At 48.2% G+C, this 71,892-nt stretch overlaps 2 protein-coding genes and 1 pseudogene across 4 annotated transcripts in view; all 3 read right to left on the bottom strand.

Annotated features, from left to right (window-relative positions):
- LOC149336897 (uncharacterized) overlaps positions 1-25,017 on the bottom strand; it is a 66,373-nt gene extending 41,356 nt beyond the window's left edge. The window contains exons 1-5 of one of the 3 annotated variants that reach the window (XM_089553187.1): positions 24,778-25,017; positions 10,226-10,359; positions 7,882-7,998; positions 6,071-6,284; positions 3,037-3,099 (exon numbers count right to left, since the gene is read on the bottom strand). In XM_089553187.1, coding sequence (XP_089409313.1) covers positions 3,037-3,099; positions 6,071-6,284; positions 7,882-7,991 — 387 coding nt within the window. In that variant the 5' untranslated portion in view covers positions 7,992-7,998; positions 10,226-10,359; positions 24,778-25,017. The remainder of the gene's footprint in view (positions 1-3,036; positions 3,100-6,070; positions 6,285-7,881; positions 7,999-10,225; positions 10,360-24,777) is intronic. The other 2 variants (XM_089553186.1, XM_089553188.1) reach the window with 2 other exon arrangements.
- Positions 25,018-33,329: 8,312 nt separating this feature from the next.
- LOC149336895 (uncharacterized) lies at positions 33,330-57,629 on the bottom strand. Its single transcript, XM_089553191.1, has 6 exons — positions 57,608-57,629; positions 54,510-54,635; positions 47,897-48,053; positions 39,015-39,071; positions 37,208-37,271; positions 33,330-33,736 (listed from the first exon to the last, which is right to left on the bottom strand). The coding sequence occupies exons 2-6, from the start codon at positions 54,632-54,634 to the stop codon at positions 33,633-33,635; spliced, it is 507 nt and encodes a 168-aa protein (XP_089409317.1). The 5' UTR covers position 54,635; positions 57,608-57,629; the 3' UTR covers positions 33,330-33,632.
- LOC149336896 (uncharacterized) lies at positions 50,512-52,543 on the bottom strand (annotated as a pseudogene).
- Positions 57,630-71,892: the final 14,263 nt, after the last annotated feature.

Below are 71,892 nucleotides of genomic sequence, written 5' to 3'. Positions count from 1 at the left end.
TGTCACCAAGAAAGACGGCTCTGTCCGCTTTTGCGTTGACTACCGGTGCATCATCAAAATTACCCGCAAAGACGTCCATGTCCTGCCCCGCACTGATGACGCCCTTGACTGTTTGCAAGCAGCTGAATTCTTTTTATCTTTACTCCTACGGTCTGGGTATTCGCAAGTCCTAATGGGCGACGCTGACCGCTCCAAGACACCTGTTATGACGCCTGACGAGCTGTACGAATTCAACGTCATGCCTTTCGAACTATGTAGTGCCCTGACACTTTTGAGTGCATGATAGTTGGCGCTCTCATCTCGTGCCGCGTGTCGGCTCCGCCGTTGCAACTGCTGAGCATCTTCCTCTTTAGTGCATAAAATATTGTACCACATCAGACAAATACACTGAGCAGTGACATTTTATACTAGTTTTAACATAATCAAGGCACAATAAATCAATACTTGTTCCGCAGTATTTGTGCACTACATCGTGCACACGTCTGTCACTTTATCACAGAGTAAAAGAAAATGAAGCCGAACTGGGACCAGATCCCACTGCGGTTCCGTTTGGGAACCAGTTCCTTTCACCTCTTCTCGTTGGCCGACCGTCGTCAAGTCTGGCGAGACGGAAAACTTCCGGAGGCAGCTCCGCGTTTTTCGTCTACGTCACGGGGCGTGGCCACGGCTCGGAAAGGAACCGTTCCGCCTGTCGGCACAGGAGGGGGGGAAATCCGACTGTGTGGCCAGCCCGTGCCCCCCCCCCCCCCCCCCCGCCACCAAATACGGACCGGTGCGGTTTCGGCTGCTAGGTTTTGTTTTGGTGAGCGGTGAGTGGAGCCGCCGGAACCCACTCTTGGGGTTGCGAATCCCCAGGAAAGGTTCAGCAGACTTTCCGCGACATTGTGAGCGTGTCGCGCCCACGATGCCCGTTGCCTGTGTGGGAGGGCAGGTCCGAGAAGGGAGACGGACTGGGCACGTGGAATCCGGCTCAAAAGCAGAACTGGCGAATAGAACGACTTTGTGCTTTTGGCGTGGTCGCCCCGGTAACGCGGTCGGGACTTTGTCGTTTTGCCGTTGGTGCTTGCGCCTCGGTAGACGCGGTTCCGACTTAGCTGTTTTGCCGAGCGACGAGATCGCCCAGGTAGACGAGGTCGTTCCAAAATTCGCAAAATTGAAAGTCACACGGTTCCCTCTCGGTACGAGGGCGTACCACCCAGCCGCGGACGCGTTGGTTTCCGATCACGAAGAGCTCGGTGCCTCGCGGGGGCATGCGGCTGGGCGAACCAAGCTTAGGTTTTGGGGGAGTCGCCTTTGGCCTGAAAGCACGAAAAGAGATGGAGTAAGTAGCAGCAAACTCCGAGGCCAGTAAGCTCCGAAACGTGGGAAAGCCCGGCGGCTATCTGAGTAACGGTTAGTAGACTGGCGAAATCGCAGCGAGCATCAAGCTCCTAAATACCTCGACGGGCTCAGTAAAGCCTGCTTCGCATTGGGTTGATGGGGCCCGTGCAGATATACCTTGTGGTAGCACGTGATGATAGCCGCGGACATCAACTGAGACTTCAACCATGACAGTGTGGGGGAATGGATTGGAGTTTCACATACCATGCCAGGGGCGTTCGTTGGGGACCCGAACGCCGCGAAAACCGTGAAAGGATGGCTGTTGCGTGTGCGAGTACTGCTGGAGTAAGAGCCGAAGTACCGAACGAGTGCTGCGAAATATCCGTCTCTTAGTACTGTGGGATGGTCGGGGGGGGGGGGGGGGGGGGGGGCGGAACCTGGCTTGGGGGAGGGGATCCTAGTCGAGCCCCGGTAGGATTTTCCCTGTCTCGGACGGTCGGAGATCGCCGGCAAAACGTTCTCTGTGGTGTGGGAGTACGCTCGACGCCGAGGGCCCACAATTGGTGCACTGAGTGCTCGCCCTTGAAGGAGGCCTGAAAAGGAACTCAGGATCAAATCAAACCAAATCTGGTCAAAATCCCTGCTGTCCCCAATCCCACCTAAATCCCATAACCCAACCCAACTTCCAATTTCCCATCCACTTACCCATCCCTTCCGCTACTTCCCAGGGGAGATCAGGGGAGTCTCCCCGGGCCCGCTCCCCTGGTTGTGGGTCGCTACAGTAGCATTTTCCCTTTTATTTTATTTTTTCACCCACGGGTGGCAAAAATATATTTTGTCTACGGGCCTATTCGTTTATTTTCCAATTGGGTTAAGCCTGTTGTGCGTAAGCGGTGCAGGCAGGGGTATATTATTTTTATTTCCTTTTGTTGCCCCAACCTAACAAATGCCGGCACAGGAACCGCGGCGAGTAGGTCCTCTTCGCGGGAACCGCTGATCACTTTACCGCTGCCGATAGCACACAGAGGTGCGCGCGCGCGCGCGCATGCGACACCATCCACCGACATGAAGGAGAAACGTCAAAATAGTTGTTTACTGCACTCTCTTGCACGTATTGCGACTTCTAATTAAATAATATGTATTACTATTTATTTGTTATATTTGATTTCTTTTTAAAACAGACCAATATTTTAGTGTACGGCCTCCGAAACATCCAGGCAGTCGTGGGCTGTGCTCTCGAGAGGTCGGGCGCTCGCCGATTGGCCGTTGGCTTTCCCTTCTTTCTCCCCACGTAGTTCGCTGTCGTCATCTTTACGTCACTCCGTAAAGGAACGGTTCGGAGACGGAGCCGAAGTAGGATCTGGCCCCTGTTGTATACAAGTCGCAAGCACTTAATTATCGTTCACCTGTACATATTTTTTTTTCAGATGCCAAGTTCAGGAGCAGGCTTTGTAGCATTATTCGCGGCCGTAGAGCTGCGCTCAGGCAGATGGCAACGAGTAGTTCAAATTTACTGAATTTAGCGAGTTTTGTCCGAATGCAATGCACCAACCCTATTCCCGTTTCAAGTTCTTGATCTGTTCGGCCTCGCCACATTTTGCGTAATTGTTAGCTTAGTTGGCATAGCCACCCTCGACTTCATCAGCAATTAACAGATATCAGGAAGCTTGAAATGGCAGCGAAAGTTGAGCCCTAAAGTAAAAAAGAGCCTCTCACCACAGCGCAGTACTTTCCAGGGAGAAGTCCATGAGCAGGAAATTCCAGGCTCTCGTTCTCATCCTGCAAAGTGGTATTCCGACGCATTAGTGTATGCCATAGTTTTTTGAAGCGAAAAGCTTCATTAGGCTCGTCAACACCGCGCTTCGCGTGGGCCACCCCTGGGCGCCACCGCGGCGCGCCCTTTCTTCTCCTCGCCACCCCCTCCGTTCTCCTTCTCGCCTCCGGTTTACCCTTCGCCGCTGCCGCGCGGTCTCCGCCGCCGTCCCAAGAGGAGAAGGTTCTTTCGCAAGGCCCCTGGCAAGGCGTTGCGATAACGCGTGAGCGGCGGCCACCGTTTGCCCTTCCGTTGCAGCCGCGTGTTTACCACAGTTACTACGCATGCGGAAGGAGGGCTAATAACGCGCTTGCCTACACCGTTATCGTGGTGCTCCCAGTGCATTGCGCGCGAACTGCGACAGTCATGACGTCAAACAAAGCATAACTGCAGCTTTTCGCTTGTATATTCAGGCTTAACCAGAGCTAAGCCACTGCCAATTTTTTTATCAAACGCGGGTTAATTATATCATAGTTGAAACGAAGAGGAAGAAATGAACTTGGGCAGGACATGTAATGTGAAGACAATATCACCGCTGGCCCTTAAGGATAACGGAGTGGATTCCAAGAGAAGGCAAACGTAGCTGGGGGCGGCAGAAAGTTTGTTGGGTGGAATGAGATTAAGAAGTTCGCGGGGATACGGGGGCCGCAGCTGGCAAAGGGCAAGGTTAATTGGAAAAACGTGGGAGTGTCATTTGCCCTGTTGTTGGCGTAGTCAGGCTGGTGATAATGATGATTAAATAAATAAAATATTGACGAGACTAGGATTTTAACCCATGGCGGTGTGAACATATCAGCTTCGTTGGCCACTACACGAGAGCACTATGCTATCGCCGCAGTTTTATTTTTCTTTATTGCATGGAAATAGTGCCACAAAGAAAAATGTTATCATGCTTACGCCACTTTGGTGCGGGGAGTATATGCTGCCCTGCCAGAGCAGCCGAGCTGGCTACCCTATCTGGATGCATGTGTGTGCCTCCAAGACTTTTCATGTTTTGGAAGATGGGGTCATGCAGGGGTACGGTGGTAAGCTATCGCGGCAGTCGATCATGCCTCGCGTTAAACTGCATCATACTCTCGCGCTGTGCATTGCACATCGTCGTCTCCATCAACTTCCATTTGCATCACAAGCAGATCAGATCAACTTAACCTCGGTCAAACCTTAACCTAAGTCTAATATCGTCGCCAAACGTGCCGAAGACCCAGCAAAGCAAAACTATGAGACAATCCCACTAAACACTTGCTTTCTTACGTCTACCCGGGTTATTTTTTTTTTTATTCCAATCTCCGAACGCCAACCCCGAGCCCGAGCGGTTTTTTTTTTTTTTGGTCGTGCGGCTCGTGTCGTTTCGTCTTCCTCACTCTCTCGCGTCTTCCAGGGATGGCGCTGCTTCACCGGCATAAAAGCACTAGATAGAGTTAAAACTCGATTTAACGAAGTGAAGGGCAACCACTAATTAGTTCGTTAAATCGGGAAATTCGCAAAATCGAGGAAGGTACTTCCGTGCCCTTCGAAATTTGAAACTGCAAAGTAGCGGCACTTAAAAGCTGCTGGCATTGTCTTCGCCGGCAGCCCGCGCCTGCGCGTATGAAAAGTCCACGAAAGTAGTCCGAATCGCTTGTGCGTGAAAACGCCATCTGGTAGAACGGGTTCGACGCGAAGGTGGGAAGCATTGCCTACTGCCGAGTCATTTGTTCTGTGCAGCTGCGGAGCTTGCAGCCCCGTCAAAACAAAATAAGGACCTTGAGTTCGGCTCCTACATGTTACTACTGGCTCACTAGCAACAAGCTGCGAGACATCGTGGACAAATGAAGTCACAAATCACTTTTTTTACTAATTTATTCCCGGAAAAACTTCGTTAAATCGGGTTTAGTGGTCGTTTGTTTTGTTATATCGGGTTATTCAACATACGGAGCCCAATGGGCACTTGTCAGGAAATCAAATGTTCTTTTGTTAGATAGAAAATTTCGTAAAATTCGATTTCGTGAGATCGAGTTTTAACTGTCATTTTTCTGCCAATTGAAGTAAAACTTACACACTGCCTCCGGTTAGTTTTTTTTTTTTTCAGTGAATGTATTGCCAATTTGGTACAGAGAACAGGAGTGTGTTTCCAATATAGCTACTTTCAGCTTCGCATCCGAGATTATTTTTCTAGTCAGGCTGTCTGCATCAATGAAAAAAAAACTACAAATTGAAGGACACTCGAAGTGTCTGTTTACAAGGAAATGGGCATGTAACAAAGGCTGCTAAATTTTCATCCTTCATGATCTAGTAATTATGTACGCTCAACATGCGCAACCTAGTGCACATATTTTGCAATACACTTTGGTCTCTTAATGTGTCACCTGTACTTTAATGTAATTTAATGTGGTTAGAAGGCTTAGCAAAAGCGCGGCTGTCATCGTTTCTGTTTCAGCTTTCTCTGGAATATGGACGCACACAGTCAGATTTGAGCTACTGACATTTCAGTTGTGTGGTGACTCTTCGCAGCAGTACAAGATTTGCTTCGTACTTGATGTCAACGAAACGGCCCTGACAAAAAAACATCGGACTGCGCCGCACGGGTATATATTCTTCGAAGTTTAGCATCTTTCGGAAAGTAATCGCATGGTGTGAGTTCCTTTCTGCCTCACTTTCAGCCTTGAGTGGAACAGCATGTTTCACTGCGGTATATACCAGCACTTTAAGTGCAGCTTTCGCTGCGGTACAAAACTGGAGCGTCAGAAATTTTTTTCAGTCTCCCTTTAACGTACTCTGACATAGCACAGCACACGGATGTCTTTGTATATACGGCCGCCACAGCCGAGATCGAACCCACGACCTAGGGATCAGAGGCCCAACGCCAGATACCTACAGGACGCCAGCTCTGAACACGTCATGTATGGGTGAGCGAGGGAGAGGGGATATTCACTGCGAAGCACGTTGCGATTTACTCACCGTCATCTGGTAGTCATCCACGACAACTCCGGCGCGGCTGTCATTGCATGTGGCTGCATGTTCTGGAAGCAGCACTAGCCACAGCATCGAGCCCGCCGGCGCACCTTCGACGTCGACCTCTAAGACTCCGGGCTTATATTCAATGGTTACCACCACCTCTGAGGCCACGCACAGACCCAGCCACGACACCAGAACCATGGAGAACAGCATGCTGCTGAAGACAGAGAAAACGGTGACGGTTTCGTGAAAGCAAAATAATCATTTTCCTTCGCATCAGCTCCAAAATCACAAGGAAGGATTTCACTAAAGAAAAATTTATGCTATGGTTTCGTTACGTTACTTGCAAGAACCAAGCGATGACGTAAGGGTGCTAAATGCCTGCTTATAAAAACTTCGAGATCACTGCGGCGACCCGCCTTGGAGCAATGCGAGAGCAAAACGTCCGCATGCTATATCGACGTCCGTGGCTGTTCTGACGTCCATGTACTATATCCGCGCCTTAACCTACCCAAGGCGGAAGTTTGTGACAGTTGGGCTTATGCAACCCAGGTTACTCTACCCGAGCAACCTCTTGCGACCAGTCATCGACTTAACTGCCACCTGCCATGGTGGTCAGTTGGCTCACAACCCGGTGCGCAGGTTATCATGAGGCCACAAGGTCACGTGACTTAGGTGACCCACCTGGGATGCTTCTCCGACCGCTTCGGCTGCGGAGCTTCAAACGGTCGCCGACGCCGGACATTTTAAGGCGAAGCCTTTCATGCCTCATCGTTGTCGACAGAAGGTTGTTAGCAGAGGTGTCACGCTTTTCTAGTCAGACCAGAAAAAAAATTATCTACCCGATTGGATTCGAACCACCCTCCTTCAGTTCCGCAGCCGAGTTTGCTAATAGCTATGCTACTTCCTGCTTTTTTTTCTTTATTGCCTGCATTTGGCTCATGACATTGCACAACAAAAACACACATAACGTTATATACATACGACACTGTCGTGGTCAGCCAACACGAGACTGGCTTCGTCAGCTTAAAATTCCCGCAATATACACAACGGCTCTAGTCTTGAGAGCCACTCGGGAGGCTCCGCAGCTGCTTTTTGGATTGCAAGAAACCAGTCCATGCTTTCCCGAAAATAAATCCGGGCCGGTCGTGCGTCTTTGTCACAATGGTAGCCTGCCATTCTGGTGCCAACGCATATGTAGTTCTCCTTGTCTCGGACGCTGGAGAGAGTTTGCAGAAAGGCGTCCAATGAGACGGATGCCTCCCAAACGCAAAAGCTTTCGCCTTACCGCACTTAGGTCAACAAAGTGCCCCCCACCCCTATATTTTTTTTTTTTTTTGCGAGACGGAGGTACTGACACTCCGGCGTTAGAACAACGAGCCTATGCTCAAAATACTGCCATGGTTTTGAACACTCTCTTCTCCCTAACCTGGGAGGATGGAAGCACGAGAGTGCGCCAAAAGTGTCCTTCTTAAGATACGCCTGCCCTTACCGTGACGTCTCACCCTCACGCGAGCTCCCTGCGCGGAGCGCAGAATGCAAAAGCACGTGGCATAGGTTGCAGGGGAATGGGGCAGACGTCATGAGCGCGGGCAGACCGTTACCTGAGTGTACTTTGCAAATTATGCCCAGCCAAGCCAGGGGGCGGGAAAGGGGGTGATGGGTTCTGCAGACATACTGTGACGTGCATCTTTACCGTAATGTTTTCTTTTTAATTTGGCGCCTGAGCCTGTCTTGTTAGAGGAGAGACTGCGCACGGAGGTTGCATATAGCGGTAACTATTGTCTTGTATTATATCTGACAACGGTACTCACCTGGTTGGGCCGCTCATGATCGAAGCTCGAGGAATCATCATCTGCGCCAAGATCGAGGGACCGAAAGCCGCCAACGCCGGGTTTCCGCTGAAGGGCTGCGGTGGCTTCATGCGTCGCCTGCAGAGGTGCGGACGATTACGGGATTGCATCATGCACGGCCGAACTACGTAAGTACCGTTGTAAGACATACTATAGCAGTCAAAAATCTCAGCCAGACGGGGTAGAGCGCTCGCTACGAGGCAGTGCGTGTGAGCATGAAGGAGCTACGAGCAAATAATCAGAGCGCAAGAATCAGCCTTCGGCACCGCACTTGTAGCTCCAGCCATTAAGGATGTTCCAGGAAGGGCAGCACGCTGAAGTATAGTGGAAAAGGTCACGCCACGGCGAAATGTGAGGAAATGGGGACTCAAGTAGAGCGTCTGATTAGATATCGCGATACGCTATTAGAATAAAGAGCAGGGGAACGCTGGCATGACCTTAACAGAACAGACCAAAAGGTCACTGACTGAATGTCTTGCCGTTTCCACAGAGAGCCGTACTCCCCCTCAAAGGTAATGAAGAAGGTGGTGTCGATTTTCAACGTCGTTGCTTTTTCTATGGGGGTAAATTTTGTATTTTTTCCCCATTATAAGGTACATATATGTTATTTTTACCGCTGTAAATATTCAATTTGCAGAAGCCAAGTAGCAAAGAAACAACTTCTGAAGGAAATGAGTATTTAGATTTCATAGCCTTTTAGTGGAATACGCTCAATGTCACAGCATGGTTCGTGTGTCGACAGTATGTAAGCTGTGTTCCTTTTCTTCCCTTTTGCGATGTTACGACGAAAAACTCTGTTTCTTGGCTAACCATGTCTCTATTATTTTGTTATTGCTGCGTGACTTGTTTCAGCGGCACGGAATTTTTTTTAAAAGGCTGAATTGTTAGAGGACATTTCCCGGTCTGCTATCCGGTAATGTAGCTTTGTGACCACTATGAACTCGGCACCGTGCAAAATTTGGCTGATAATTAGCCACAATAGCTTAAAAAACTGTTTAACCAGCAATTATAGAGGGCGTATTGCAATTCCAGAAATGAAGCCAGAAAGTCATATATCTGCTTACTCGCCATCCCCCCCAAAAAAGGCTTTTTTTATTAAAAAAAATTGTGTTTGGTGGTAGAGTTTAGAGTAGTTTGGCACAGTGGGTGGCCCAGGACAGATATGAGTATGAAATAGCGCACAATAAGCGCCGTCCATCTCCCCGCCCTGTGCATCGTGTGCGCATAACGGCAGCGCAAGCCCTCGCTGGCATTGCCTTCCTCACGACATTCCATTTTTAATGCGAAAGCTATGTCGATAGCGAACCTGTCACCAAAAACATGTCCGCAGCTATTGCGGGGAACTAGAAGGAGATATCATCAAAAGAGCTGCTATAATCGAAACAGGATGCCATAAAGATGAAAAAATTTGATGACGATCGGATGATTAGTTAGTTAATTAGAGCCAAAAACCTGCAAAAAGTGGGCGTGGCCAGGGAAAAAGTGGCGCCAGATTTCAAACGCCTCAAGTGTAGTACCACGTGACTGAAAGTGTGGGCGGAACCAACGCGCGGCGCCAGATTTGAATGTCCGAAACGAAACTGAAACGAAACGAGGGGTAATGTGCAGTTAATCAAAATCTAATCAATACTTAATGATTAAAGGAACATCGAAATCAATTAATTGTGAATTAGAGCAAATTAATTATGAATAAGGTGGATTAGTGCGATTATAACGTGAATTAATGGTACACTGGAGTGAATTAAGGGCGAATTAATACGGTTTACTAATGAATTGATGTGAAAATTGTGAAGAAAATTTGAATTAATCTGAATTGTGCAGTTAATATGTGATTAAGGTTGCATGAAAGTGAATCAAGGACGAATTAAGTGAAATAAGTGCGAATAAATTGGTAATCGTGAATTTAGGTGAATAGAGGCAAATGGGAGCAAATAGAGGCAAATGGGAGCAAACAGAGGCGATGAGTGCCGAGGAGGGGTCAATGCTTTCGCATTCTTCCAATGCGATCTCTAGCCTTTTATTTTTGCATTGTGACGCCAAGAATCGACGCGAAGCGTGCTCTATTCTATTATCAGCCTTGTGGCAGCAACGCAGCTCTGATGTTCACGTTTGTCAATAACAGCAAACAAAAGAAAGACATTGTGGGCCATAATTCGCCTGCAGAGGCTGAAGGAGCCGCCATCGCACTTGCTCTGGCCCACTACACCATTGACACAAACATAACCGAAATTTGCACAGATTCCCAGGCCGCATACCGCCACTACCTAAAGGGCGTGGCGACGCCGGCAACACACCGTATTCTTACCACGGCCACCTCTCTCGACGGAACGGTTACTCTGTCGTGGGTCCCTGAGCATGCCTCGATCCCCGGTAATGAGCGCGTTCATGCGCTCGCCCGAGAACTCTCCTCCCGGACCCCAGATGATCAGGCACCCAACCCTGCACAAGAAGCCCCACCAGTCCTCTCTACATATCACCAAATCAGCACATTCTACAAACTCAGCCGCATGACACTGCCACCACCCCACAGTACCTTGTCGCCTTCATCCAGCGCCATATGGCGACAATTATAGACAGGCTGCTTCATTTCACCCCACCGTCTCTCATGCTTTCACCCCACCTTTCCTCCTGATTGTACCACCTGTGGCGTGCCCAGATCCACACTTTTCCCCTACCTTTGGGAATGTTCTTCCCCACATCCCCAATCCCACTCAATCTTCCTGGGAGGCTGCTTTACGGACCGCTCAGCCCGCCGGCCAGAAGTGGCTGGTGGATCAGGCTTTACGTGAAGCACAAGCCCGTGGACTCCTGGACCAGTAGGGGACCACCCTGAAAGATTTTTTTGTTTGTAATAAAGTTGTTTCCATCCATCCACATATAGTTGTCTTAGCATTCGCGCTCCCGCAGAAAGCAAACAGGTGACCTTTCCTGATGCGGCAGGGAAATCAGCTTCACTTATGCGCAATTTAATATTCATTTCGGTTTAAGGCTGCTCACAGAACGAAAACACTGCAAGTCGTCGCACATGCGACAATTGTTTTTAAGGTCTTGTTGGGTTACAAAGTATCACTGAGGGGCATCAATTCTGCAAAAGCAATATTGCCTCTAAAATCGCTAAACAAAAATTGTTAAAACATTTGTTGTTAATTGAAAGTCATATTTTGCACGATGCCGAGTTTGTAGTGGCTCCATACCTTTAGTCTTACGGCAGAAGTGGCAGTGCGCTTAAGCAGCACCCTTTATTTAAAAATTTGGTGCAAGAAAAAAAATTCCTGTAGATCTGCTATATTGTTGATCTCAGGGAGTGAAAGAAGGAGGGCCAGGGAAGTATGCGAGTAGGCAAGCCGGTTGTGCTGTGCCCAACAGAACCTCCCCCCCCCCCCTCCCCTCCCCCTCCGCTCCTCCAAATATTTTGGAAATACTCGCTTTAAACTCGGTAGCCTCCCGGTGACAGCCTGTTTTAAGCTTTTGGCGACAAAACACTTCGCTCCTCCAAATATTTTGGAAATACTCGCTTTAAACTCGGTAGCCTCCCGGTAACAGCCTGTTTTAAGCTTTTGGCGACAAAACACTTCGCTCCTCCAAATATTTTGGAAATACTCGCTTTAAACTCGGTAGCCTCCCGGTGACAGCCTGTTTTAAGCTTTTGGCGACAAAACACCAGCCCGAAAGGACTTCTTGGCTACACTCATTGGGGGATGACAGCAGACATACTGGCCCGATGACCCAGCGATGGCACTGCCTTCTGGTGTATGGAGGCCGGTGACTTAATTGGTGGTGGATAGAGCATCTTAAGTGGCAGATGCATTTTTACTGGTGGCTGCCCGGATCGAAGTGCGGGATGCTGGGGTGTAGACTCCACACGCAGAAGCACACACATACCACGGCTTTTTTTGCCGGAAGAGAACTACACTGCTAACGCAGTAAAACTTATTAGCGTATCGCAAAAATTAGAGAACACCCATGTCTTTGACCACTGGCGAATAAAGGTTTAGCCAAAAGTACCTAGGCCACATTGCATACATTTCGGCAGCGCAGTGTGGTATTCATGGCACTCCGAAGTTCAACATACTTGGATGGTGATGACAAGGCTTGTCCTGACTCCAGACTGCCTCGGTAGCCTCATAGGCGCCACAAGTGCCCGATTGTACCGCTCGAAGGCCCACCCTGTGGTCTGCAAACTTTTGACTGGCCCTGTACATAACCGATCTTCTAAAGCTAGCTTCACCGTTACGCCCCTGTGCAGCTTTAACACCTCACGCAGGGATTTTAAATACACAAATGCTAGGCCTATACCATCGCCAGTTGTGAATTGGTCGAGCACATCAGGAAGCCTCATAAAAATTAGGCAGGTTAGGAACTTCTTTCCTATATCCCCACAGTACTCACAGTTTTATATTCGATGTGCCGAATTCTAAACTCGATGTTTCAGCGGCCGGTCTGTGAGAACCGTGTCACTCTTGAAACGTTGCAAATATTTTCGCGTCCGGCTGGTTTGGATTGCCGCCGATACGAAAAACCGTGAAAGGGTATCGTGTCGACTACGCACGCTCTGGGTTGTGGCGCGGTTAGCCAGTAAGTTGACGAAGCTCGGGCATAGCCTAGCTTCGGGAAGGGAATCAGTGCCACTGTTGGGTTTCCCCTTTGCAAGCGCTCATTGTTGACGGGAGTACGCTTGAAGGCCGAGGGATGCATATTCTGCTAAAAACGAGTGTTCATGCAATACGGAATTCTGAAAAGAAGCTGACTTTATCAGGGTCTTTTGACAAATCCCACGCTATCCCCATTTCCATCATAATTTCCCTAACCCCATTCCATCAACCTCTATACTGTTTTCAATATTCTCTTCCTCTCTGGGCTACTCCCCGGGGCAGATTATGGGAACTCCCCATGTCCTCTCTGCTGGCTGCGGTTCCTTTTGGTAGCCCTTAGAATTTATTTTATTTACCAACTTTAGGTGAGTGAAAGTATTTTTGTTTGGGAACATAGTTATTTATCATTATTATTGGAAGCCGCCGCGGTGGCTCAGTGGTTATGGTGCTCGGCTGCTGACCCGAAAGACGCGGGTTCGATCCCGGTCGCGGCGGTTGAATTTCTTTGGAGGAGAAATTCTAGAGGCCCGTGTTCTGTGCGATGTCAGTGCACGTTAAAGAACCCCAGGTGGTCGAAATTTTCGAAGCCGTCCACTACGGCGTCCCTCATAGCCTGAGTCGCTTTGGGACGTTAAACCCCATAAACCAAACCAAACCATTATTATTGGCTTTAAGCTTGTTGCAGAAAGTGCGGCACTGTTTCTCTCATTCATATACAAGCCTGAATACATCATTCACCCCCCCCCCCCTCCCCACCCCAAGGGGTATGCTAGTTTCATTCAAAGATGATCGTTTTCTAGCAATGCACGCGGTGGTAACCGTCCGAAACTTTCTACTCTAGAAAAGGTAAGCTACTTATGATTTCCCACAATGACTTTATCGGTGTTATTCCCTGTACTATTGTGGGAATGTCTCACAATAGTACTAGCAACCAACTAGCCCAACTTTCTACGCTTAATTATTCCCTGTACGTTCCCCAATCATATGCCATAATTCTCTCCGATACGCAACATCTTTGGGCGGCATGACGATGTCCTAAATTTCTAGATATCATATCTGACACAAAGCGCTTCACAATGCTATGTTCCTTGCCTTGTATTTCACGCGGCCCTCACGGCGTCTGCGCGTCGAGCGAGAATGCGCTGATGTGTATAGCCCTTCACTAGTGAAGTCAACAGTCCATGAAACTAAGGAGCCTAGGAATGTTCTTTTCTCCCGTTACTTTCTGGCGTTCATTAATGACAGAGCAATAGCGTAATTTGTAGGGATAATTGATGAGAAAGCAGAGTTCCGATCCCGCCAGCGGCATGAGCTTTTTCTTCTGCTTTCTAATCAATTATTTTTAAATAATTACGCTATTAATCTCCCATTGATAAACAGCAGAAATTAATCGAAAAAAACATCCCTTATGCTCCTTTGTTTCAGTGACATCACAAGCCCCTCTTTTACCCTCCACTGTGTGCTCAATAGCCGACAAGGGCCTCTATTCTGCGGTGTGATGCCGTAAGTAGCATAAGAGGGTTCTCGCGCAGCTTCCTCCGTCCCCGTTCGATCATGTTCCTACGTGGCACCCGTGGTAATACAGGACATACCGCGTACGCCGCTAGGGAAGAGGGTGGCGCTGATGAACACTCTCAAGAGTGTTATCTAGGTTATAATCTGTCGTACAGATTAAGCAGAAATGTAGTTGAGCAGCGGCTCCCGGGTTTCATGTATGCGGACGATACTGTACTGTTAGCAGATAGCCAGGAAGATTTACAAACTTTGGTTAATTGTAGTGCAGACGAAGGAGACGCTCTAGGTTTCAGTTTTAGCGCGACTAAGGTGTGTAGTGTGCCAGCTGTGACGGGTTCCGCTACAGCCATGCGCCGACACTACGCTGCGCCTGACGACGACGAAGTTGCCCCGCTCTCTTGGTGCTGGCTACGCCCGTCTACGCTGCCAGATCCTGCACGGCGGTTCGGTCTCTTGAGGACGCCTAATAAATGCACCCCTACAGGTGTAATGATTTTCAACAATACAACCGATCAGGTGCTTAAAATACAAGGGCACGAAATGCCCAGAGTGGCTGAATACAAATACCTCGGGATATGACTAAACGAAGGGCAGATATACACGGAAAAGCACGAACAGACTCTTAGGGCAATAGGGCGAAGAGACGCCGGGGTAATGAAACATGGGACATGATGGGGGTACAACAAATATGAAGCACTTAGAGGTATTTGGAAAGGAATAATGGTACCGGGGCTTACTTTCGGGAATGCGGTTCTGTGCTTAAGGGACGAAGTTCAGTCGAGATTAGACGTAAATCAGAGAGATGTTGGAAGATTAGCACTAGGTGCCGACGGCAAATCCACAAACGAGGCAGTACAGGGGAATATGGGCTGGGCATCGTTCGAAGCACGAGAAGCTGAGAGTAAAATACTATATGAAGAACGCCTGAGGAAATTAGGCGATAACAGGTGGGCAGCTAAGGTATTTAACTACTTACACAGAGAGAGCGTTGACTCATAGTGGCGGAAAAGAACTAGAAAACTAACCAGTAAGTATGCTGGACACGATAACGGAGAAAGAAAGATCATTAAAAGACAAGTTCAAAATGTGGAAGTTAAAACTTGGATTAATTCAATGGAAAAGAAGCATAGCGTCGAACTATATCGCCACTGGAAAAGGCAGATCAGGAAAGAATTTTTCTATGATAACTCAAGAGGCAGTGCCCTACTTTTTGAAGCTAGGTCAGGGGGTCTTAGAACGCGCAGCTACAAAAAAAAAATTGAACGAAGATGATGACACATGTGCTGTGTGTGGCAGATCTGTAGAAACAATTGAACACCTCATACTCAAATATGATGGTATCCATCCGGATGTTGATGAAGGCACTGTCACTCTTCCTGAGGCCCTGGCGTTTAAAGATAACAATGGGCATCTAAATAAATCTGCAGTGGAAGTTAGCAAAAAGAGATTGAAGGATTGGTGGCTGAAAAGCAGAGGAGGCATCAGGTTAGAAGTGTAAAAAACCGTAGGGAAAGAATATGGCCGAATCTTAATTAGAATTGCCAACACAGTTTAACAAAAATAATGTAAGAAAAACCTGAGCATGGTGGCAACCTGGGGACTGTTGGGGGCACGGCACGCACACAAGCATGGTGTCCAACGTGCTCGTATTTGCCTGTCTGCAGGTTCCGCTTCTCGCCACCGCTGGAAATTCGAGTGCTACCATGACGTTGACAAGCCAGAGTGCTCACCGCTGCTCCCCGCTTATCTACAACTGTCGCCGATGCAGCTGATCGACGCGCTCATCCTGGGACCCTTCTTTGCTGACTGCCACCAATCACCGTCGACCACGGCACTGGCTGTTCCCTACAAAAGCAGACTCTCGAACCCTCACAGCTTCAGTTGGGGGCACGGCACGCACACAAGCATGGTGTCCAACGTGCTCGTATTTGCCTGTCTGCAGGTAAGATGGGACACTTCGTCAATTAGAAGTAATTACTTGTTTCTAGTTGTCGTGCCGTGCCCCCGCACATTGGCATCGCTTGTGTGTGACTGTTGGTCTGCATGTCTTAAACTTATCACAAGTGGGGATGTTGAAATGAATCCGGGCCCAGGCTCGACCACAGATGAAAAAAAAACAGATTTTGCAAACGCTGAAGGAACACACGAAGACGCTAGGCGACATTAAACGTGATCAGAGAGCAGTTCAAAAAGAAGTGAAAGAAAACCGTATCGCCATAAAAAACTTTGAGGACCGCTTAGCTAAACTAGAATCTTCCTTTTCTAAGTTCAATGTCACACACGAGACGGTGACTGGCCTAAGGGAAGCAGTCGCTGACTTATCAAAGAAAGTTACTCAATGATTTCTTAGCTGACAAGTTTGGTCACAGTAAATGCAAGATGATAATGGCTGGGGATTTTAATCTACCACTTATTGACTGGACAAACCTTAAAGAAGGTCAGAATGAACAGGCAACTTCTCGCGCTCTTCTAGATATTGCCTTCTCCCTAGATTTAACGCAAATTGTGAGCACACCCACGCGAACCCACGAATCGGGAGAGTCGCTACTTGACCTTGTCTTTTTAAATAAGTCTGTTTCGCAGCTAAATTATTGGTATGAAGTCTTAGAAGGGATCTCTGATCACAAGATGGTGATTACTCACATATCCACTAAATACTGCACCGTTAAAAACAATAGAACCTTGACCATCCCGGACTTCTATAAAGCTGATGATGTCGCAATATTAGATAGCCTAGAACTAGGGTATGACGACTTCACTCGTTATATATCTCTAGAACTTACGTCTGTAAACGATGCGTGGGAGAGGTTTAAAACAGTGGTGTTTGACTCGATAAAGCGATTTGTTCCCATGCGCGCTAAAAAAGTCAACAAAAGAAACCCATGGATTACACGAACAATTATTCATAAAAAGCGCCTTTTGAAACGTCTCAGGGCTAAAAAATCCACCTCTAAAACAACTCGCGAGTGTATTAATGTACTCTCTCAGGAGGAGGAGTTTCAACTCTCAGGAGTTGAAAATAGAAATTATCCAAGCAAAGCACCTTTATATGAGACAAACACTAACTAGTTTTATCAAAACGGCTCCTGGAAAATTTTGGAGATTTGTTTCAAAGCCAAAATCTGGCATTGAATTTTTGACAAGCAAAGATAGAACTATCACTGATAGGACTGAAATGGCATGCCTCGTAAATGAATACTTTGAGTCAGTTTTTACTTTGGATGACGGTACTACGCCCCAAACGGAATCTCTTGATATACAACCTTTACCTGAGCTTAAAGTAAGTCATACCGGCATTTTAAATCTACTTCTCAAACTGGACGAAAAAAAATCCCCAGGTCCTGATGAAATTCCTAATGCTTATTTAAAGCGGTATGCATAGTGGTGTTCATTTTACCTCGCAGATGTTTTCCAGAAATCCCTTGAATCTGGTCAAGTACCTAATGACTGGAAACTGGCTAAGGTAATACCAATTCATAAACAAGGTCCCAAAGATGATGTCATGAATTACCGACCAATTTCCCTGACCAGTACATGTTGCAAAACGCTGGAGCATATTTTGACCAACCACTTGATGAAATTTGTGGAGGAAAACGGCATTCTGGGGATCAATCAGCACGGTTTTCGACGAGGATACTCAACATCCACAATTCTGACTGAGCTTGTACATGAGATTGGTGAATTTATTGATGGAAAGGGGCAAATCGATATAGTTTTTATTGACTTCCGGAAAGCTTTCGATAGAATATCGCATAGAAAGCTGCTTATAAAACTGTCCTTTACCCTCGGCAACAGTCAGCTAGTGAAATGGATAGAGGCATACCTATCACAAAGGGAGCAATTTGTTTCATTAAACTCTACTCATAGTTCTAAAAAATCAGTTCGATCAGGTGTGCCGCAAGGATCGGTAATAGGGCCTTTACTGTTTTCAATATATATCAGTGACATGAGCACAAGCTTTTCCCCACAAGTTGTGATGAAACATTATGCAGATGATACCATTGTGTATTCAAAAATATATTCCTCTTCTGACCAGCAAGAACTTAGCAACCATTTGGAGAAAATTAGTTCCTGGTGTGACGAGTGGCAAATGGAACTGAATGCAACGAAAACATCTTTTATGTGCATGACACGCAAAAGAGACCCTTTAACCTTCACTTACAGTATCAATGCTACAGCATTAACTCAAGTAACCGATGTCAAATACTTAGGAGTTCACCTTAAACATGACCTAAACTGGACAACGCACATTGACAATGTTTGCAATAAGGCCACACGGAAGCTCTGGTTATTGCGAAGAAAACTTCATGATGCCACTGTAGAGGTAAAACTACTTGCTTACAAGATGGCTGTGCTTCCAGTGCTGACTTACGCTAGTCATGTTTGGGAGCCGTATACTAAACAAAACATATTGAAATGTGAACGGGTACAAAACAAAGCTCTAAGATTTATTTTTAACTCGTACTCTAGAACCCAATCAGTGTCTGAACTTAGAAACAGGGCCGGGCTGACAACTGTGAAGCAGAAAATGCAGCTTAACAGACTGATATTCTTTTTTCATGTTCTGACAGGTAGCTGTAAGGTCAATCTAGATCGATACATCAAACCACTGAATGCTTCTGGCAGCAGAACAAAACACTCCAAACATATCACACCTCTGGATTTTAGGACAGATTCCTTCAAATACTCTTTTCTGGTTCGCACTATTGACGAATGGAACAAATTACCAAAAGAAGTGATTCAATGTTCGGATTTAAAGGCTTTTGAAAACGCCCTCATGAAGCATTTGTGACTGGTTTGACTGGTATGTTTTTGACCCATATCACATGTCATTTTGTCTTTCCTATAAATTTGTATTGTTGTATTGTTTTGTATTTCTCCTAAGGCGGTGATCTGCTGATGTACTGCATCTAGTTCTTGTTTATTTCAAGGATCTCAACTCCTGTCTTGGCAGCAGCTGACAGTATGAATAAATAAATAAAAAAAATAAATAAAATAAATTGCCCCTCCCCCCCGTTTCAAAGGGGGCGCACCTATCCATCCATCCAAGGTAAGGCTACACTACATATAAATACCACCGAAAGCAGAAGATCGGACAGCCGTCGCCGTAGATCAGTTGGTAGAGCACCGGACGCGAAACTCGGAAGTCTTGGGTTCGCGTCCCACCTTCGGCACGTGGTGCCTTTTTCTTATTCTTGCTAACCAAATATCTTTAACTAATTACGCCAATTATCTCCCATTGGTGAACACCGTAAACTAACGAAAACAAAGCCATTCCCTATGCTCCTTGGTTTCGGGGACTGTCGGCTTCCTTCAAGCACATCATAACGAATCCCACTCTTCCCTTCCCTTGTCTCTTCATTATTTATTTATTTATTTATTCAATACTGCCAGCCTCTATTTGGTGGCCAAGGCAGGAGCGGTACAAGGATATATCGTAGATCGCGACAAAACAAAGCAAGTAAAAATGCGAATAAAGAAGCAAAAGCTAACACACAGGGTTTCATAGAAAGACAAAGAGCAAGATTAAATGTACTCGGTTACCTAAAAATACAAAAGAAAGCAAACAAAAAGAGCATGAATGAATATTTCTACTTAAAACAGTGCGCAGAGACAGGACACAGTCGAGAAACACACAGACACAGCACTGTGTCCTGTCCCTGCGCACTGTTTTAAGTAGAAAAATGAACCACCTGGCCCCGCTACTTCTCATGATGAATGAATACACTGCGCTTAAAATGACGATATGACAGCAGATAAAAAAGACTTCTGATCTGTCAAACGGACCACGTCACACAGAAACCCGTTCCATTCCAATATCGTTCTTGGAAAAAAAGAAAACTGATACGCTTTCGTTCGGCACCGTGGCACCATGATTGTCAAATTGTGTTTATTGCGCGTTGGTCGTGAAGTGTTGTATGCCATGTAGGTCTCAAAATGAACGTTTGTTAAGTTATTAACAAGTTAAGTTATTAGTGTTAACTTAACAAGTGTTAAGTTATTAGTGAAGGTAATCTAGCTGCGTGCTAAAGAAGAGGCAGTAGAGAAACTTGACCCCATTGCGTCTTTATTTATGGTTGCAATTCATCGATGATCGCAAATGCGTTTTCTGTTCCTCTGCGCGTACAGTAACTACAGCTTTTCTGTTTTTGGAATTGATGCGAGGGACATTTCGAGCGTCTGGTTCCGGTGACTGCGTCAGCGACTGGAGGAAATTTCGATAAAGTGACGAAGAGGAATGGCAAAGCCTTGGAACATCCACACGTGCCGGTGTGCACAGTTTAAAATGATACCAACGAAGCTGATGATATTTATTTAAGAGCTCTCTTAATGTCTGATGCAATCTGGAAATTTCAGATGAAGGGACGACCATCTAACCTGCCGTTTTTTTCCTCAAAGAAAAGGAAGATTATGCAAAATACAGCTACAACAGCAACAATAGCTCCCACATGAAATCAGCAAAAAATGGTGTTGGCCAACTGCCGCTCATAGCAAATTAAGGGCATCGCTGCAAGAATTGTGCGAAAACTAGTTCAGTTCTATCGTTTCTGCGAAATCCGAGGTTGCTCTTTGCTTGAACAAAATAGAAATTATTTTTTTCACCAACTCATACCACATACTTCAGCTTCATGTGCTCGTTAGAGTGTGCAACGAAAGTCTACTGCATCAAATATGATACGAGTATAGGTTCGAAATGAGCCCATATTTTTTAGAAATTTCTGCAACAATCCCTTCCTTAGCATTGCACTACCGAATGCACAGGTTATGTTTTGTTTTGTTTTTTCAAACGTTCCAGTTAGCGGCCTTACCAGGGATATATTGCTTGTTTCCGCCATAAGCATCGTCTAACGCCTATACCGTCAATCTTTAAGCATCGATACAACATGCACACACTTAAGGCAGCAGTCTATGAATTTGTTCGGCAATCGCATTGGCTATCCGCAGGTACGGCTTAGTTGAACTCTAACATCAAAAAATGAAGCCAATTAATAAGACTTTGCCTATCCTATATCCGTCCCCATTTCTTTGTGGTATATAACCATCTCCTGCTGCGAAGGAACAAACCACACCAAAGCGGGCAATATGGAAGACAATAAAACTAAAACTAACATAAACCGCTACCTCTGCACATTCTTTGTGACTGCCCTGCCTACACCACCGAAAGGCAGTCTCTCAGCCGTGCGCTGGAGCGCCTAGATCCACGCCCTTTCACGGAAATGAAGATTCTCGGCCAATGGCCGCGGCGGTCGTCGGCGGAGAAGGCCTGCAAGGCACTGCTCCGCTTCTTGAGAACTTCTGGCCGGTACGATAGGCTGTGACTTTAACGAACAGTGACGTTTTAGAGTGCCTTCAATTTTCGGTTACTCTCCTTTTTCTTTCTTTTTTTTATCCCCTCACTCCTTTCCCCCCCAGCAAACTGATTATTCTTTCGGTTAACCTCCCTGCCTTTCCTCTCCTACATCCTCCTCCTCCTCCTCCTTGCAAAACAAAATTTACATGATTGTGCAATGACTTATGCCAAATTGCACAGCAGTCGAACCACATAACTAGAAATAAATTATTTTGGGGCGATGTCAGCCTCCAATTCAGCGCCAAGTGACCCGCGTGTGATGCGTCGGAGAAAACATAAGCACCAAGTATGATAACACAAGAGGCCGGGACTAATGGCGGGAGGGCGCACTATAATTCTGTACTTTTCACCGCATATAGACAGGACGTATGTAAAGATCTGGCTTGGTTTTCAAAGATTTCGATTGAGAACACTTGGGAATAAAGGTTAATGAAGAACACCTTCGCCATCTGCGATTCGCATATGACACTGCCTTGCCAACTAATCGGGGGACAAGTTGCAAATGATCAGTGACCGAGACAGGCAAATCAGGACAGTGGGTCAATTCAATTCAATTGGCTTTTATTTTCTACATTTCACAATGTTGACGGTGTCCCAGGAAAAAAACTGACGAGGCCCTGAAGCCGGCGTCAGTCAACAGTGACAGCGGTACAAAAAAAATTCTACATAAGGTACCAATTGCTATACTTAAATAAACAGTCACATTTTATCATAAATTTATAAAAATAGGATGTGAATAAATGAATCAAAAAAGATGTCGAGATGTCATACAAAGACTAGGGTTAACATGCACACGATACTGCAAAAAAATAAAATAATTGCACAAATGAGAGGTTAAACTACCATGTGTATGTTTTATTGTACGCGTTACCGTTTTACGCCAGAAACAGCAAACACGGGTCACTCCAGAAACGTTGAACGCAAAATTTTACGTGTTATTCGCGCATGATTAAAACTAGATACGCTGATCTTATTTAGTAACACTGGCAGTGTATAGCTTAATGACTGCAGAAGGTAATTAGTTCGGTGGTGCGGAATAAACCGTTTTTCAGGGGCACGTGTTTTAGAAATATTGCAGCGTAACGTTGCACCTGAGAGTGTCATTAGGAGTTCCTTATACATTTCATTAGCAAAATAAAAGTGGTAGAGGAGGCGGTAACTGTAAATAGACTCGATATTGATGAGATGATGCTGAAGAAATAGCTCGGCTGAACGATGTAAATATGGTACATTGTTTATGCAACGCATGGCTTTTTTTTCTAGACGCAGAAGAGTGCCGACGTTTTCTTTTTTGTAGTCGTTCCTCATACTGGTGTGCAATACTTAAGGTGTGAACGGAAGAGTGCGTGGTAAACTCGTAGTCTAATGGATATCGGAAAGATCACGCATTCGAAATAAGGCACCTACAGCAGATGAGTTTTTTAGCTTTTTTCTCCACATGACTGTCCCATGTCATCTGACTGGAGAATACGACACTTAGTATTTTATGTTCTTTCACGATATCTATTTTATTAGGTCCTAATTTTAGCTCATGACTAGAGGCCAAGCGTTTCTTTTTAGGCGCAAATATAATTGCTTTTGTTTCTTTTTTTCGTTTATTCTTAAGCTGTTTGTTTCGGACGTTTCAGTAGTTTTGACAACGCATTATTTGCCATTTTAAACCAGTCTACTTCATTAGTTGAGCTAAAGAACAAGCTTGAATCAACCGCATACAATACAAATGCGGTATTATCATCTGTAGACATGAGGTCCTTTACATTACATTAAATAAAAACGGCCCAAGAATACTACCCTGTGGAACACCGGATTAAATCTGCTGGAAAGTGGAACAGTAACCATTAATTCCAACACACTGGGATCGGCCGGTTAGGTACGACTGCAAAATAGTATCTCTTAGCCCACGGATACCATAATAATCTAGCTTATTGAGGAGGGATATTAGTCTAAAAACTAATATCTACTCGAAGCTTCGTAATTTTTGTCTATGCTCAAAGGTGCCGGCACATGGCTTTATCGCTTTGTTTGTGACCCGTGATGCGACCAGATATACCTCAAATGAACGCAGACACATGTAACTGTCGAGACTGATGTAGTTGCCTTTCGAACCGCGTTTAGAACGTTCTTCGTCATCTTTAAACTGAGATGCCTTCATCAAGAAATGCCTTTAAAATGAAATGCCTTCATCAAGGAGATATGGGAATAAGCAGGGCATGTAACGCGAAGGCAAGATAACCGATGGTCGTAAAAGAGAACGGACTGGATTACAAAAGAAGGTGACTGCAGCAGGGGACGGCAGGGAGTCGGGTCGGACGAGATGAGGAGGTTTGCGGGAATAAAATGGCCGCAGCTATCACAGGACAGGGCTAATGGAGAGGTATTGTCGTTGAGTGAGCGTGGTTAGGCTGATGATAATGATGATGATGAAATGAAGAAATACGTGATGCGGCAGGTTATAAGGATGACGCTTGGAAAGTACGCGAGTTTCGATCATTTCTGCATACTGCTGTATAAGCTGCTCAAGGCATAAACAGGCTGGTACGAGCCCCCTGAGGTTTTATGTATATTTCCGAATGAAGTAACCTCTGCGAATCTTCTGCTGGGGCTTCAATACATCGTTTTTCATCCCGACTGCATACTAATATCGTCCACGTTACTTCGAATACGCGTTGGCTGAACTGTGTCAGTTTAACCAATTGCAAGTAATACCCGTGCCACACGAACAGATTTAATGCCATTACGTGCTTACTGCCTTAAGTTTTAATGGCATTCGTGCGGTGCCACACGCATGAATTTAATGGCATTAGCCTAACTGCCATTCGCGACCTACTGAGTTCGCCACAACTCATTCGCCGGTGCAATGTGTACTCTCGTTCCCATTCAACACACAGAAAATCATGAAGCTTTGTTAGTAACAACTTCCTACCCAGTAGGATATGGTTAATGCTTAACTTTCAGTCACATGAGGCATCTATACCGCATTTTCGATGCGAAGAGCGCCATTTTAACCAGCCTTTTTGACAGGTACTCTCGATTTATGTGCTGACATGCAGTTTATGGCTACTTTTTCAACTTGTAAAGCAGGAACAGCCGCATTTTCTGGAAAACCGTTTTTACATTACATTTGAACAACATTCCTAATATATTGTGCTCATCAGGAATGTTTATATTCAGATTAAACTTTTGACTACCTTACAAGCGTTATCGTCATCGTCACTTTCGATAATGGCATTAAATGTGGACGTGTAGCACCAACTCCGAAAATAATGATATTAACAAACCTAAGGCCTTAAGCATTCACTGCCATTTCTTGTGCGCGTGTGGCACGGGTATAACCCTGCAGGCGTAGTAGGCAGAGCAATTAAGAACACAAGCACGCAATAAACAAAGACGCTCGCATACCTCCGCCGGTTAGTTGCTCTCCATTTCTACCGCACTTGCAACGCCCGTCAACTGCCGCCGATGAAAGTTGCGTGTCCAACAGTACTGGCAATGACGCTGCTCAGATGCTCGCTCGGACAACGCGTTGCCACAGAAGATAAATACGGAACTATATCAAGTATTTCGTAAATACGCGGCAACTAACGAAGGCAAGATATGAAACTGAAAGCGCTTTCGTCCCGATATCACGAGCGGCTGAGCAGCGGCTGGAGATGCTCACGATGTAGTTCCTGGTTACTCGTCGTTGGGCAAGCCTCCACCGTATCGCGCCATCCTCTCGACGTTTACAAAAAATGAGCGCCTATCCGCCCTAGCGCACTATGAGCACAGAGAGATAAAAAAATCGCGCACAGAGCGTCCATGCAGTTGCGATCTCACAAGCTCCTCAAATTGTTTAGAAAAAATTTTATTTACATATGTACACATGCCAAGGTTACGAGATACAGTGACATTTACAAGAACACATGACAATAAGCATGTAAGGCGAGCCAATTAAACAGGTACCAAAAAACATATCTAAGTAACTAAGAGGAATTGCTCGTGGGCGATATAAAACAGGATAAAAATACCTATTGACAGAAGGGTGACAAGGCAATAATTTGACATTGAAACATTTAAAAGGAGACCTTAGCGCCAGTTTGGCCTAAAAACCAGGAAAAGACGACTGTTATTCACAGAAATGAATGGGCATGACCATTGCCGGAGAAACTCTTCCTCATCCAAGAAAAAGAGTTCCTCGGACAAAAAACTGATGAGCTCCCGTCGGAGACGGCCGAGAATCGGCCACACAGCGCGGTGTCGAAAGCCACCAGCGACCGCGGCGCATCGACTGCGCCATAAACTAAAAAGACCCGCAACAATTAAGAGACGAGCAAAACGGCCGCTGGGGAAGCGGCCGCGGGAGACGAAGCACGAAATGTCCTGCCCACGGAATCCCGCATGAACAGCGCGCCAAAAGACACGCGCTACCACGCAGGTGACTGTAGCGTGGCGATTAGATTCCGGGAGCGGGCAATTCGGACAGGTACTGGAGCGTAACACACTCCATCGTTCTAACCGATCACAAGTAGGGAGCACTGCCCAGCCAAGTTTCCAGACAAAGTCGCGTAGATGGTCTGGGAGAGGTGTCGACGCTAAGCGCGCCCACTGAACGCGGCGCATAAGTGAGCGGCGAGCCGCCGGCACAACAGGCAACAATAGCGAGCCCATAATGTCCACCACACGGTCTGCTACGATGTTGACATCAGGTGCTACTGCTGTTACATGACTGTAAAAGGCCACTGACGAGGCATAGAAAGCGGTAGGTTGCTCTGACTGAGGTCCATGATTGACAGGGGCTGCGGGATCCAAAAATCGTAAAGAAGGGCCCAAAAAGTACCGAGTCAGGGTTCGCGCCGGAGACGCGTTTCCAAGCAGGATACGCAAAATACCCTTTAAAGCTAACAGCGAGGACGTAACAGACAAATTTGGAAAGGCAAAACCTCCTCTCTCCCGTGGTTGTCCAAGAACAGCACGAGCCACAAGCTCGGTACCACCTGACAAAAAAAAATGGCTCAGGCTTAGCTTAGGTTAAGCCTAGTCAGATGCGAAGCATATTGTCGCCGAGTTGCATATCGAGCACGCCGCTTGGCTAGACGTTCTTCACGCTCTTCATCAGTCTCTCTAGCACGCCGCAACTTTTGCTTCTCATTCCAACGAGCAACCCTGTCTCCAGGAGGCATCTCTATCCCGTGTACGCCTAGCAGAGACAGGCGCACCCCCTTGTATACCGCCGCTCCAGCGTCACGTGTTCACTACAGCGCACCTAGCGACAGAAGCAGAAAACACATTGGTCGCGACGCCTCGCGCGACGGCGCGAGCTGGGGCCCTGTTTCTCCTATGTCGTTACGTCGCGCATCACGTGGTCCTCCTTGGTCGCGACGCCTCGCGCGACGGCGCGAGCTGGGCCCCCGTTTCTCATCTGCTGTGACGTCACGCACCACGTGGTCATCCTTGGTCACGACGCCTCGCGCGACGGCGCGAGTTGGGCACCCGTTTTTCATCTGCTGTGACGTCACGCATCACGTGGTATGACATGGAGGTCACGAAAGGTCAATGGTAACGACACCGCCGCGCTCGAGGAGCTGGGTTGGGCTATTTTAGTATGCTTCGCATAAAAGAAAAAACTGTAGCCTGCACCCGCCTTAAGACACGTAGGGGTGGTTTAACAGTATAGCAAAGGTACCAGAAGGCACCGAGAATGACTGACTGATCCAGGTAGCGCCTCTCAAGCAGAGGTAGGTCGAATGTCTGCGCCCTTCGCACACGAGCTGTAATGTCGTTGACGACCGAAGACCACACACCATCCCATATTCCAGCACAGTCGTAGGTCACACCTAAAATGCGCATCTGCGCGCACCACTGCAAAGGTATTGCAGATGTAATACGAGTCTTGTAGACCCCACAAAAAAGTAACGACTCTTCGAGTAATTAAGAGCAGCTCCAGACAAGGAGGCGTACTCACGAAAAACATTTAGAGTTTCGAGCAGGCTGCGTTCATCAGCTAAGTACAGAGTGATGTCATCTGCATAAGCAGTGACGCGCACCGCTTCGCTCCCTGGCAAAGCCAGACCTCTAATAAGGGAGTGGCGATTGACTGCCAAGAGGAAAGGCTCTAGTGCTAAGACAAACAAAAGGGGGGAGAGCGGACAACCTTGACGGACGCCACGGCGATCATCAAACGCGGTACTTTCCCGGCCATCGAGGAACAGAGTGCTTGAAATATCTCTGTACATCTCTTTAATGAGAAGCACGAAAGAAGCTGGGAAACCGAAAGCATCCAGCGTCCCATAAATATACTCGTGCTCTAAAAAGTCAAACGCCTTCTCTTGATCAAGGGAAACAAGAAGACCCTCTGCGCACCGCCGTAAAGTATACGCTAGGATGTCTCGCGTTACAGAAGAGAAACTATGTATTTCACGGCCTGGGATGGAGCAAACCTGGTGGCAGGAAATAAGCAACGGGAGGAGAGACCGCAGACGACGAACGAGTAATTTTGCTAGTACTTTGTAATCTGAATTTAGTAGGGTGATAGGGTGCCAATCTGCCGGACATGTCGAGAAAGGAGACTTTTTAGGAATTAGGACAATGCGGCCTCTTTTGAATGATTCAGGGAAGACTTGCTCAGTGAAGCATAATTTTAGCACTTCCGAGAAAATGGGGCCTACAATATCCCAGAATTGTAAATAGAACTCCACAGGAAGGCCGTCTGGTCCAGGTGCTGAGCCTCGTTTCATGGAGTCCAACGCCTCCTTGATTTCCCTTGTTGGCAGAGCCATAAGGCCGTCATGGAGTTCAGTGGAAACCTGCGGTAAGCCTGCTAAAAATGGGTTTGCGGAAACTACATTGCGATCAAGTAGAAGGAGCGACTGAGCAATACTCCTGAAATGGCTATAAAACGCACTGAAATTCCTGCCACCTCGTTGGGACATAGCCCCTGCGGTAGGTGTAAAGGCAGGGGCACCTTGAGGGCTCAACAGCTCTTGACGCGCAAAGCGAAGTACCTCGGGATGAGCAGTTGGACTGCGTCGACAACGCCATGCAGAAGCTGTCAAAGAGGAGGCACGTAAAAGGCGCTGTAGGCGCTCCGAAAGCTCCTCTTTCCATGCGCACATAAGCGGCGAAGGCGACGGGGTGCGTTGAGCAATACGCAGCTTTGCCGTCACCACGCGCACCTCATCTGACACGCGAGCCCTAAGGGCTCGACCAGTTGCAGCGCAATGGTGACGCCACTGCTCCTTCAGACGGTCCCAGTCACCAGGCACGGCCCCAACAACCGAAAAACGCAAGACCCGCGTGAGCCCTTCTTTAGTGCTGGCGTCGTGAAGAATGCGTACATCCACCCGCCATGGTCTCTGAGGATATCCTGCAGCCGCCGGAACCGCGAGTGATAGAAGAAAAGGGCGGTGGTCTGATATGTGCACCGGCGAGGATGGTAGCGTCATTACATTGGCTGCACACACTGTCCGCGAAAGGCTCGTCGGAACATACGCCCTGTCTAACCTACTCGCCGATAACCCGCGACACCAAGTCCACACAAAGACGTTGCCATAGAGGAGCTCATAAGCGTCCGTGAGCATAAAATGGCTGACTAGGCGGCGCAATTCGCGCGCATTCCAGCCTGGCCTACCCCTACCAGGGCCTTGCACATCAGCAACCGTATCGAGCACGCAGTTAAAATCGCCCAACATCACAACATTACGCCCTCCAAGAAAATACACATCTAAATCTTTAAAGAATGCGTTAACCAAATTAGAATGCGCAGGCGCATAAATGCAAAGAATTCTCAGCTGAAGTGCTTAAACGTGCAGTCGAACGCCAGCACACGTCCAAGCGCATCGTAGATGATATGATGATCTCGCAAGAGTGAGCGGTTCAAAACAAGAACACCAACGCCGCTAGAACGCGTGCTGGCGTACGAAAAGAAGGCATCGACAGCAAAACCTACGCTTGAATTTCAACACGTCACTGAGGCGAAAAAAATTGGTTTCCTGCAGGCAGACAATATCGCAACCCGAGGAACGAGGGAATGCGACCACCGCTGCCTGCTCCAAAACACTGCGGAACCCCTGTACGTTTAGAGTAATAATTTGAAGGTTAGTCATTTTGGAAATGAAAGATGAAACCTGAACAGTCGTGATGTTTAGGCAATACAAAGCGCGCCGCGAACGGCGCTAAACCACCTCACTTTTTGCGGAGGGTCGGACCAGAGGAGGCACGAGGCCTCCTTGGCCGACCGGCACAATTGCCCGAGTCCGTAGTTGACGCATGTGGACGCTTTAAGCTCGAACTCAAAGCGACCATCTCAACATCGGACGACTATGCGCTGGAAGTGCTGGCGCTGGTCCTCGATGTCGAAGAGGACGGCGATTGCACAGGGTCAGCGTCTGGAGATGATCTTGGCTCCTCTCCAAGCGATGCCGACGACGGCGACGGCGGCGTCGGGTCCTCCTCAGGCGTGATGACAGTCTCGTCAATGACGAGGTTGACTGAAGAGGCTGAGGATGGCAAGCTGCGGTCGTCACCATCAACCTCAGCTATGTCGGCGTCCCTGCTCAAATCCGTAACGCTGGCCGCGGGCTGTAGCACGGGCTCCGAGAGGGGCACGTTCTCAGCATCAGGGTTTTCCAGGGCCACAGTAGGCTCGGCCCCTGTGTCAACAGGGACGCTCGGAGAGACTGAGGCCGACGCAGCAGGAACCTTTACTGTCTGCTCGCTTGGTGCAGCACTGGACGCATCAACAGCAGACTCCGGCTCTTCAACGCAGTTACGCTGGGACGCAGCGGAAGCACCCGTAACGGCGGCGGTGTTGGATCCGCCGGCCTCCTTGATGGCTTCAACCGCTCCCAGAGCGGCCTGCGGGGGCGCAGGGCGGGTCGCAGCCTCCGAGTACGAGGGCTTGATAGCGCACGCCACAGTAGCGTGTGGATCACCACAACGACGACATGGCAGCACGCAACCCTGGCCTTGGTGCCCAAAGACCCCACAGCGGGCAAAGAAAGGAGCCGTGCACTGTGCCCTGAAGTGCGCAGTGGACCCGCAACGCCGGCAAACGCGCTGCATGCCCTTGTAGTCACACGTCACGCGGTGGCCCGAGGAACTTGATGTAGTTGGGTACGGGTGACTCTGGCTTCATTTCCATTCGCACGTAGCGGGTCCCGGTGGTGACAGTGGGACGCGATCCCATGACGGCGCGACTAATGTGCAGCACCTTGCCAAAAGGGGAGAGAGCCAGGGCAAGGGCGTCACTGGATACACGTGCGGGCAGAAAAAGAACAGTCACCTGGGTCACCTGAGGGCTCAGGGGAACGATGGCGACGCGTTCCTTGCCGATGGTGAGGCAGGAAGCTTCAACGATTTTAGCCATGGCGGCTTCACTTTTCACAGTGGCTTGGTAGTTGCGTCCCCCGAAGTGCTGGACGCAGTACACTTCCTCCAATCCAACTACGGAGGCTGTCGCATCGACGACATCCTCCGGACTAGCCCCCTCAGGGACGACAACATCAAAGGCCAGAGCCTTTGTAGGTGGCTGGCTCACCATAATGAGGCGCCCGCCAGCCGAAGGACACCTTAACAAAAGAGTACGTCGAAACCTTTCTAGGAGGTATTGCCGGAACACACACCGAAGCGTCCACCAGCTACCGATGCAACGACGATTCTCCTGGAAATTGTTTCGGACCCACTTTCAGACTTTAACACTGTGTTTCACTGCGTTCTTGACATCGGTAGCTCGAACACCCTCAATTTTAAATGGAACATCGCCAGTGCCTGCTTCTTGCTCTGTCTACAAGCAAAAATGAACTGCGCTGCTAGGCCCAGCGTCGGGCCAATATCTCTTGGGTGACCTCAATACGGCTGGCCCGTACTCCGCAGAGTACTATCAGCAACGAATGAAACGCGAACAAGAAAACGTCGGGGGCAACACAATAAAGCCGAAGTATTAGCTCCTGGATGAGAAATACTAAACACTTCTAAAGAAAAGTCTTCGCGCCTTCGAAAATAAAATAGTAGAACCCTGTATTCAGCTTCCCCTGGCTAAGAGCTGCTATTTTGCTGTCCGTTGTTCAGTTGCCTTGTTCGCGTTTTATTTCTTGCTGATAGTACGTGGGTCGACGTTCGGCCAACATAGGGTAAGCCTCGCCCCTGTGTGGTCTGTATGGCAGACGAGGCTAGCTAAAGGCCTTTATACATCGCCTTTTACATCGATATTCAAGCAAGGTATACTTAGTACTGTTTAATGCGCAAACTGTCTCTTTCCAGCATTAACTTCATAGGGGCTAATTCCACCTGAGAAACCATAGGTTTGTAAGACGTAAATTTTGTGGAGTGAAAATACTACGCGCTTGCGTGAAACGCAGGCAAAAAGCACGGAATCCATGGCACCGGGTTTTTTGCGCCCTTGCTTTTCTTTTACAACAAATGGATATACACGACAGTTTTACATCTAGCGGTCTTTACGAATTCACCAATTAAGCGAAAAAGGTTCGCTAATTTTTACCATTCGCTGTCTTTGACCTCAGAAAAAAAAAAATGCGATTTCGATGCCCATTTGGAGTGAAGTTTGCGCTGCGGTCCTCAACAGGTGGCTTTAATCGCTGATTGTTAACAAACACGTAATTTTCTCGACAAATGGTTGACCTTTTCGACTTAAAATGTCTTTTTTTTGCACGCAATTTTTTTTCTAAACATTCTGGAAGCCAGCTCTTCTCAGAATGAACCTTGAAACCATAAATGAAAGGACGCATGGACAAAAAAACGCACAGGCGGCACCGCTGTGAGTGAATGAGTGAGTGAGTGAGTGAGTGAGTGAGTGAGTGAGTGAGTGAGTGAGTGAGTGAGTGAGTGAGTGAGTGAGTGAGTGAGTGAGTGAGTGAGTGAGTGAGTGAGTGAGTGAGTGAGTGAGTGAGTGAGTGAGTGAGTGAGTGAGTGAGTGAGTGAGTGAGTGAGTGAGTGAGTGAGTGAGTGAGTGAGTGAGTGAGTGAGTGAGTGAGTGAGTGAGTGAGTGAGTGAGTGAGTGAGTGAGTGAGTGAGTGAGTGAGTGAGTGGCTATTATGGACTATTATGAGGTCTATGATGGCTCATATGCCCGATTATTTCAGCGACTTTCTTTTTTTGTCACAGCAGATGAACACCTGGCATATGTTTCTCCAGGCTTGCCCGGAAGGCAGGCACCCTTTACAGGGGTAGCGCAGGTGTACTATATGAAGCGCACACAACGTGGCTTAAGCCTAGAGTCACACGAACGTGTTTTCATGTGTGTGCATAAAAAAATAAAAAAAACAAGTGAGACTAGTCCTCCATTCAGATAAGTTCGTCGCTCGGAGATGAGTTCATAGGCATGTACAAACTCTTTACTGCAAATCAGCCCCATCATCATTGCAAACCAAACTTCCTTGCCTTTGAGCAATGCTTAATGTGATGGTGTTGACGGTGTTATATGATGGTGTTGGTAATGCTTAAAGTGATGGTCACATTTACCTGGAATGCAATCAATGCTGCGACGCCAAAATGTGTTGAGAACAGGCGGCCAACTTTTTCGCTGTGACTCACAGAAAGCGAGCAGAGGATAAAATTGGTGTCCTACACATGCAGCAAGGCGGCACGAACATGAAAAAATCACTGTCAGATTCAGTTAATGGCCAACTTCATGCAATTTATTACATGACTTGATATCTTCACACTACTTGTCATTGTGCGAGACGACACAACATAGGCAAAAATTTTGCTCCGCCAGTGTAGGTTCGGCGTGGCAACATTGTCAAGATCTTGTTCAGACAGTAAGCGAGCTGGCTTGAGTCAATCCCAGTGAGACAGGAGGCAGGGTGTTTCCATTTACACCACCAAAGTGTCTTTGTGATATACACACATAGGGCCATTTTTCCCCTTAACGAGACAGGGAGCCATTTGTGCTGAAAAAATTCCTTACAAGGCTCCCGTCAGGAATGCTAGAGTATGTCAAGCACACTAGCTCACTCTGAAAGATTAGCGTCTTGTTACGAAGCCCATGAAGCAAGCACTTTATTGGCCTATTACCCTCTTGGTAAGGTAAAAGTAGAGTAGACATGACAGACAAGGAAGGAAAGTTCTGCAAGCACTTGTCCAGACACCAGTCACACCATGACGCCACACAGCAACCCAAGAACTCGGCCCCGCATCTCCGGGAATGAGCTTCCACCCTTTCCACTTCCTCACGGTGTGCCCTTTCCCACCGACCAGCTCGCGGTGAGGTGCAACAGAACAATCATTCAGGTGAGGAGTGAAGGCTTGCTGCACGTCATTCAGGCTTGTCGCCTCCGTGCCGCCTTCTTTCCAGTCTTCTTTCCAGTCTTCTTTCCAGTCTTCTTTCCAGTCTTCTTTCCAGTCTTCTTTCTTTCCACCACCTCTGCCGCAGCCAAGGAGAGCGGGAAGAAAATACATTTGCTAAAATGTACACGCACTGGAGGGGGAGTTAAAACCTTCTTTCAGGACCACAGTTCTCCCACCGAAGCCCACGCACCCAAAATCCTGGCTTCTCTTGTAAAGGCTAACAAAAGCCAAACCTTGTTAAAGCGAACAGGTGGTAAAAAATGGTAGAATACTTCAAAACTGGTAGGGGTTTAATGTAGTTAACCGAGTAGACGTGCAATGGCAGGTGCTGTTTATTCAACTGACGAGCGCACGTAAGCTCCGCATTAAGGGTAAGACACGATATCCTTAGTTTGTTAAGGCCCATATATGCAGAATAGATGCGTGCTTGCGTGTTTTTGTTTATGCAACGTTCTTTTCATTTTTGCCTTTACTTATATAGTGAAGTGAAGTGAAGTGAAGTTTATTTTTTGACATCGATTTGTCAGAGGTGACGGGACAAAAGGCAATTCATTTTTTACCTGACGTGGCCCCGTCACCCGTTACATTGCTCAGGGGGGTGACAAATTACACAGCAAAGTGCACAAAGCAAAACAAGAAAAGTAACAACATCGCATACGTACTACATGAACATCGCATACGTACGTAGTCCATGGGTTTTCTCAGTATATTGCATCATTTCCCTCAATTACTGTATTTTATCTGTTGTTTCTTTGATGTTTCCCCCCTACAACAATGCCCCAGTGGGGGCGCTGTAGGTATATTGTATAAATAAATAAATAAATAGATCACTTTCTACTTAACATTCAAAGATTGCAGTGAGTCCTCGTAAAACTACCAGCGCAGTGGCGCAGCAGTTAAGGGACGCGCCACTGCGCTTGCAAGTGGGCGTTCTATCAGAGCCACCGGTAGGGATTGTGCGACGCATAAAGCTCTTCCCGAACAATCTCTCGCGCAGCTGCCGCGACGCTCCTCCAAACTTACCCGAGCTTACTCGAGTCACCTCAGTGAGTAACTTACACAAGATTTTTGCACAGTGTGAGTGAGCGTATAAGTGGTTTCACATTAATTAGCCGAAATTCGTTGCGACAGTTTTGCCAGAAACTTACGCAGGAGAAGCAGGACTTAGTCATAGGACGGGAACTGGAGAGACCTCGTTCGTTATATCAAGGGTTGACTACACTACGCATAATTCCATCACATATGCCATAACGTAACGGTGCGTTTAAATGGATGCTCATGTCTCAATTACAAACACAGCAATACACCAGCGTAGCTTCAAAAGAGGAGTGCCTTCGTATGCGCTGGCAAAAAATTCCCATGCCATACGTGTACGAGGCAGATTATCGCAGGAGGCAGGAAGAGAGAAAATTCATGTTTAAGAGAAGCTCTCTCTTGCTGGCTAGCACACTGCCTGCCAATGTCAATTCTGCAATGTTTCCCGACCAGATAGCACTGCCTGTCCGGTTTACTTAAGGTACGAACACACTAGCGGAAAAACGCACAGCACGCCTCTGGCGGCACAACCCCCGCTGCGAAAGGGATGGCCATACCGGCGGCGAGGAGTACGCCGGAAAGCGCCCCCACGCATAGCTCTCTCCATGCCAAAGTGGTCGAGGCCCGTGATTCCGCAGGAGCACGCGCGGCTCCGCCGCTGCCGCTGGCATGTAAGTTCAGTAGGAGCCAAGAGGTGGCAGCACAGACGCTCCCCACGTGACTAAGCCGGACGCCCCTCATTGGGCTCCTCGCTCCCTGGCACACGGCAAAGCGCTGAAGATGGCTCCTCGACGCATTCGACCCGCCGCCGTGGGAGGTTTCGAGGCATGGAGGAAGGCATGGGAGGAAGGAAAGAACTAAGGAGAGGCCCTGACGTCACGTTTTGTGAAGCCGCCCCGTAACCGGAAGTTGGCTCGGCTCTCCTCACTATCTGCTTTCTTCGTAAAAGAAAGGTATCAAAAAAACCGCGCCGCTCGCCGCTACACTCTACACCTCCCTCCCCGTAAACACGCACCTAGACACAGACCGGCGCACAGGTGCGGTGAACCTTTTCAGACGCCAGGCGAAGAAAGACGTCACTGCGCGCCGCTTATAGCTCAGCTCACCATCCTCCTCGGGCTACCGTACACCCGCCGTGTGGCCTTCGAAATGCAGCTCAGCATCGCCGAGAGCGGCTTCATGTTTCTGTGCTGTTTGGTGAGGTGCGAAAGTTCGCTGATCAAAACAATCAACGCTTCTTCGCGTGTCGAAGCGCGGTTCCGGAGTGTCACCTTTTCGCGATATTCATTCCAATGCATCGATCGCTCCGCGTAGCGACACCAAGTTTGACGAACAAAATATCAAATGAGCGGTTATTTACTGCATTTAAAAGCAATATTAGATGCATGCGTAACGTCACGACGCCAGGCATGTCGACTTTAACACGCAAGGCCGAGCACACCGTGCCGAAAGCCCGTCCATCGCCACCGAGAAACACTCGGGCCCCTAGCAACAACGACGCTAACGACGCCGTACGCCGTTGCTAGTGGCCCGAGTTTTCTTAGCAACAACGACAACGTTGCTAGGGGCCCGACTTTTTAAGCCTAAATTTTGACGTCACTTCCGCCACATTCTTGTTAATGCATTGGGAATACGAAGGGCCTCTCCTTAGTTTTCCTTCCTCCATGTTTCGAGGCAAGCGCCTGCCGCTGCCAGCGCGCCGTACGCGGTTTTCAGCCAGTGTGTCTGTACTTTTACATTGTCTCCATACCCAGTGGTGCCTTTCAATGTGACTTCGACAATGCCATCATTTCAGTTAAGAGACGTAGAGTCGCGTAGCCTTTCCGCTACTGCGATAGCGTCACTTTTGGCTTTGTAAGCTAAGACATGGCACTGAAACCACTGCCAGGAGTCTAATTCCAGTTTCAGATAAAAATTTACAAGCTTTTCTTCTATACTACAGGAATGAGAGGTCAACCTCTGTGATCAAAACCAGCATCTTCCCCAAATAGAGGGCGCCACCCTTCAAGCATCCGAAGGTGGCTAAAAGGGCTCACTATCACACGCCCCTGTCACATTTTATTCTCAGGCTGTGCGGATGAGAACAGAACGTGACAGCGACATTCATGATGGTTCCTGGCAGTCACGAAAGGATTCAAAATTCACTTCCAGACAAAGAAAAGACCACAAAATTTTGCATCACTATATGTCGGTTGGGTGCAAGCCAGTGCGTCCACAAGCTTTTCCTTTTTCTATGACACGTACTTGCGCAAAAAAACAAAAAACAAGGAAAAACAAGAAACACACAACATCTATAATACACTCACACTGTACATATACAGCGTTCACATTTGTAGGGCCACATAAGCGAATCCCTGTACATGGACAGAAGTCCACATTGGGTTCTTTTCACATAGCCCCCTGCAAGCTCAGTGCGTTAACTTCACACAATAAATAAATAAATGCCACACAGAGGCGCTCAGTACAACTGGCGCCTGCATGCACCACAGCACTGAAATAGTGAATGGCTCACCTTCGGACAACTCGACCACATTGGAAAAGAGAGTGAGGCAGTCCGGATCACACACGGGTTTCACCTGCACGTGATGAAATGCAAGCAAGGGCATGGCTTTAATTTCTAAGCTCGCACTACAGAGAGCCCCATTTTGACTGTAGGAGGACAACAGCCAGCGTGCGTGAATTTCCACTTGGCTCACATAGTGAAAAACATGAATGCTCACTAGTACTAATGAAGGCAAGGGAATACCTTGTTACGATGAAGTTGAAAGGGCACGGTGATTACTTCGTTATAACCATAGATTCATTATAGCCCGCGTTGACTGAGCTTTCAATGGGAAAAGCCATTCGTTTCCTATATCTAATACTTCTTTATAAACCGTTTCGTCATAAAGAGGTTCCAACGTACTACTTCGTATTTACCTACATAACGAATGCATCCGCATAATAAACAAACCCTTTAGGCCCAGTAACAGGGGAGAAAATTTTAATTGCTCAGCGTGTATATTTGCCCCGCGCTGTTAATAAATGCGCCGCTTCCTCAAATAACACCAGATTATGACAAAAAAATGTACATATTATGCTAGAAAATATTTCCACGGATGACTGCAAGTTCATGCACACAAGCTTGTACACTCATGAATTCCTGAAAATGCGGACTGATAGAATGTAAAATCCCAACACAGTATATTTAAGGACCCTCATTTGTTCTCACGCAACAAAAAGCTTGGCACCCAAAATGCAACGTCGTAATTGCAACAGCTGCAATGAATACAGGTAAACTCCGATTTCAAAAGATTCTTTTGCAACCAGTAGATGGGGCTCCTTTTTGCCATATTTACTCGCATAATGAACCCACTTTTTGTTTTTTTAAAAGACTTCAACAATTTGGGGGGAGGAATCAAAAAGGGAGAAAAAAAAATTTAAACTGATTTTTTTTTTGTATGTGGAAATTCCGCACGCCCGCCTCATCCCTGATGGCAGTCCACTGTTTTAAGAGCAAGGCAAACACTTGAGCAGACCTTTATAAAGCTTTCTGTTTGTTTGTGCATGTGTGCGTGCATGCGTACGTGCATGCGCACGCGACTATGGCAGCTCTGTCCATTCGGGTAAACTACTCAGCACTGCAGACCCTTGTCAACACTTCATACAAAGCACAGTGAAGAAAAAGCTTGAGAGCCAGGAAGCCATGAAAACAAATAATGGTAGAACATTCTGAACTTCACACTGTTGGTTCATTAAAATTGCCATTCACAGCCATAGACAGAGTGCAGCAACTGCGATCTGTGTATTAGATATTGTTGACATTATCGCCCAGTTAGCTATGCGAATAAATTTTTCCAGAAGAGAGCATAAACCGCTGTAAAAGCGCTGAATTCCACTCCCTTGTGGAAAAATTTGCGTCAGGTTGTATCAAGATTTCTGCAGTGGGCCACTAACCTGCCCATGCCACGCAGGTGTGAACAAGGCCTGTTTGCTAAATGGGTACCGCATGTTTGCTCTCTGAAGTGCATATCTCGTCTCTCCATCTTTAAATACACACCATAACAAACTGTAAAATATTTTTGTCGCGTCCTTGAAGTTGTGTCTTTGTACTCTATGATAAATAAATACACAAACACACTTTCAAATTTTCACCTTGCGTAAGATGCAACGAAAGACCGGAATCCCAAGGCAACAACAACGTATAAACTGGAAATACAACACTGGACACTCGATAAACTACTAGCTTAGGACCACAGAAATGAGATGTTGCTGCTAGTCTTCGATCAAAAATTACACCACACCCCAATGATGTACTGAAAATTTGGTTGCCAACTCACTCGAACACAGTAGTTCCCTGTTGTCACGTTGTCAAACATTACGGACACGGAAGAGTTCTGGAAGGAAAAAAAGAAAGGGATTCGATCGTCAACCTCACTTCAAGCTCCTTGCAAGCCACACATCAAGAAGCCAGTTTCAGAATGCCAAACTTCAGTTTTCACTTACACAGAAGGGCAGCATGGAACCAGGATTTAACAGACTACAGTTTTGACAACTGCTGGGTTTAGTGAAATAAGGTCTTCTTACATATTTACCTTTCACATTTATTTTCCAAAATTATCTTTGGGAATGCACACCCTACAAACCCCCCCTAAGGCAGTGTAAAGGCAGCACGCAGCGTTATTGTTGCGATCCCTGAAAAAATATTTGTCCAACTTCGGAACTACTGCAGCTGACAAAATTTTTCAGATTCTGATAATTCGGACTAGTACAATATTTTGGACTTCACTGATAAATCGCCATGCTTCTTAGGAATGCGAACATATCAACAACCGATATTTCGAACCCCGTGAAATCAAAAAGACTTTTTCAGTCTAAAACAGACACCAGCAAGCGTCTGTGGAGTCCAAAAGTTCGATTTTTAGAACTTACATAGATGCACGTGAACAGCGCTGCCACAAACGGTCGAGCATTCACCGTTGTCGCCAACTGACTTGAAATGGTTTCAATTCAACGACTAGTTTGGATGACCTTGGCGATTTCTCTACCTGACTGTTGCTGCCCAAGTTATTGGCAAGTTATTGGATTCATTCCTGCTGAGGTGGTTTGCACAGAACTGGGATCATGCCGGGGAAAGCAGCCATATCCACACTCTAAACACAGTAACCTATAAAGTAACTTTTGGACGTGAGTAACTTTTGTCACAAAGGTTACAATTGATGCTTTTTTATGTTTTCATTACGTTTTCTTTATTTTTGTGGAGCCCATAGGTTACAACGGCCAGAAGTCAAACGTTTCAAAGGTTACGGTGAAAAAATTGCCAAGTAACCTTTGCGCAGTAACTTTTGGTCAGCACGGTAACCTAATGCGTCGTCAAGCCAGGAGATATGTACATATAGAGGACGTATGCTGCTTTACGTGCGGGAATGTGCTTTTCGGATGCAATGGGGCTGCGGTTTCGACCGCGAAGGAGATGCTTTAATATGCCGGAGACATCAATGTAAGCTATCGGATGAGACCGATACTGCTGTTTTGGGTCGCAGCCACATTGAATCGCGCGTTATCAGATATCTGTCTTCACATTTACCAAAGTAGGCTGCGAATGCAATGCAAATGCAGTATTTTGCGGCTGAATATATATAAGAACACATCTTGAATGTTCGATTCCTATCCATGAGCTTTGCAAAGAAACCCAACTTGCTACTTCTCTAAGCATGGTCTGTACCGATTTTATTGCGCGAATAAACGTTAATAAACAAATATTTCAAATTGCATGTAAATTCTCGATGACTCAGATCGAGCCTATTTCTCATCTTCCTCGAACCGATACGCGACAACAACGGTCGCAATTAAGAGTAAAAAAGTAGACATATGGAAGGGCAGCACCTGGGAAGGCGACAGCGGACGTAACCGCATTTGCAGGCCGCCGAGTGCGCGATTCGACTTCCCTTCATGTGGCTCTCTGCATACGCCTCCAATGTATCATTTCAGGTGGCAAATATGTATCACAAATCAAAACATAATGCGCCCACGGTACGAACGGCGGCGCCTATAAGAAACGAGTAATTTGCAAAGAACTACTCAAAATATGGCATGACGGCCGCTCCAGTATGCGTGAGACGCGCATGCACAGACGGCCGGCGCTTCACCCAATGAAAAGCGGCGCTTCTGTTTCAAAACGCTCGGCACCGTTGCACGCCGGCAAGTCTGGACGGCGGGAAGGCTCGGACGTTGTAGCGTTGCGGAGGCTGCTTTGTGCTTGGAACCGAGAGTTGGAACCGTTCGTGAACCACGCCGTCTTTTGGTGGCGTTTCTGCAGTGGTTTGTTTGGGGTAATGTCGCTAAGCAGCAGGGACCTGTGGGGTACGCTGCGCGGCAGCTGCAACGAACCTCAATGTGACTTTAGACGCTACGTCGTTGTGTGCTCGGCGGACAGTTCCGCGCCCAGCGCTATTCGTTGCGACTACTGCAATCACGTTCCAGGGGTTCGTGGATGAATAACGGACTTGGGTGAGTGTCCTTTGTTTTACCATATGCGCAGTAACGACCTGCGAAGTCATTTATTTCATGCTTGTCAAAGTGCGTACTTTCTTTGTTTGCCAAAGCAGCTTCATTTCTAAGCCTCGTTGAGTGCACTTTGAAGCAAAATCTGGTTCAGTAGTTTGAGTGCCTCATTCACCTATTGCGCGGGGTTTCGTGCCAATAAGTTTGGTTATCCAGAATATTGGTTTTAGACTATTGTTGTCGTACGTCATTTGGGGTCATCAGGTGCGATAATGCGGGGGAAATCCAGCGCTAATTCTTGATCGTTTGCATGCGTGTGCGCGCGTTTTTTTTTTTTTTTTTTGTATACGTACAAGAGAGCACGCTTAAAACGCACGCCGGTACTTTTTTAATTAAGGATGCGATTTGGGCGAGTTGGTATCGTAAGCTATCTTATGACGCAATTCCACATCAGCGCTATACTCTCGCCCAGGCGGCGGCAGTCGTCTCCTCGACTCAAGTGGCGATCACGTGAATCTGGCTCGGTGCGCCGGTCGGTCCCAGTGCCTACCGCATTGCCTGCCAATCCTCTTTCCTCTCTTCCCGGCGCCGTCTGGATGACGTTTGTGTTTGTGATGGTTGTTTTTCGCGAGTGCGCCGCGTCGACTCATCAGCGTTGGCGGCGGGAAGCGCAGCGCAGGGTGTGTGGTGCGCGAGCGATCTAAGGTGACGTGCGTAAGACAGTGTGAGCCCTATTGAAGTGCGCTAACAAGAATTAAGTTGTAACTGCAATATATCCGTTTTTTATTCTCACAAATTTGTGTTAGCGACTAGTGTTCTTACTCGCTCCCCCTCCCGTTTTGTTCATCTCTAACAGTATTAATTCATATATTGAAAACAGCGCGGGAAAACGAGACGATGTGTTGTGTCTTTCTTTGCTCGTCTCGTTTTCCCGCGCTGCTTTCACTATGAAGCGGTACTTTTGTTTTGAATGTGAATTTTCGAACTTTGCACGTCGTTTCATTGATTATCAATTGATCGGTGCGCCATACGATTTTGGCAGTACAATTGGGCTCATTAAAAAAATTGGGTGTGGTTTGACCAATGGCCATCCTGAGTGAATTGCGGAAGCAACAGCGCAGCAATCGCAGCAGCGGCGCTGCGATGCGGTAGGCACTACGGTGTTCTTGTATACCATGTTTCACTCTGTTGAGAATATCAGCCATGCTTTAAGTATGAATGGTTGCTCACTGGCTCTAATTTAACATTCCACAGATCCCACTGCCGGAAGAGTTGCAAGTGACTCCACCTCATGTAAATATCTGCGCTGAGTGTTTACGCTGGAAGTATCAAGAAGTGATCTCGATCAGCAACGGCAACCTAGAGCGTGCCCTCATCTTCTGCCTGGTGACATATTACATAAAATACCTCGACTATCCACCGGCCTTTTCCGCCATACTCATCCTGCTGCGGAATATTGCCCTGCCAGACACTTTATAGTGCCACGTGGACTACTGACGAACCGACTTAAGAGCTTGTTCATGCTCTTGAAAAAGAATAATTTGTTCTAATTTCTTGGAAAGAAATGTGTTTCAATTGTTCACTTTCTAATATGTTGAAGTATATTTTCTACAGCTAAATTGAGCAAGTTTTTTTTTTTTAACCGCATTGCACAAGTTGATGTAGCGTGGCTTTTTGGGCTTGTTGGTACATAGTTCCAAGACACTGTAGCGCAGCAAGAGACGAGGACACAAGAGACGAGAGACGAACACCACGAGCGCTAACTTCGAATAAATTTTATTCTCATGAAGCATCACATTTATACGCCAGATAACAGTAATCGCACTTGCGAACAGTATCAATTCCTTAGAAAAACGAGCTCTTTATCTGAGAGGAGACTGGAAGGTGTGCTTACACACGAGGATCCTGACCTATTTATTTTTTCGGCTGCAATGATTTCGCGCGTTACCCTTTCTCTGCTTTTCCTATTACCAGACTTTTATCAAAGAAAGGCTTACAGGTTTTCGACTTGCATGCGAGACTGTGGTCAACCAGCGATCCGCCTTGCCCGTTTCTGACATTGCGAGCGTCTGAACGAGCGCCTAATGGAACACGCTCGCAACGTCAGAAACGGGCAAGGCGGATCGCTGGTTGACCACATTCTCGCATGCAAGTCGAAAACCTGTAAGCCTTTCTTTGATAAAAGTCTGGTAATAGGAAAAAGCAGAGAAAGGGTAACGCGCGAAATCATTGAAGCCGAAAACACAAATAGGTCATAATGCTCGTGTGTAAGCACACCTTCCATTCTCCTCTCAGATAAAGAGCTCGTTTTTCTAAGAAACTGATACTGTTCGCACGTGTGATTACTGTTTTCTGGCGTATAAATGCGATGATTGAGGAGAATAAAATTTGTTGGAAGTTAGCGCTCGTGGTGTTCGTCTCTCGTCTCTTGTGTCCTCGTCTTTTGCTGCGCTACAGTGTATTGGAAGTTGATGTATACGTATGCGAGTGTTGTCAGGCTTATAGCACTGTTAATGTTACAAGTTATTGGTCATGTCCTTCTGCATCTTTGTTAATGAAATGACTGGAGGAGTCACAAAGGGCTTTTGTGCATATGATCTAGGCAAGTTGTGCTGAATTTGCTGATGTTATGTAGTACCTCTGAAAGCTGTTAGGTATATGTATATCTCTGGTTGCTGTTTAGCCAAGATGTTTAAATCGATTGATTGTTGTTTGCGTTTGTATGTGGCCGCAAGTTTTAAAAGAACTTATTTTATCTGCACTGCTTGGACCATCTTTCTTGATCTCATATTGTATAGTCATTTTAATCTTTCTTTTAAGAAGTGTGGTAAAATGTGTGATCAAAATATTGCCTTCTCTGATATTTTTGCCATTCATATTTTGTGTCTGATATGTCCCTTACACAATGTCAAGCTGACTTGGCACTTGGTCGTGAATAATAGAGCTTTTATTTTGTTCTTTTTGGTACTACAATTATAGTGCCTATTTTCTTATTTACATTGCAATAAGAGTGATATGCTGTAGCCAAGCTCTATTCGAAGCGAGACTTCATCTGAGCATGCTTTATTGAGTTGCTTGTTCAACGTGGTTCTGTTTCGCATGCCAACAGTAATACTGTAATATGGGCCCATATTTTAGTGCCTTGCATGCCCATTTATTGTGATTTTTTTTGCAAAATGTTTGCAAAAATAGTGCCTTGAACATACCTGCATCTGTTACATTCCTTCGTTTTTCTTCAATGTAGACAATATTTGGGAAGTTTTGTTGTTTTGTATTCTTTCTAGTCCTGAAGATGTTGCAGTGAATTAAAATTTTGCCTATCATATGCCGATGTTTGTCATTTTTCTCCTTTCTAAACCATTCTCTTGTTTGGCCAATTTTTGTTCCATTTAAATTGAAATCCAGCAGAGCTCTGTATTTCATCACCTTCAGCAAGTTTCAGCGACATTTTTGCCATTTTTAGGCCAGTCATTGTGGCTTACAAAGGTTACACATTTTGGAGCACGTAACCTATAGCTAGCTCAATGATGTATACCTTTGTAAAGGTTACAGCGCTAAAAAAGTCGCGTAACCTATGCGCAAAAAGAAGTAACCTTTACCATTTGTAACTTTTACAAAGGTTATAAGTGGAAAGGTTACATTCTGTAACCTTTAAATTATAGGTATACTTCAATGTGAAAATGTGCACCTTTACAAAGGTTACCCAAAGGTTACCGTGTTTAGAGTGCACTGCGGATCAAACAACATCACTGCCCCTAGCAAGGAGGGGAGTTGTGGGGTCGGGGGAGGGGGGGGGGGGTGGGGGGGGGCACTTGGAGGAGATCACTTCCATTCAGTTCTTCCCACGAGTTCCCTCTATCAGCCTTTACGAGCATCACTCGGGAAGCGAACTCTGGCAGCGAGGGGTCAGCTCCACAGCGTGCAAGCGTGCAATTGGCTCGCAGTATGATATGAAGAGAGGTTCACGCTTACGCTGTTGCTCCCATGAAATAGTCCGAGCAACTGTTGATTAGCTCGTCTCCAGGCTTCTTCGTCATGCAGAACGGACACCTTAAAGTGCCCTCGCAATGCTAATCTCCTTTTGTCATTCTATTTGTAAAGGCGGCAACCCTCTCAGTTTTATCTAGCTCAGAAAGGAAGCAGCTTATCAGTTGGTGCGCGTTCCGAGAAGATACATGGGTCCCGTCTTGCACACATGCCCAGAACATATTTGTCCAATGAGGTATTTCTGGACTCAAGCCTGCACAGTAGGTGCTCATAAAAATCATCATGGCGCGGGCGTTCAGTGTCTGCACTAGGTCATGAACAGCCACACAATACGCCTCATCGTCTCCTGTTACTGAGTCTGTTCCTTCTTTTGAGGCCATAAGTTTAGTCAACAAAAGCGTCGTCACTCGCAATCACTTCAACACATGGCAGCCGGCAGGTGCTGGTCTGCAATTCCACCAGTTGCAGGGTGAAGTCACCTAAAAGACTTAGCCCATACAAATGGTAAAGGTAGAAATACCAACCAACCTAAACGCCTGCTCCTTCTGCGCACCCTCACGATGCATGATGAATAAGGCTGGTTTGGATAATAAGTTTGAACGCCCTAAAAGCAACTCAATTTATGAGAGACGTCATATTGGATGGCTCCCGATAATTTTAAGCACCTGGGATTCTTTTACGTGCACTGACATCGCACAATACATATGCCTCTAGCATTTTGCCTCCTTCGAAATGTGATTGCCGTGGCCAAAACTGAACCCGCTTCCTTCGGGTCAGCAGGCAAGCACCATAATCACTGAGCCACCGCGACGGCTTCCATGATGAATGAGTACCGGCTACAGAATGACACTCCACCATGGCACATTCTTGACAATCAGCCCTTCGTCACTGGAAAACCAAAATTCCCAGTTTCATCGTACTGCTCACCATAGTTTCATAAGAGTGCTGCTCGTATACCCACAGCGATTGCATTGCCTATCTTGCGTGCACTGCGAGATTGCAAGGCACCTCAGATGTTTTATCGTGTTAAGCACCTCGCGCATGCTGGGGACATCCCACTTTCATCTGGAGCGTCGGTTTCACTGGCCTTATCATCTCTTGCAAGCTCCTGAGTGCCTTATTTCTGACAGGCTCTACCATCGCGTCATCTGTCTCCAGGATGCAGGAGTCTCCAGAAAAGTAGAAACTGTGCAGCTTGCCACCCTCATCAATCCTGCGAAGGTGCTGCTCAAATTTGGGCAAAGTGTCTGCTTCTATTACGCCCTCTTCAGGAACAGCTGCTCCAGACCCCGCTGTTTCTAAATCAGTTCTCAGCTGTCTGCTTTGGTGAGGCATTCCACAACGCAGATAATATTCTGAAAGCTTGGAATAAGCCTACTTTAGTTGGGCACCGCAGCTAAAGGTCTAGAACAGGGGGTGTCTGAACTGTGTTCCATGGAACTCTTTGGTTCCTTGGAGCGCTTTTTAGGGTCCCCGAGCACTTAAATCCATACATGTCTCAACCAATTATTCTTTCTCTTACCCACATCATTTTGGGACTAAGCACACTGTAGTAGCTCATAGCAAACAGCTCCGCTCTACAGCCAGCCATTGCTCATTGATTGTGGGCAGTTTGTGAGGAGCCACGCGTCTTTGTGCTTTGTTTTTCATACATGCCAGGCAGGAAAGGATAGGAGCCAAGGGATGCAATGTTCCACAGTACCTCCTAAAAAACATTAGGGCTCCCCCGAGGCTAAAATGTTTGAAAAGTCCTAATCTAGGTAGAGCTTGTCTTTCAGTCGCTGGTGGTAATGCCCCGCCACGTCAAGCAGCCGGATCAAAGGCATCTAATCTCGCGGCAAAAACTTCATTTCTACACAAGTCAGCTCTAAGCCCTCAAACGGTACGTGGAGCCATTGCGTGGAGCGTGGAGAGGCGTCCGGCTCCCCTCATCTCCTCTTTGAACCCAGCCAAGTGAACAACAGCAGGCAATCTGTAATCCAAGCTTTCTTCCTGCACTGACAGGACGGTTACGAGTGTGCAATGCGAATCTTTGGAGCGTTAGCTATCAAATAACTTTACAGCAAATAACTTTACAGAAACATGCTGCGCTGCTACTCGTTCCGCAACGTTTTGGCGTTGCGGCAAGTTCACCGAGCGAGTCATCGCAGCGCAGCTCTCACCAAAACGTAAACACGCCATGCAGCTACTCACACCACAGCATCTTGGCGCGCTGTCAAAGTCTGTGCTGTGAGCAGCACTGACAACGATACAAAAGGTTGGAACGAGCAATAAAGTAATGCTTTAACAGGAAGACACGGGAAGACAGCATGCTAGCCAGAGCACTAGGAACGTTTGCGCACGACAGCTGCGGCAAGCATGTATTTTCGCCTCTCTCTCTCTACTAAAGGCAGATTCAGTGCATTTTTGTAGCGTTTAACGAATGTAGTACATGTGCGTTATATATGCCCATACGACCTGTCTACGATTTTTAAAAAAAAATGCATGCGCGCAAGCACGTGTACTATAATGCACTGCAAGAAGTGTTCAGAGATGTTGCTAATGGTTATATATCGTTAATAAAAATAAAAAAGGAAGGAAAAGATGTTGCTAGCTGTGGCATCTGCCATCGAAACCTGGAGTACCTGAGCAGCAGATACCGGAAAAGAAAAGGGGGGCGATAGAAGAAAGGATAGTGGTAGGGCGGCAATATACTCTGTGACAAATGCAGGATCAAGCAAGAGAAACCTACAACCAAGTTCTCCTCCGTCTCGTGGCCCGTACGCATGATGTTCATGCCCGTGCAAGGGGATGCAGCACCTCTCCACACATCCCAGAGGCTCACTCGCAATCTGTCGCAGCCGGGAGGGCTGTCTTTGAACACTTTCACAGATGCATGGACAGTCCTCCTGCGAGAATCAAGCAACGGACCCACCTGGCCTTTAGTGAACAGCATAACATGTGCCTAGCAGTTCGTACCGGCAGGATTCTATTCACATATTTAAAAGACATTGGACATCTCGATAAGCTTTAAATTCACTTGCACGTTACCTTCATCCATTCTTCATGCAGTGAACTTCGTCAGCCCATTTGACGGGCTATGCACTCCATCATTCGATAGGTTACATCAATACTCGCCATTGCATCCTTAGTACCCATTTCATGGCCGCATTTTATCTTCGTTTATTTTTTACCTCTTCCACACTGCTCTCCTTCTGTCTTTATCTCCCAAATTCCCCTCCCTACGCATAGTAGCATGCCAGTGATTTTTCAATGCCGGCTAAATTCTCTGCTTTTCATTAAAGAGTCTCTCTCTCTCTCAGGATGCAGTTAAACGTCAGCGCCCATGGACGAGCAGCACCATTCTTCCAATGGGATCAACAGAACCGACAATTCCTAATTCCTACTAGTGAATGACCCTACTGGGCAGCAAGACTAACAATCTTTGTGATGTTTCCCGTGCACTAGAGCATACCTGTGGTGAGAGAACACTTGCGGAGAGCACTGTTTTGTACTCAGGTGAGAATACTGCATTTCCCCTTTAACCCAAGCCCTAGAACGGGCTCTCGTCGGCAAAACATGTGAATTGCGAAGTTGCTCCTAGCTCTTGTTCGTTACCATTTCGCTGCATGCCGTAATGAACCCAAGGAGCTCAGAGACCAAATATGTGCTGTGCTTTACGATATTGCCAGGTCACTGATTAAAGTAGCATATTTGCATGTATACGTCGCAACCACGAACGTAATGCGACGAGACTGAAGTTTTAAACCTCACAAAAACGAAAATTTATATAAATTTTGAAAGCGAACACTGTTTGTTCAAGTCACTTACAACTGAAGTACCAAGGGCTTACAAAAATGTGGAGGCAGCTCACAAAAATACCGAGGAAACGGATATATTGATACCATTTCAGAGGCAACACTACACAGATGCACTCGCTCCACCGTCGACCACAGCAAAGCCTCTGATGCGTTAATACACGCAGTCCTCCTTCCATGCAGCAGTGGCCAATGACAATGACTTGCCACCGCTACTGCATGTGTTGCACTGCCCAGTCCTGTACCTGTTCATTCTTATTTCTTTTCCTCTAACCAACTCAACTCTTTTAGAACTTCCACTTTGTCTTGTACACCAGATCAAAGTTCAGAACCACCCTTTTCCTATGCACGTCTGTGCCACACGATTCCAAGGTGATAGAAAAGTTGGCTTCTCCTAGCAGTTGACGAACCTGGTGCTGAAGGCTGCTGTAGCTATCAAGAGCAGCAGCAAGGAAAAAAAATCTGCACTATTTCATACCTTAATCGTGTAATATGGTGTAGTGCCTGTTCACTGCGTCCCCACTGCGTATTACACCCAGAGAACGGTACACCATACACTAAGACATTAAAGCTGCAACCTTGCCCAGGTGATGATTCTGTGTATCAGCCCTAAACCCTCCAATAAGGGCAGTGTCCCTCCTGACATCTCCCCTAGTAACAGCACCATAAACGCCATCAACGTAGTCTCGCCTTCACAAACGTAAGCTGACCTCCACTGTGAATAACACCCTAACACACTGTTCCAATATCTTGGGAGCCCTAAACTCTTATCCCAAACTGCCACACATACCAGAGAACACTGTCACCTTACGTACTCGATGCACCGCAGGGATCAGCTGAGACAAAAACACAGTACCGATGCCCTGGAACCTCTTCCGTGCTCTCTGCACAACTTTCAGGTAAGGTTCCAGGCGCCTTCCATTGCATTTCCTGCTCCTGAACAAAAACTGCATCTCGATACTGCGCCCTCACTGTGTATTTATGAAAGCGTTACTCGTCGTATTCATTACTGGGGCAATCGAGTCACATCAGATTGATGCTGCCAGCAACGTAGAACAACGCACAGATACAGCTGTTAGCCTACTACCAAGACCACATGAACCTTCTTGGTAACAACAGTTAAAACAACGCAAACATACGCCAGTTTTGGTCAAATGTCTTAGGGGAATCCCTCAAGGTGGAGCAGATTTGTAATAAGGGAGTAATTACTCAATGGAATCCACCCAACTGTAGACATACGGCTACAAAGGAAAGCTGAGCATCTTTCTCAGAAACTTCGCAGTTAAAGAAAGAAACCTTGGGGATTCCACTAGAAAATTTGACCAACACTGTTCCCACTTGGAGTTATTGATCAATTCGCTCTCGCTCTACTATAAGTTTCCAATCCGGGTTAGCTCAGCTGGCAGAGCGACTGCTCCGGTGAAACGGGGGTCCTGGGTTCGAACCTCACACCAGGACGATTTTTTCTTAACTGCGAAGTTTCTGAGAAAGCTGTACTGCTTTCCTTCAGGCTTAGTGCCCTTCCCCTCACAAACACTAGGTGGAGTCCCTAGTACGGGACCCCAGTGTCTCCCGCTGCCGCCATTGCTCGATCGACCATCGCCTTTGGGCTTTCAGGTCAAAACAGCCAGGTAGGGTCGCCTCCCAGTCCTCCCGGGTGGGGTTTGGGTTGGGAGTAAAGGCAGGGCTGGAGAGGCAGGCCCACACCATGTGGTAGAGGTCCGAGGACCTCTCCCCCCAGTGCGGGCCCTCCCCGCAGAAGGCAGGGTCAAAGTGCTTTAGCGAGGCCGTGCACATCATGGTGTTCGTGACGAGGCGGAGGAACAGGCGTCCTTCAGCTCTCGTTAATCCTTTACACAGCTGGGGATACAGTTGATGTCTATCTTGGTATAGTTGCGTTATACCTCTGAAAGTGTAGGCAGGCGTGGCTTCCGCTACTTCTTCAGAGGAGGCGGGGGTCGAGGTTGCCCGGTTAGAGAGCGCGCGGGCGGCTGCGTCTGCTGCCTCGTTTCCTCCTAGCCCCGAGCGCGCCGGAGCCCAGACTATGAAGCGGTCAGATGGACCTCCTGCGTACGAGCTGTTTTGCAGTAGCCGATAGGCCAGGTACGGGACCAAGCCTTGTTGGATGTTCGACGCACGCCTCGCGAGTCGGTTATGACTGTCCTGGAATCGGAGTGTGTTGCTGCTAACGCGATGGCGATTTCCTCTGCTTGGGTACGTTTCGGGCTTTGAAGGTGAGCCGGTTCACCGTTTTGGACTCGTGGATCACCGCCGCCGTGTACCACCCGCCTTGGTACGGGCGGGTGGTACACGGGCCAGACGCGTCCACGTAATATACCCCGGGTATCCTTCCGTAGTGGTGAGCTAAGGCCTCTGCCCTGGCCCTGCGCCTACCGTCATGGTCGTCCCTGGACATTTTAATCGGGAGTAGTCTTACATGCAGTGCTTAACACCACTCCTGCGAGAGTTTTACACTCTCCTTGGTTAGGGTGATGTGTTTTATGTGTAGACTGGTTAATAGGCGGCGTCCCGACGGTGTCTGCGATAATCGCGTGTATTGACCTGTGAAGCAGGCTTCTCTTAGCTCCTCGAAGGAGTTCGTCATACCCAGACCTTGGAGACTCAGGTTAGACGTGGTTATCAGGAGATCGAGGGCCTTCTTTGCCATTTTGCGTGTGATCCTCTCTATGATGTTCTGGTCGTGTTTGTTGAAGCGGGGATAGGAGGTCGAGTATAGGATTTGCTTGTTACAAAGGCATTGGCCAGCCGCAGATCGTCTTTGCTTCGCAATCCCCCTTTCTTGTTCGAGACTCTGCGGACCATTCGGCCCACCTGATCTGCCACCTTCTTTAGCTTGTCCAGCGTGGTCGTCGCCAGCTTACGCTTGTGGATGAAAAGACCTAGGACTCTAATTTCTTTTCTTTCGGGTATCGGTTCCGATGCAAGTCTCAATTCTACCTTGTTTGTTAGTTTCTTGTAGGGGCGGATGTGCACGAATTCAGATTTTTGCGGGAAGCAATGAAGGCCGCATCTTTTCCCGTACACGTTCACCGCAGTGGCCGCCTCTTGCAGGCTGGCCTCCACTTCTCCTAGAGAGCCCTGCGTCGCCCGTATGAAGATGTCGTCCCCTTACAGCGCGTGCTGCCCACCCGGGACTTTTTCCAGGTGGACCGGCAGGTTCTTCATTGCCAAGTTGAAAAGCATGGGGATAGCACCGCTCCCTGTGGCGTCCCTCTAGTGCCTAATAGAAAGGGATTGTGTTCCGCGTTCTGGATCCTCACGTAGGCTTGTCTGTCCGTGAGGAAGCGTTTTGTGTACTCGAAAGCTTTCTTGCCGTACCGCGTGTCTGAGAGGTGTGTCAGGATCGCCTCGTGTGTCACATTATCGAAGGCTCCCTTGAGATATAGGGCCAGCACTATCTTATCCCCGTTCGGATGTTCGATCGAGTTTAGTACCTCCCTGCTGAGCTGCAGCAAGACGTGCTGATACGATTTATTTGGCCTGAAGCCGTACATCGATTCGGCGAAGACTCGCTTGTTTTCAAGGTACTCAGATAGTCTGTCTCTGACCATAGCTTCCATCAGTTTGCCCACACACGAGGTGAGAGGAATAGGTCGGAGGTTATCCGTATCTACGGCATTGCCCACCTGGGAATGAAAGTTATCAGCGCCGTCTTCCACTCCGTGGGAAGTGGAGTTGCGCCTATCCAGATCGAATTAAAGTGCTAGGAGGGATTCGTATGCGTGGCCCGGCAGATTTACTAGGAGTTATACCGAGATCCCGTCCCTTCCTGGCGCGGTCCCGCGTTTCATCCTCGCTGGGGCCGCCTTGAGTTCGTATATTTTGACAGATTCGTCCAGCTCTACATTTTCGGCTCCACTGTACCTATAAGCTTCTCCCCTTGTATCTTGGGTCGTGCTCAGGTACTGGTCGTGAAGCTTCAGTGCGAGCTGGGCCATATTGCCATGAAATGTGTGTATCGCTCTCTGCAGGTGCTTCTGAGTCTCGGTGCGCGTCTTGTTTGGATCTATAAGCGCCCGGAAGAGGCGCCACGTGTTTTTGCTAGCCATCTGCCTAGCGGCCGCGTTGCACCTATCTACCCAGTTCGCGTCTGCGAGTTGCGCCGCGTATTCCGCCGCCTGTTTAGTAATCGCCGGGATTCGAGCTCTTAGCTTTCGGTTATTCTTCAGTCTGCGCCATCCTTTGACCATGCTGCGTCTGGCTGCCCTGAGGTTGAAGGAGGAGAGTGTCCACGTCCGTCACCGTCTCTGAGAGCTTTACCTGCGTCTCCGTCCAACACAGGTTGGTCAGCAGCTGTTTGGTCCAGGCTTGACATACCTGCTCCTGGATGGAGCTGACCTCGCATCCCTGTCTGAATTTCGTCCAATCCGGCACCATAGTGAGCCCCGTCTGTCTGGTAAGGGGTTTCGTACTGATCGTTATCTTGGTCAGGAAGTGCTCACCACCGAGGGTTTCGTCCGTATTCGTCCACTCCACTCGCCTCGCGTTTTGCGTGAAGGTTAAGTCGGGACACGTGTCCCTCTGAGCTGAGTTCCCTATCCGCGTGGGGCACGCCGGGTCTGTGTGTAGTGTTAGGCCTAACGCGGACACCGCCTCCGCTAGCTTCCGTCCTCGTATGTCCTCTCAATGATAGCCCCACGATGGGCTCTGCGCGTTGAAATCTCCCATTACTAGTAGTAGGTCTCCTCCCACTTCCATGAGAGCTCTGCTCAGGACTGCGTAGAAGGTTACGTTTTTTGCCTTAGGTGGGCTGTACATGTTCAGGATGTGGAATGGCGAATCCTCCTTCTTGATTGGCAGGAGAGTCACCATCACGTGCGAAAAGCTGGTTTGTAATTCCAGATCTACCAAATTTGCAGCGAAATTTTTCTGCACAAAGGTGAACGTTAGGGGGTCGAGTTGGAACGTTTTGTAGTTCGTGAGGCTCGCGTTCCCGTCAGGTTCCTGTACGGCCACTACTGTGCGAGTATGCTCGTACGTAGACAGGTGCATCCTAAAGTCCGCTCTCTTAGTCCTCGATTTCAAGGCTCGACTATTCCACTGTGTTAATGTTATGGAATCTATTTAGTTTGTCTCACCGTGTTCTATCTCGAGATCGTTTTTATTCTCCATGCAACTCCCTCTTTTCAGAGGAAATAAACGCTTTTACCACCACATTCCTTTGTAGCCGTAAGGCTTCACTTGGGTAAATGCCATTAACTACTCCCTTATTACAAACATACGCCAACTAAGGCACTACCATTACCACCCCAACCTATCGTGGTATCTCCGTGTCTGTGGTGCTTGTACTGCCAAGCACAAGGCTTCAGAACAAATCTTGATGCGCCTGCTTGGCCCTACTTTCAGTTATTACCAACAGCAAGCCTCATGTAAACGCGTCGACACCTGGGCCCCTTTCTACACCTATGAAGGAAATTGTGAACACTTCCCCCCCCCCTCAAGAAATCCTTCAGCTTAGACACATAAGGAAAAGACAGCACAGTCATCACACCCAGCTTGCAAGTGGCGAACAGAACCAGCACTCACTGCACGGAGGAGACATTGACAATGACTGTGGCGTTCCAGGAGTCGCACTGCCGCTCGATCGTCCCCAGCGTCTCCAAGACCAGGCATAGTCCCAGCAGGGACACCAAAACCACGGAACGCAGCATGCTGTCAAATCCAGAAGAATCAGTTGACAGCTCAGTGCGAGTGCAATATTTCCCAGCGTCAATTGTATAACACGCAAATAACAAGAAGCAGGGCAACAACACAACTACTAAACTATGACCAAAACAAGAAGTGATCTTGTACACACAACTTTAAAAAATCACTGAAAAAGCAGCCAAATCTGCTTGCCTTTCTGCCTCCTGTGCACTATGGCTAGTTTAATGCATTCAAAATATGGATACACAGAATGCGGCAGTGCAAAGAACATAACGCAAACTCTACAGGAACTAAACAAGCATGACCGAACCAAATGAACAGTCGCAACATGAATACCAGCACAAAATACAAAAGACAAGGAAAAGCCTTCTCAGAGGGCACAGTGCGAGCCATCATTTGAAGTATATTGGACACTAAAAAACAGTGCACAACAGACCAGAAGCACAGGTGTTAAAAGTTTTTCTACTCTTCACTCCTTGACACCCTAAAAACACTGTGGAAACACAAAAAAAAAAACCTTGAGGAGGCACTTAAGCTTGGCCTTAAGGGCATGACACAATAACGTTAATGGGTCCCTGCCGCTGCCCGAGGTCCTATTTGCGTATCACTTCGCAGATATGAACACTGTTCAACCACATAACGCTTAACCTTCCATTGAGAGCGTAATGTGATACCATTTGAGATCTTTCCCGTGCAATTACTCCTTTTCTGCCACCTAGGTTCTGCCTACACGCCCATGCATGCAGAATTAGTGATTCTATACTTTACCCACATAGATCCCTGGGATTCCTCATACCAGTCCCTGTGCAGTGGTGCAGCGGTTGAGTGATGCACCGCTCTCCCGACAGGTGGCTGTCTCAAACACAACCCCCGGTGGGGTTTGTGAGGCCCAGATTGCTCTTCCCGAACAACAACACGCGACCAAACATTGTTTTTTGTTTTAACTGCCCCCCCACCCCCCGCCACGGTTGGTAGTTTGCCTCAGTGACAGGTGCGCCACCTGCTTTTCTCGACATGCCAACGCCACCAATACCAGGTTTGCCGCTTTAATGCCGTGGCATTAAAAACCAGTAGGGGCATGCACTCTTCTTCCCCCTTGCACCTCCACCAATTGTCCCCTGCCATCATTGCTCCTAGGCTGTCCGGCACTTGCCACACGGCAGGAGAACTAGATAAACCACTGCGAACTTCCAGACAACAAACCATACGGCGGAGTTCTTTTTCGTCTCGCTGACTAAGCAGCATGGCTTTAAGAAATCTTGCAACATCGACAAAACTTTTCTATAACGGTCAAGCACTTGAGCAGGCTGGTAGGGAGATTTCTGGAGCATTTGATACCAAAAAAAAAAGTAGGAGACAAGTGCGCGCCCCATATATAAAACTTACGAGCAAAGCGATATCATATCTGCACAGATGCACGCGAGTCAAGTTTTTGTGAGAGCTTGCCACGCTAAGTGACACAAGTATTGAGGAAATAAAAACCTTTTCAGCAGAGCGCTTCTCAACTGCACTGCTTTTCTGCATGAAATAAAGTTCAGTTGCAGTTGACGTCTAACGCTGCGTTCTGCAAGAACCTTTTCCCTTGTCCTTTGTGCTGTTTTAGCAGTAACCAGCCGCGACTGAGAAGAAGACTGTATAGTGCGCAGTTAATGAGGGGATGCCTCGCATACTACTGCCCTTCAGTGTCTCGCGTTGTTTCGCATGTTTTGTCCATTCTGAAGTTAAAACACTCTTCTACAATAATGAAAGACCAACTAGCCCTTTTTAAACCATTGCTTACACTAAATGGACTCCAGACTTTTTTTAAGTTCTCAAGTAAGCTGTTTAGTATGGCACAATCGAATATCTCAATCGTAAATGCAGAAGCAGAGGAAGTTCCAGGTGACTATGTTGGCCCTCGCACAACCAACATGCCCAATGCAACGGCACTGAGCACGTCATTTTGGTTATGTTGGCTCACCAGTGGCAATAGTTGTTACCTAAGCCAGCAAGACTAAGATGAGCCAAATAAATTCTGTGGAGATCAACGGCAAACACTCACCAATTAGGGGTTTTACAACGACACCGCGTGAAATGCCGCAACTGGAGTGGAGTTTTGCTTGTAAAGAATTAGGTATAAATGAGCAGAACAATGCAGGAAATGCAGAGACCATGACACTCAAGTTTAGGAGTTATATAGAAGCAAACTGACACTGCACAAAATCGTTTTCAGTGCCTGCCAGAAGATGTACGATTAAGAAAGACCGCACCATTTACACCATGGATAATTCTAGCTCAATGACATCCTGGCTGAAACTGAGAGGGTTCAATAAATAAGGACAGGACATGTTATACTTCGTACACATAAATGGTGCTCTCTTGGGATGAAAGCCTGGATACCAAGGGAATAATTGTTGGCACGTCGTTTTTGTCAAGTTACGGTGTCATACAGCGCTCAACATCGAAAAGAAATTATATATCCATGGATCCCAGCATTTAAAGGGACACTCCAGGAATTTTTTTTTACGTTTTCATTTGATAATCACATCGCAGCCATTAAGAGCCCCCCCCCCCCCCCCCCCTCCAGTACGAAAAACCACTTTAAAGGAGCAAAAATCATAAAACCTAAACAGGGTTTGGACCAACCTATGACATCACAGATACTGTCACAAAACATATTGAGAGCACTTTGACTGGCTAAACTGGCGACTGTAAGTGACAGCTTGGGCCATTAGTATTTGTCTGAAAGGACCAAAAGCAAGCTCGAAATTTCGTACTTGAGCAAACGCAGAGTGAATATCGACAGCTCAGTCCAGTGACATCACGTACGCAAGACTGCCTGTAGAAATCTCCCCAACTGAGGCTACAAAATGGGAAATTTTAAAATTGATTTACACTGCAACCAAACACCGCCCTACTGTTAAATTCAGCACACACAGAAAACTGCGGAGAAAGCGCCTCAGTAAAATCTGAGGTGGTGGAAAGAATGCTAGAGTTACCCTTTCAGAACAAGACAATGAAAAGATATCAGGTCAGTCGGGGAACAGCCTGCAAGTTAAGATTTTTTGCATATGGCACAATCTATACCAGGTACATACAAAGGTGCCACATGACAGCAACCATCACCCACAACACCTCCAATGTTTCCTTCGTCGCAAATTCTCTGCGCTGTTTTGAAATGCAACTGCGAAACAATCAACTGCACATACTAGAAAAACGGCCCTGTTTGACTAAATCTGAGGCATCAAGCTTCTACTGTCACAACCTCCAGCGCTTGGTATTGGGCAAAATATAAACTGACTTAGCAGTATGTATTCAACAGCACATAGAAGAAGCCAAGACAATGCATACCTGCCCCGGATAGCCGCTCTGCAAGTTTACACACTCGAAGAGTCTGTCGGACTCGCACTAACGACGAATTGACTCAGAAGGAGAATCCAGAACGATATATAAGTGAGCACGGCGCAATGGGGAAAAATGGCAAGTGTCGCGCCGATGAGAAAAAAATGTTATTCCCACACGAATTTCTTCAGTAAAGGTCACTAACCGCGAAGCGAGAGCGGCTAGCCCGAATTCCACTTACGCAACGCTCAGCCGCTGGGCGCGCCCAAGTGCTTAAGACAGAGCAGCAGCCGTTATCGTCTTGTCAAGCGGGCCGTCTGCTGAAACGAAGGAAACTCGACACTGGGATGTCCCCACAGTTGCGAGCTGCCGCAGTCGCTGTCATATGGAAGCGACACAAAATATGGCGAGTAAACATCGCCTGTGCCAGCGCTTGCCCTGGTTTGCAACTGGAGTTCCTCATCACTGCCCCGATCTCTTCCTCTTGCCACTCGGAAGCTTAATCTCGGGGCTGGCCCATACTTTCAATGCGTCGGTTTGATCGCGTGATCATGCGCACGGCTCTCCGCTCCAGGCTCTTATCGCGCGAACCGCGCACGATTTCTTTCTCCTCTGAATCACATCCTCTGATGAATCAAACAACCAAGAAACGGCATTTGTTCAAACGGCAGAACAATGCTGTTACCTCAGCTTCCATGGCGCACTGTGCCAACAGCGTAGCGAAACTCGCTCGATGTGGCAAAGGCTAATGGAGGGCCACCATGCGTTCACGCACAAGTCCGGCGATCGACGGTTGAGCGCGATGAAGCTTGACGGCCTGTGTGCGACTCCAGCCTTTCAAACGGCCCGGCACAGGCGTGACGATCGTGTGACGACGAGTACGAGCCTTCAAAGCATCGATCACACACGATACATCGATCAACAGGTGTCCGCACTACGGCGCGAACTTCGCCAGAACCTAAAAACGGTAAACATTCCGCCGCACACCCCACACGCCCACACTGCGCTATGCTAGACATGCAATTACGGCTCTAGATCGCGGAGTAGTGACTGCCGCCCCTTGACATACCCTCAATTCAAAGTTTGCAGGCGCTATAGTGCGACGACGCACAGTACGCGTGCATTTACGGCGCAAGTTCGAACAATGAAACGACAACAATAATGAGTTCTAAAGCGAAATTATGCGATTCGGACACCACTCAGTTAGAGGGTTTCTGGTTCCGCGACAGGCTTCGGTAGCTGTCTCCCTTGACGGCGCACGTTCTCCTGCAACATAAGCTACACTGCCGCAACTGTGAACGATGGCCGACGCTGTTGATAACGGTTGTCACGGCCGGTTGCCTGTCGCTATGATTTTCCTTTTGTGACGCAGCGGGACACAGACAGAGGGGAAGGCGCAGCTTTTAAACTTTCGAAAAGACAGGCGCCGAGAGGGGGGAGGCTGGACGGCTCGAGCTGCCCCCGCCCTGAAATTTTTCCGGGGGGGCTTAGACCCCCCCCCCCCCCCCCGTCACTGGAGCGAAAAAAAAAGCGCGCGGCAAAGTAAAAAAAATTATATTAGCTGCGGTTTAACTACTAATGAATTTGGTTCTCTGCTAACAAAGAGGGATCAACTTAAGTTAAGAACAACGCAGCGAGCTATGGAAAGGAAAATGATAGATGTAACGTTAAGAGATCGGAAGAGGGCGGAATGGGTGAGGGAACAAACGCGGGTTAATGACATCCTAGTTGAAATCAAGAGGAAGAAATGGGCTTGGTCAGGGCATGTAATGCGAAGGCAAGATAACCGCTGGTCCTTAAGGGTAACGGAGTGGATTCCAAGAGAAGGCAAACGTAGCAGGGGGCGGCAGAAAGTTAGGTGGGCGGATGAGATTAAGAAGTTCGCGGGGATACAGTGGCGGCAACTGACAAAGGACGGGGTTACATGGGAGAGGCCTTTGCCCTGCAGTGGGTGTAGTCAGGCTGGTGATGATGATGACGATGATGAATTTGGTTCTAGAGCGAAGGCTATAGCTCATCGGACAACTATACGCGGCTGGGCGTTTGTAACGTTGAATGCGTTCCGGACACTGGAAAGGCAGTGCAACCCCCCCCCCCCCCTGCCACCCTGGAGGTGGCAGTTAATGGTTGATCGAGAATGTTTGCTCACCGAATGAACGCTGCAGCCTATTGCTGCAGTATATAAAACTAGCATTCTAATTCTAATACACTGTGGCTGCAGTGACATATCTGCCACAACTTTGTCAGTGCTAACGCATGCAGGCCACATCTCTCTCTCACCGCCCTGCGTACCTCAAAGTGCGACTTACGCATCCACTGACCCAGGGAGCCAGTTATGCTCACTTCCTTTCTCGATAATCATCGGAGTCTAAAACGTTAACGCGAACGCCAATGAACAGAATGAACGCCGACGGCCTATGGCTTCAGAGCCACGTTTCTTCCACAACGTTGTCAATGTCAACGCATGCAGCGCACTTCTCTCACTAGCGCCACGTAACTTAAAGCACTACTACGGTGTCCGCTGTCACAGGGGGTCAGTAATGCGCCTTTAAATTTCCTTTCCTTTCGAAGCTCGCACACTCAACCATTTCTTAGGTTAAAGAGCGACTAAGGTGTCCACTGTCCCTAGGGGATCTGCACCTTTCAGTCCCTTGTTTTATCCGGAGGTCATATGAAGGTGGTCTCCAGACACGGCGACCTTGACTTTGCCTAGCGTAATTCAGCCTTCGCTTCAATAAACAAACTCGTCCCGTCAGCCACTTTATATCACCGCCAACGTATCGTTCGTCACTTGTTGATCACCAACACAAAATTCACGTGAGTCGATCACTGTCACACACTTTATTTATTCGATCATGCCACGTACATTAAATGACTACAGCCAACTTCCCGTAGACCCGGTGCAAATAAGCGATTTTTAAAGCGAAAGCTTTACTACTTGCACTTTCAAGCCTTTGCCGTGCGACGGCGGTGCACATGGAGTGACCTTTCGCATGACCTCTGTGTGACGTCACGCCGAAGAGCTGGGCAACCATCTCGCGCCGTCTGCGAGTAGTGGCGGTGCCACCACCGGCGGCCTTAGATTAGATTGGATTAGATTAGATTACATTGGATTAGATTGGACTAAATTGTTTTATATTGGATTGGAACTGATTGGATTTAATTGGATTAGATTACATTAGATTACATTACATTACATTACATTAGATTAGACTATATTAGATTAGATTAGATGACATTAGATTAGATTACATTGCATTGGATTGGATTGTATAACCGATGCATCACCACAAGTCTAACCACAAGCACCACCACCAGCTACACTACCAGCTGTACCACGGCGTAGGTACGGATATTGCTTTCGCAATTACCGGGCTTAACCAAGCTAAGCCACAGCGAATTTTTTTTTCGCCATTCACTGTCGCCATTTATGTTTTGTGTTCTGATTTAGTTTTATTCACTTGCTCATGCTTGCATGATATCGTCGTCAATCTGGCGCAGTGAACTCACGTTGGGTCGGCGGCAGCTCTGCAACAAGGGCGAGCATCGGCGTAATTTTTGGCCCCCAATGGACTTCCGTACTGGCCTTAAGTTGCACAGATGAAGGCCACCCGTATGCGGCCAACGTTGGTTTCGTAAGTCGGGCCTACGTTGGATTAATGTCGGGCCCCACTATGGGCTCTTCATCTGTCTTCCACAGTCATGCCTGTATATGTTCCACTCAAGAGGATCACGAAATAGTTCAGTATATCGGTGAAGTGATAAATGAGTATCAAACATGTCAATACATAAGCATATTGTAGAGGGAGGGAGGCTTAGTCCCGTACAAATTAAACGGAGAGCGACGAGAACGAAGCGAACAGGCCGGGAACCAGATATCCACTGTTTTATTCTACTCTGAACGTGGCCTCACGAGCCGAGGCGGCGCAACTCTGCTGATGGTGATAGCGTTGATAGTGATGGTGATAGTGCTGATGGTGACAGTGCGGTTTCGGCAACTGACGTCCACTCGAGAGGAGTGTGAGTACCATGTGGTGACTTTAAAGAGATCGGTGAGGGGCAAGGTAATCCGGGCAATGCCGGGAAAGAAACGCCGGTGGAAGTTTAGGAGTCCGAGGAACTCGCGAAGCTTGCGAAGCGATTTGAGACGAGGAAAGACGCGGATGGCGCGCACCTTACTCTCCAAAAGTTGAATTCCCTACACTGTTACGTGGTGGCCAAGGAACTCGATGGCGTTGACGCCAAAAACGCACTCAGCCAGATTGATGACATGACCGTGCTCTTCTAAGCGCGAAAAGTGCAGGCGGAAGTGTTCAGCGTGTTCTTCTGACGAGGAACTTGCAACCGGCAGATCATCGAGATACGCGAACACGAACCGCAGTCCAGGGGTGACCTCGTTGATGAAGCGTGGCAATGTCTGAGCAGCGTTTCGCCGACCAAAGACCATACGGTACTGGAAGAGGCTAAAAGGTATTACAAAGGCAGTCTTAAGGATGTCTTCAGGCTCCACCGGGAGGTAGGCTTTCACCAGGTCAGTCTTGAAAAATATGATCATGGAATGTAGGTCAGCCGCAAAATCCTTAATATGATGGAGAGGATATCAATCTAGGACAGTGCGGTCGTTGAGGGCACGATAGTCGCCGCAGGGGCGCCGATCGCCGGGGTCAGGTTTCAGCACCATATGCACCGCCGAAGACCAACTGCTGGACGACGGCCGAATGATGCCCATTTGCTGCATGTGGTTTAATTCGCGGCGGGCAATGACGAGGCTATCACCAGCAAGGCGGCAGAACGCTGGTGGGCCTGTAGTGACTATGTGGTGCATGACTGTGTGACGGACGGGAAGCTCATAGTAGCTGGGCCGCGTGATGGCGGGAAAATCGGTCAGAATCACACCAAAGGTGGACGACGGCAGCTGCGGAGCGGCTTGGAGGATGGGGGTAGCCACCTAGGCGATGCGACTCACAGACAAAGTCGTGTGGTCCACCAGTCGACGAGATCGAAGGTCGACAGCCAGGCCAAAAGTGGCGAGAAAATCCGCTCCGAGGATGGCAAACCGCACGTTCGCGATAATGAAAATCCATCGGAATGTGTGGCGCAAGTCGAAATACAGAATGACTCAACGCTGTCTGCAGGTAGCGATCCGGGAGGCGTTGACCGCACCTCCAAAGGCGCTCCTTGCACAGCGCGTTGCCGATCGAGACGGGAGGCCGGCACTACGCTAACCTGTGCACCGCTCTCCGCGGGGAAGCGGCATCCCGAGATCCTGTCGGCGACGTGGAGTAGGCGGCTGGATGTAGAGCCAGAGTCACCGGCCGCCATTAGTGACCCCCACCGTTTGCCGACCAGAGGCAAGCTGCCAGCACTGGCGGACAGAGGCGCCGAACTTCAGGTGGTACCAGCAAGACCCGTCACGGGCTGGGCTCAATATATGACTGGAACTGGAACGATAGCGCAACCGTGGTGAAAGGAACGCTGGTAGCGACGGGAAATCGATGCTCGCAGCGCGGCAACGGTGCTCGCGAGGTGGTCGATTTCAGCCTCGAGCCTTGACTGCCGGTCGACGAGAGTGGTCGACGCAGCGGAAGGAATTGCAGCCACAGAATGCGGGCCAGAGTAGTCCGAGACAAGGTCAGCGAACTCCGCGAGCTTATCCAAGCTAACATCACCTTCTGCAGCCAGGATAACCCGGAGGTTCTGAGGCAGGCGCTGAAGGAACAGCTCGTGGAGTAGCGGGCTGTTGACGTCCTGTGTGCGGTCGCCGAGCAGCTTACGCATGCGATGGAGGAGATGAGATGGTCGACGGTCGCCGAGGTCGTCAGTGCTGAGCAACTGCTTCAGGAGGCTGCACTCCGGGATTATATTCCGAGCCAGGACCGTAGCATTGAAGTGATCATACGGGGAGGAAGCGTCGGGCGTCTTCAAAACGTCGTCAAACTTGTCTATTACCTCAGGGGAGAGACTCGACACGACGTGGAGATACATTACGCGTTGTGAAGTGATGCGTCGAAGGTCGAACACAGCCTCCACTTGAGCGACATACGATAAGACTCCGAGACCAAAATGACGGCAGCTGAACGTGGACGCTATCGATGTCCTCAGCAGCCGATGTATGAGCCAAGACCTGGGGCCTGGGCACCGCAACCGTGGCGGTGTTATCCGCGTCCATCACGTCCGGGTCGCCAAACTGCAGAAGGAAGGAGACTCAGTTCCCTACAAATCAAACGGAGCGCGACGTGGACCAAGCGAAGAGGTCGGGAAACAGATATCAACTGTTTTATTCCGCACGTGGCCCCACGTAGCCAGCTCGAGCGCATCTCACGAGCCGGGGCGGCGCAGCACTGATTATGGTGATAGCGCCGCTACACATATCAATAACCTATAAGCAAGAATGCCTTACACTCCCACGCTTTTTGTGACGCGCTTCTTCAAGCGACGTGCCGCCCGCTGGCATGCTGGCAGCTCTCCGCTCAGTAAGCATTGCTAGGCGTAACATTGCTAGGCCTAACACACCGCGGTATCTCGGAGCCTGGTGAGAGTGACGCAACGGAAAACAGCAGAGCCAGAGAAATGTTGAAGGCGACATGGAACGAATAGTCTCTGAGTACTATTAAGAACGACGACAACAAGTCTCGCCGGGTGGCCGCCAGCACGCCTGCTTCTACTGTGTATGGCTGCGAGCAACTTGAGTGTGATTATTAGAGACCGGATTTTAGGCAAATGCCTATTTTTTTCAACGCTTCGTAGGCGCGCCATTTTTACATATGAGCACGAATTATGTGTTGACGATATGTTTAATACTATTTTTATAGTGCCTATAAATGCCTATTTTGGGTGTCAGTGCCTATAAATGCCTATTTCCGACGTCGGTGCCTAAAAATGCCCTGTTTTACAGAAAAGGGGCCTGAAATACGCTGTGGTTTTGCTTTCAGATTCTGTTTGCTTTCGAATCCATTTCGGTTTTGAGCAGAACACACACGTGGCAACATTAGATGACCTCGTCAGTTGGCTGTGGTGAACACTGCACCTACGCCGGCTGCGTGCACAATACCAACTACGTCAGCCGAAAATATCAAAGCAACCTTTTTCCTATTTTCTGCCTTTTTATCGTGGCAGCTTGTGCGCTAACTTCACTTTTCTTGCGAGCACTATAAAAAAACGGAATATGGGGGTATAATGCTCACTACCAACATTGGACTAATTGAGAATGTGCAGCAACGAATCGCTTCTCTTCCTTATGGAGAAGTTGCCGAGAAAATCCGCGCAAAGCTGAAGTCCGTCTTTAAGAAAAACGAGGGGTTCTGAGTCCTCAAGCAAATTTCAGGAGTACTTACCGGTGAAAATTCTATGATACCGAACATTGTAAAGCCATCAAATGTTCCTAAGTACAAGCACGCTCCTGTAACGTTCATGTTGAGCGTTCCTTTTCAGCATACAAGCTTGTTCTTACTGATAAGAGGCATAAACATAAGTTCGAGTCCATCAACCTGGAGATGGTGCTTGTCTGCTACTGCTTCCATAGCTTTAACAGTGATTTCTAGATGGATGATGTTTATTTTGCCATGGATCCTCGTGGATGTACAGTCTTTGTCAAAAGTAACCAGGCTGCATGGTTTGCTTCTAGCTCGTACAGTGGAGCCCTTAAAGCTTCCCTGAAGCTGAAATGGTTGTTAATGGTAAGGACTGGGGGTCTTCTTACCTTCCAACACTTTTTGATCTTCAGGAAAGCCACAGGGGCTCCACTGTACAAGCTAGAAGCAAACCATGCAGCCTGGTTACTTTTGACAAAGGTTGTACGTAGTCCCGTGCAGAACTATGATTCTTTCCGGCATATTCCGCATCAAGCAGCACTGTCTGTAACATTTTCTAGCATCTCGTATTTATGGTTTCCAGACCCTTCTAATGGCAAGCAGCATTTGATAGTCGCGTGGCTCAAGACACGTGAAGCCACAAACTATAAAACACTGTTTACACAATTGACAACATATTTATTAATGTTGAAGAATCGTGTATGCCTGCAATAAATAAGGGCAATTCCTGTGTGAGCGAAGACTGAACTCATTTGTCAGATGCTTTGAATTGACAATGTTTTTATCAATTTCTAAATACATGGCCTCCTGTTAAGGCGTTCATTGTTTCTACTTTTGTACACGACAAGCGAATTGTTTGTTTCGAGGTATCCAAAGCGCTTTAAAAGGGTTGGTAACTGCCCCTTTTGCTGTGCTGAAGCGTGTGTATTGTACGAAAAGTTGCGCGACAGCCTCAAAAAAAAAAAACGGCTTCTAATCTTCGCAGCTTGCTTACTGTCCCAAATCATTCCTGCTGCGTTTTTGCTTTATTTTACGGCAGATATTGCGCGCTGAAGTTCGGAACTCTGTGCACTTTTGATAAAGTTTATAGTGCCTATTTTTCTCCGTTAGGTGCCTAAAATGGAATTTTACCCGCCTATTTATGGCGCCTAAAACGCGCTTTTTAGTGCCTAAAAATCCGGCCTCTAGTGATTACTTTCGGGCCTGCCGCCATGGACCGCACGCAAGGAGAGGACCCAGGTGACAGCTGACTTCAATTACGGAGTTTGCCCGGTTGGAGTGCAGGACCAAAACGGACCCCCTTTCCGAGAGGTCTGCACGTGTAGAACGCCGCTGCCGCCGCCTCGGGGAGACGAACGTTATCTTCCCCATTTGCCGTGACCGTGCCGGGGAACAAAGGGCCTCGTTTCCTGTGGCTCTTCGGCGTGCCAAGCACCGCGACAAGCTGGCGGGCATCATCTCCGACCCTCGCGAACATCTCCAAGCACGAGGAACCACTTTCGGCCTTTTCGTGACCTCGCGTTCCGGCCTCGAGCGGCGGGCGTCATTTGATGATCAACAGATGTCGGGGACCCGCAGAAACCTTCGGCTGGCCTACCGCCGTCGACGCTACCTCGACGACAACCTTCTTTCCCTCAGACTCAACATGTGACGGGGGCGTGACCCTAAGTGCGGTGTTTTGTTTGTGCGTACAGGTGAAAGCTCTAGGCCCCTCCCACTCCGGCAAGGGCGTCCTCAACCTAGGGACTTTAGGGAACAAGAAGGGTATAAGACTCGACAACGAATGCGCAGAATAGTCTCACTTCTAACCACCATGTTGTAAAAATGTAAATAAACCTATTCTCCTTTCGCCACTTACGAACCTCTTCGCTCAGCGGCACTCCTGTCCTGAACCCTCAACTCCAACAGTACTTACAAAGACGGTACAGATATGAAGCTAGTCTGCGGAATTTCTCCTGTCGACATTTTAATCCTGATATCTTTGCGACATCACTAACATCAAAGATACACTGCTTCTTAGAGCTCGAAGAACGTGCTCTTGGGATGCGTCGTTGCATCTTCGGGCGTTCAACTGCCAGCATAACAAACACTGCGGCGCCTTCTATCCGCAGTTGTACTTCTACGCCCGACCATTTCTACGCCATGTTGAATGTTGTGTCGCATCTATCTCCTAATTGCCATTTGAGACTGCGCCATTTTTTTAGCGGCTGAAAAAACGTCGCCATGGTAACCGGTCTTTGATTAAGCTAAGTGCCACCAAGCCCAGTCACAGGTTGTACTAGGTTGTCTGTGACCTTCTAGCAAAACAGCAAAAAAAATTCTTCTCGGGTGAAGCAGAAGGCGGAGCCTTAATGATGATGTTTTCTAATGTTCATTTTCAATGGCCTATAATGCAAAGGCAGTCCAGCTTAATATACAAGACTTGAAGCAATTTTCAAAACTACTTTTTTTGGAGCAAAAATATAGCTTTGGCAGACACCAGAAAACCGGTGAAGCCGGTTAACTAATTTCTAAAAATTCACTTTTGAACTTTTAGACTTAGGCGCCTAATTGTAATTAGAGATTTGCAGCCGGTCGTTAGTAATAGCCATATCAGTTCTAAGAATTTCGAAAACGAGATTATCCTCAGTGTAGTGGCTTCCACACAGGCTGCCATGTGCGCGAAGAGGCACGTATACTATAGTTGTGGGAGATGGAGCACTGCACATATTGAGGAAAGCACTCCAGTTAACGACACCATAGCTTCGCGTTGGCTGAGCACAGTGGGAGGGGGTGAGCACAATGGGGAAGTGGTCCGAGCCCTGAGTATCGTGTTCGCACTTCACGTACAACCGCCGGACACAAGAGTCAGATCAATAGCGTTGCTGTCCAACTCGCTGCACATGTGTGGCACTGCCAGAGTTGATGCCGTGGAGCTGTGTCGCCTGGGCTACTGCGAGTAGCTCATGGCCACTGCTGTCAACACTGCTACACCCCCAGTAGATGTGATGTGCATTGAAGTATCTGCACACAACTGTATCGCTGCCGAGGCGATTGGCCAGTTGAGCGATGAATTGCGCGTCCCAAGGCACTTGTGGACGCACATATACGCTGGCAACTGCCGTGTCGGTGTTTCGTACATGCACGATAACTGCACAGCACTCAGCTGCGCCACTGACGAAATCGGCAACTGACACAACAACATGTGCCAATGTGTTGCGAACGTATGTGGCCGTCCGTAGGCGGCCCACAGGATGAGCAGTGTCACCACACGCTACTGCACTGCACGAAGCGAGAGCTGGTAGGTCCACTGTGGCCGATGAAACCTGGTAACCCCAACTCCTCCAAGCGAACGTTGCTCGCGTTCCCTACCGGGACACTCTAAACTCTCCGGTGCGTTCTGTCGGTGCGTCGTAACTGTTTCGCCAGACGAAACGTCGGAAAGCGTTAAACGCAAACTCAGTGCAGAACCAAATGCGGTGTCTGTGCGCAAGCTGGGGGAACCCCGGTTGCGGTGATCACCTTCGCGGGGACCAAGGTGCCACGGACGGTGTTGTACAGCTACGAACGGCTCCCTGTTCGCCCGTACAAGAAGACAGTGCCTGCATGCCACCGCTGTGGCAGTGGGCCATCGGGCCGATGGATGCCCGCAACCGCAGCCCGGGCGCTGCAAACGCGGCGGGGTCCAGGTTCCTGGTGCCACTCCTGGCGGGCCGGCTGAACATGGCTGTGTTCTCAACTGCCTCATCTGCGGAGGCGGCCACCCTACCGGAGCTCCGGCTGTGCCGGGCGGTTCTGGAAAGCCATCAAACCAAGCTTGTCATCCGGATCCAAGCCGATGACAAAGACGGGGCCCAAGCAGGCTCCTCCGCTCAAGGTCAAGAAAGCGCTAGCCGCTAAGGAACCCAAGGCCCAAACCGGGCCATCGAAACCTGTCAAGTCCGGGACCCAGGCGGGGCCCCCGGTCCTCAACGCCAGCGACTTCCCGCCATTGGCAAACGTCCAACCACAGGTGAGCAGTTGGAGTAGGGCAGTCTCCGCGCCCCCTACCCGTCCCTCTCCTACCGAAACCGCCCTACAGCAGCAGGTAGAGGAGATCAGGCACCAGAACCAAATTCTAGCGCGCGAAATTCAAGAATTAGAGGCCAAACAGGCCGGGTCATTCGAACCAATGCAGGAAGCTGAGCCAGATGACGAGGATGACGGATCATCCGTAACATCTTGCCTCACTAGCGTCTCGCGGCAGACCGGGGTCACGGTAGTTGGATCAGTTACCACTGCTGGTCGCGTCGGCGGCCTCGAGGCACTGCAGTGCCAAACCGAGCAGCTGGAGGAGCAAGTGGCGGCCCTTCCGAATCAAATCATGTCAGCAGTCCACGAGTCCTTCCAGAACATGTTCAAGGCGGCCTTAACGCAAGCACTTCCCGACCTTATAGCCCAGGTCACTGACTCCATCCTTAAAGCCATGCAGCCCTGGGTCACCACCCAAATTAAGAACTCAACTAGCTGCGAATCCCCGCACCTCAAACGTAAAACAGCCTCCCGCCAGGCAGCGGAGGAACACGGTTCAGGCTCGGCTGCCGGTGGGTTGGTGAGGCCCCTCACTGGGGTTGCGCCGACTCCCGGCCAGAGTTAGTCCGCTCGCCCCGTAAATAAATACAGGATGGCTAACAGATCTAACAGGAATGCTAGACACCATGAAAAATTCAAGATCATCCAATGGAACTGCAGGGATTTCAGAGCTTGGAAAAAGCGGTCACACCTTCAGCTCTACCTGCAGTCCCTAGGTGACATGCCAGCGCTCATTGCCCTGCAGGAGCCCCGCATAGACGCTAAAATATCGGTCTGCAGCACCTTTCAGGGGGGCCCCTCTACGTGCATCCTGGTGAATAAGGCTTACACCGTGGTTCAGGTCGACTTGGACTCGAGCACCGAGCAAGAATATACAATGGTCCGGGTACTGCCTCTCAGACGCCGCCACCCCTCAATACATATCCTCAACATACACTGCCCTCCGTATAAGCCGCGCGCAACTTTCAGTGAAATCTTCTTTCGAGCGATCAAAATGGCAGCCAAAGAGCTTCTAGTGGTCGTTGGAGACTTCAATGCTCCCGGCCTTCACTGGGGCTACCACTTCGAAAAGGCAAGAGGTTGTAAGCTGGCGGGGCTCATCTACACCCTCAGCCTCACGTTGCTCACGGACCCGGCGTATCCCACCCGAGTGGGAAAATCGGTAACCCGCGACACGTGTCCTGACCTTTCCCTCGTCAAAAATGCTAGAGCGGCTGCTTGGGAGAACTGGGGATTTTCTCTAGGCAGCGATCACTTCCTTCTCCGGATTACACTCTTGGCAAAGCCGGCGCGCAAAAAGCTGACCGATTGGCACAAATTCCAAAATCACACTATCGCTCCCGTACTATTTTCCGGCGGCTACGCGGAGTGGGCTAACCACATATACAACATTCAGAAACAACACGTCACTACTCTACAAACCACAGAAGAGATCCCTGCAGTGGACACTCACCTCCTGCATTTGTGGCAGGCGCGCCGCAGCTTAACTAAACGGTGGAAAAAGCAGAAGAATAATCGAAAAATACGCGCCCCCACAGCCAAACTCACAGAGCAGGCTGCAGCGTATGCTACCGAACTCACAGATTCAAATTGGATAGCACGCTGCGACGCCGCAGCTCATCAGATGAGCTCGAAGGGGACGTGGCGTCCCTTTCGCACTCTAATCGACCCCTCCCAAACGAGAGGGGAGACGCAAAAGCAGCTCCGGCGGGCTCTGCAAGGGCATCAAGGTACGACGGCGCAACTTGCGGACACTCTGTGCGACAGATATGTCTGTCGTATGGAGGACCCGACCAGGCCTGAGTACATGTACTCTGGCAGGCCTAATGAAACACTCGATGCTCCTTTTGAGTTGCACGACCTTATCAAAAATTCGCCGGGGTACGGCTCCGGAACAAGACCACATAACAGTGAACCTGTTGGCGAACCTACCGGACTCAGCCTACCTGCATTTATTAGAATACATGAACCAGATCTGGGGCGGGCGTCCACTCCCTCCCGAATGGAAAACGTCACTTGTGACGTTTATCCCTAAAACAGGTAAGGCCGTGTATACGGACAACCTGAGGCCCATATCACTTACCTCGTGTGCGGGCAAGCTTATAGAGACAATGGTATATGGCCCTTGCATGATGGGAACACGGGTACCCCTCAGGGAGCTGTGTTATCATCGCTCCTGTTCAACATAGCTATGATGCACCTCCCAAGCCAACGGGCCCGGGTGGAAGGCACGCGTTACATGCAGATGACATTACAATTTGGACAACCGAGGGGAGCCTTGGGGACATGGAGGACCACCTTCAGCAGACCGCTTCTGTTGACTGTAGGCTCCAACGTGCTCCAGCGAAATCAGAGCTTCTGCATGTCAGAGCGAACCCAAAGGATAGGACCGCAATACACATCTCTCTGTCAGGAGGTCCTATTAGAGAGGTGGAGGAGCTCCGTATTCTGGGCCTTTTCATTCACCAAAGACTCAGACCGAACTCCACTATTGTGAAACTCAACAGAGTAGGCGAACAGATAGGGCGCATGATCCGCCGCGTTTCCAACAAGCGGAGCGGTCTGCGGGGCAGGGACGCACT

This window comes from Amblyomma mixtum, chromosome 7, assembly GCF_055824585.1.
Source record: "Amblyomma mixtum isolate Tamu chromosome 7, ASM5582458v1, whole genome shotgun sequence".
Lineage (NCBI taxonomy): Eukaryota > Metazoa > Arthropoda > Arachnida > Ixodida > Ixodidae > Amblyomma > Amblyomma mixtum.
The sequence above is the reverse complement of the archived record's forward strand: the minus strand, read 5'-3'. Positions and strand labels throughout refer to the sequence as shown.

What these genes read in the sequence shown, in the direction of transcription:
- LOC149336895 (XM_089553191.1), bottom strand. Translation starts at nt 54,634, where the DNA reads ATGCTGCGTTCCGTGGTTTTGGTGTCCCTGCTGGGACTATGCCTGGTC. An exon ending in AGACGGAGGAGAACTTGGTT is followed by an intron (nt 39,072 to 47,896) that starts GTAGGTTTCTCT and finishes TTTTCCTTCCAG; the next exon opens with AACTCTTCCGTGTCCGTAAT. An exon ending in CAGGGAACTACTGTGTTCGA is followed by an intron (nt 37,272 to 39,014) that starts GTGAGTTGGCAA and finishes CATCACGTGCAG; the next exon opens with GTGAAACCCGTGTGTGATCC.